Source organism: Passer domesticus, chromosome 1 (genome assembly GCF_036417665.1).
Source record: "Passer domesticus isolate bPasDom1 chromosome 1, bPasDom1.hap1, whole genome shotgun sequence".
In the NCBI taxonomy this organism is placed as follows: Eukaryota; Metazoa; Chordata; class Aves; order Passeriformes; family Passeridae; genus Passer; species Passer domesticus.
The window spans coordinates 66,429,317-66,486,551 of NC_087474.1; the positions used below are offsets into that span (position 1 = coordinate 66,429,317).

General features: G+C 37.2%; 1 long non-coding RNA gene across 12 annotated transcripts; it reads right to left on the bottom strand.

Moving 5' to 3' along the window:
- Positions 1–2,504: 2,504 nt before the first annotated feature.
- On the bottom strand, positions 2,505–41,497 carry LOC135301549 (uncharacterized). Of its 12 annotated transcripts, none has more exons than XR_010363319.1 (6): positions 41,234–41,411; positions 30,575–30,743; positions 28,290–28,518; positions 8,915–10,929; positions 7,390–7,505; positions 2,505–5,192 (listed from the first exon to the last, which is right to left on the bottom strand). It is a non-coding gene; the product is annotated as an uncharacterized LOC135301549 (long non-coding RNA). The 12 variants fall into 12 exon arrangements; XR_010363321.1 differs by having other exon boundaries at positions 7,390–7,536; XR_010363306.1 differs by lacking the exons at positions 2,505–5,192; positions 7,390–7,505; positions 8,915–10,929 and adding exons at positions 15,779–24,845; positions 25,653–25,757; positions 26,593–26,645 and having other exon boundaries at positions 28,202–28,518; positions 41,234–41,399.
- Positions 41,498–57,235: the final 15,738 nt, after the last annotated feature.

Below are 57,235 nucleotides of genomic sequence, written 5' to 3' on the forward strand. Positions count from 1 at the left end.
TTAATCCAAAGCCAGACAGATATTTAGAGACTACACAAAAAGAAGAAATAAATTATTGAACCAATGTGCCTTTTAAGATCAAAGCCAAGAATCAATTAGAACTGCAGAGGTGTCGATCACAGAGGCAAAAGGATACATGACAAGGTCCAAAATTACTTTCTAGAGGGATAATGACAAAACTGAAAGAAAATAATCACTCCTGTATGGTTGACACAGGTAATTGACAAATATGTAATCAAAATATTTTCCACAGAGGAGAAACTCCTTAATATCTGAGTTTTTAAAAAAATCAAGCTATTTCTTTTGCCTAATTACAACATAATAGTGATTCTACAACTCATCCAAGTAAGTCTAGCAAGTCTTGACAAAGGCAAAAACCTTGGACTTTTGAGAATTAGAAGATGAACTGATAGTCTTCTTCTTTAAAAAAAAGAATAGCAAAACCCAGAACTTTTGTTCTGGGTGATGTGTGATGCATAAATATGCAATTCATAAAATGTTTCAAGTGGGAAAACTGCTCTTGAAGAGCTAACTTACAAATCCCATTTGTGACAGTGATTTTTCATATTTTCTTGAGTCTTTTTGCCTGGAAAGCTCACAGCTGACCTGTCAGCCAACCACTCCATCTGGTAAAAAGGGATGGGCCTTTTCTTCAACTTTTGCCATTATTTGAAATAAATCAGAAATAGAAGTAGTTTTTCTAGAAAAAGTGTATGGTATTTGTTCTCTAATTAGTTGAATCATCGATTCAGTTCTGATCACATTTGTAATGTTTTGCCATAAAAATTATTTGCGTTGAAAAGGAATATATATAATATATAGAAATTGTATGTGTATATATTCTACACAAATGTATATTTTATTAATATATACTTATAATATACATGAAACAGGAAAAATGAAAAGCAAATACAGACAGTGTCTAGTTTTTGCTGTATTTTATCTGACTAACAGATGTTCTCATTAATTGAAAAACTTATGCACACCAGGATGCATAAGTTTGCTTTTTTGCTAAAGCAAAAAATATGGCTTCATAGCAGGCCTTTATAAACAGCAAAATGAAAAAAGAAAAATAAAATTAAGGAAAAAAAAGGATAGGAAAAAAAGGTGGAGCTATGAGAAAAGTTGTTAGGATTCACAGATAAACACAAGTTGGAATAAATGGATATGGTGAATAGTACAGAAAAATATGTTATTTACATATTAAAATTATAATTTTAATAGAATCAGTTAATTCTTAGCTAATCCTATTTAACATAGTTTACAACTCAATTGGTGAAAGAAAAATACATTTAAATTGTTAAACTTCTTTTTCATAATACTGTACATCATGTTTCAGACTGAAAAATTAAAAATCTCATGTTGTTTTATTGCCACGTTTTCACTTTTTATATTGTTTTCTAGCTGCAGCAGAATGTATATCACTTAATTTTTTTCATCTTTGCACAATTTTTCTGATATGTGCGATGGAATTCTCTTATTTTTCCCTAAGTGGCTAATTTCAAGTATTTGTGCTGTGTCCTTCATAAAAATTGTATGCTTAGATTTTACTGTCTGGTGTAAAAAGAGGCAGCAGACTTCTTGCTTATAGTAAGAATTGAGCTAAATTCAGCTAAAATCTGGTTATGAAAAGATGGCACACTGATACCACTTCTGCATTTGCTCTGCTGCAGCATTGGTAGCTTGTTTGGCAACTCATCCAGCATTCAGTCTAAATCCTTGGAGCTGCTGTTCTTAACTGCATATACCACCACTGGTGCATGTTAATGGGGTATCAGGTTGAAAGGGCAGTGAGTAATTATGCTTATGATTTTCCAGTCATCTGTTTGCTGCTGCAAAATATGAGAAGAGAGAACCTTCTACAGCTTTTCTTGCTGAAGGATACTTTGTCATTGTTTTTTCTAGCAAGTTCCAGGCTCTAATGAGGTACCCTATAGTTTACATTACTGATCTATATCTCATCTTCAGGAGACAGGTAACTTCTGGTGACTCATAAGGATACTCCTGTTATACTGAAGGAGCAGTCATACAAATCTCAGCCTCATACCCACAATTCTGAATAAAAATCACCAAATCTAAGCAAGGCCACTTGAAAGTACGTATGTTATTAGACATGGAATGATGACAGAATGTTAATTTCCAGCAGAACTGAAATAGCTAGTGTAACATGGATTTTTTTGAAGACAACTACCCCATGAATTGCAAACTATCCTGAGAACAAGGATTAAAAGTGGCCACTTGCTAGTATCTGGCATTCCAATAGAAAGAAGGTGTGAAGGTGAGCAGAAGGCAAAGAGCTCCAGAGAGCTGAAAAAAATCAAATAATCTAGTTGCCTTTCCCACAGAAAAGTTCCATCAATAACTGAAGAAGAGTTTTCTAACCTTTTGTAAAGAATGACAATCAGCTTAAAAGACAAGCAAATTCTCTGATGTACTTATTTGGAACAGACCAATTCATCTCTCTGTAGAGTTGTTCTAACGGCCCATTTATTTTAATGGCTCATTAAAATGTAAAAGTATAGTGCAAGATGAAACAGCTGAAGAGACATTTTAGAAGGTGTAGAAAGAATGTATTTATTCTACTATTTTGGGAGGAACAGGTACACACTTTCATAGTTTAAATCAGGCAACTTAGAGTTCTGGGATTATTACCTGTCTCAATGCAAATAAAAATTGCATACAGAAAACATTCTTGTTGATATAGAAGATAAGTACCTATATAATGGTAAAGTTTGGGAGAGTTGCTATGAAATACTGCTAAATAATTAACCATTTGATCAGTAATAAGTCTATCAAATCTCCTTAGTGGGATTTGGGATTTACCAGTGGTATAATTAGCCTGTCTATGCACAAAAAGTAGCTTACCTATATTCAATACAACAAGCCTTTAAAATTTAGGAGCAGCAGGTGGTTAGTACCAAATTAAGTACCATAGAATCATAGAGTTGTTAAGCTCAGAAAAGACCTTTAAGATCATCTGCCTTCAAGGTGGCACTACCACCATGTTCACCTCTAAACCATGTCCTTAGGTGCCGCATCCACATGGCTTTTGAGCACTTGAGTCATTGAGGAATCATGACTCTTCCACTCCCCTGGTCAGTGTCTTCCAATGTTTTACAACCCACTCCATGAAGAAATTTTTTACTAATGTCTTGTCTAACCCTCCCCATGAAACAAAGTGCTTAAATGCTAGACAGGTACAATCATGGCTTTACCTTTGGTAAAGGTAGTTGCTGTTTTTTTCCTCATGATCACAGAATCCTAAAACAGTTTGGGTTGGAAAGGACCTCTAAAGATGAATTGTGCAAGTGGAATAGAAGTGTCACTGTTAGGAGACTGACTTGGGTTTGTGTCTGCATGATTGTGCTGGTCGTCTTGTCAAGCTCTCTTTCGTCTTCCTAACCCTGTGTGGTCTGCTCACTTCCCCACACTTCTCCCACAATTTCTCAACTTGGTCACAGCACTCCTCAACCAGCTCTTACCTCCCGAAGGAAAGATTCAAAATTTTACTCAGCTTTTGAATTTTATGCCAAGTTTTCATTTTTCCTCCTTTTCTGCTTCTCGGCATCATGCAGCATTAAAGAACTCAAAGCCTTTAAAGGTTACTTAATAAAATATAATGCATATCCTCTCATTCATGTATTTGTATCAAGGGAGAAACAGGTTCTGTGGTAACTAGACAAGAAAGTTACACAAGCAACAAAATGTTGGACATTTGGGACATCATATAAAGAACATAGTAGTTTTATAGAGATGATGACATAATTTTCTTTATATTACTCCTGCAATAACTGCAAGGAAAATTCAATCTGTATTGTGATTTGTAAGCATACCACTGAAAATTATCAGGATAATGGCTGTCTGCTCATTAAGAGACAGGCACCTGAAGACAAAGCATGAAAACATGAACAGCAAGACACATGTCTCACTTTCCAGGGCTCCAGCCCACAGTCCCCAGGGTTCAAGAAAAGAAGCAAGAAACAATAAACAAGCAAAGAAGCCCCAAGGGTGGCAGCCAAGGATAACCAAAAATCTGGATGACTATGCAAGTTTGTGACAGGCCACAGCTGAGACCAGCACTTCTGCAGTCTCAGTGGAGCAGGAACTACAGCCCCAGGCTGAGAAATGCTGAAAGGGCCTCTTTGGCCCATGGGTGCACCTGGGCAGAGACCTAGGTGAGGTTGGTCAGGGCCAGGTACTGGTGCATTCAGGTCCTGAAAAAAGCAAAGCATGTCACGTATGGTATTTTAGGCTGTGAGGCTGTAAGAACTTAGATTAGATGGCTGTAATGAGAACTTCTAAACCAAAAACCTGTGGCAAGAATACCTTTCCCAAATGCCTGCTAAAACATTCTCAGCTATAACAGAAGAAATACCAAAGCAATTTCATTTTCCCTCTGGCAACTGGATGTAACACATGGGTCTAGATCAAACTGTGCACTTATCCAAACTAATTATAGCATCTAATAAAGATTCCATGAATAATCCCAAATACTAATTTTTTTTTATGCAAAAAGGTCTACTATTACTGTCTCAAATTTCCTTGCCTACTTCATTATTAATCAGAAATTTTAAGGCCATATGTGTTGGGTCACGCATATGCTTTTGAATATTTGAGCTACAAGAGAACTCACTCTTCTATCTTTGGCAATTAGAATCGCTCCTGGTCTCCAGCATTCCCCAGAAGCTGATGGTATGGTTAGGCCTTCATCAATAAACTAGGTCATCCTACATCTTACTCTTCCACGCAGGAAATAAACTTTTTTCTTTCCCTTCCTTGAAAAGGGAAACCTCATTCATTTATTAGGAGCACAGTCTTTGAACCAACAGTACTCTTGAAATGTTGCTCAAGAGTGTCCTAGATGGCATAGATCAAATCATGCCAGAAAGGGCAATAGCACTTAAGCAACATTGTTGTTTATGTGACAGTGCTTCAGATCATGTCCTGGCCTTTTTCAGTCGACCAGTGTAAACTCTGGGTAAACAGAAAGCATTCAATTTTCTGTGTGTCCTGGTCTTTCACTTTGCTTGCTGCTCCAACCACAATGAAGGATGTCCAACTCTGTAGGTGTGTGACAACACACATCATCTCAGCTGGCACAATCACTTCTCTTTGTATAGAGTGCTCTTTCTTGATGAGAGCATAAAGTAGTCAGGCAGCTTCCCAGATGCCCGAAAACACATATTTTACCGCTGGGGAAGAAAACATGAAACAGCAAATGTATTTTTACTTGTCATCCTGACATATTTAACTTCATGTAGGCAGGTGAGAAAGTGTTAAAGAAGTGGCTATTCATTTCAAGCTTCTTAGCTGCATGGCTTCACACACAGACTCATACATGTGTATTATCCTGAGAAATTTAATTTCCAGGGCACTCACCAGCCTTTGCAACATTTTCACTGACTGCATTAGCTTGTGAATCAAGCAGCAATGTTATTCCCACAGAGGGTAATTAGTGAATTCATATGAAAAATACCAAAGTGATGGAATTGAGGGCAGCACCCAGCAGCTACTATTAATGCTGTTACCAAGAGCTAAAGGTAGCAAAAAAGTTTGTGTTTTACTTTGTGTTTTACCAAGAACATCTGTCACGCTGGAGTATGGGGATTCCTGATCCTTGTACAAAAGGATGCTTTTGTGTGCAGCTTGTCAAAATCTAAATTTTGCATGTTTTCTTTGAGTTTTTGTGAGGAGGTTTTTGAATTTTTTTAATAGGTTTTCTGCAGTGTTTAATATGTTTTCTTCAATTATTCTCTTTGTCTGAACCAAATAAATACAAAAAGACCTTCATCAAAGTCTCTTCCATGATTTGCATCATTACTAGCAGGAGCTGCTGTAAGCCTTGCATGTGCTCTCTCTTATTTCATCAGGCTGATGAGAGTTCTCTTGTGCTACCAGTGGAGTACATGCAGGGTAGCCAGTGGCTGGGTACAAAGCCCTGGAAGCTTTATCTGAGCCTGGACACCTGGGAAATACATGTCTGGTTTTCAAAGCAGTCTTATTGCTATTGTGTAGCTTTAGCCATGTTTCTTATCATTTCTCTGGTAAAAATGAGAGGAAAAATCTAGATATTTGTGACAGTATTAGTAGTGTTTCTGTAAAGAAAAGCAATATGACTTTTTTCATCTGGCTGAGTCATGGAGCAAATTAATTATTGGAAGTGTACAAGTAACTATTCCTGAAATTCGCTATATATTTTTGCATTCACATTGTAAAAGTAAAAGATGCATTTCACTTATGGTAATATTGAGCACAAAACTCAAATGGAAGTATCATTACCTTTCTGTGAAATCTCTGCAGAGGTTTGTTCTTAACCACATCCATAAGCAATGACCTAAGCGTATTTTGTGTAACTAAAAAGATGCTGATTTCTAAAGGGAAGTGTGTTTTCTGGAGTCTTAGGTCAGGATATGCACCACATAATTAAGACAGCATATTATGGAGGGATAAATTGCACTATTTTTTTATCTTCTTGAACCAAGAAAAACCACTGTTCATAGTACTCTGCACTGAACCACCTGTCTTTTCCATGTCAGTTTGTGTCTATTCATCAGTGTAAAATTAATGAAAGTAATTTGTGTACATGATATTCTGTTTATCAGTGAGGATCAAACCTTGCGATTTGCATTTCAAAAGTACTTTTTATTGCAACAGTGAATAGCTTAATTTACTAGGGAGCAAGTAAATTTGATTTCCCCACAACAGACACTAGAAAATAGGATATCTGAGGAGAGACATTACTGATCCACCAGGAACTACTGGGAAAAAGACAATTTCTCTCTTGGACGAAGTTATAGCAGCAGTAAATCCTCAGATTTTTCTGGCATAATATGTCAGTTTGCTACTAACAACCTAAGGTCAGACATGTCTGCTCAGGATGTGAACATAGTTTCTTGTCCCATACATCGTTTTTCAGTATGTGGCAAAATCTGCTCTCAATCATTGCTTTACACCTACAAGTACTGGAGCAGTTTTTTCAGACTAAGATAAACAAAACTCTCAAAGAGGAGAATCTTTTCCCAAAAGGTTTTAAATTTCTGCAGTGCTATTTAAAGTGCTTTCTGCAACTGCCTTGGAAGGCTGTAGCAAGTGCTGCCATAGGGAAACCCTAAGGATTATGTTCAGCACATAGCCTCACCAGAGCCCGCTTAGGATAAGTGTGATAGAGGAGGTCACTGAAAAGAAAGTGATTATCTGATGATTTTCTTAGTCAGCAGCCAGGCTGATTGTCTGCTTTATCTTCCTGGACCTTATGAGAGGAAACAGCTTATAACCCTTTGAAAACCTCACCTCTTCCAGACCACAGAAAAGTTCTTTGGGTCAAGCCTAAGTAAAGAGAAAATATCTTCCTTCCCAGAAAGGCAAGACATCAGAGAAGCAAAAACCTACCAGACTGCAGCAAAATGTCCAAGAAGAAAATTTTATCTCTTCCATATGAACCTTTGTCTCTTCTGTGTAGATCCTTGCATCCAATTCTCACATCCTCTCTCTCTCCCCCTCCATTCCTGGTATGAAGTTTACCAAAAAGGAGTTGAACTAACAATAACAAATTAGATTATAATACGTTCTGACAGTTAATATTCCACTTCTCACTCATAGTTTAAAATTTAAGTTTTTGCAAAAAAATAGATAATGCTAATTCCAAAGGCCTCCTGTTTCTTGGATCAGTTTTTCATTAGTTGTGTATGGGATAAAGTAGCCTGAGTCACGTGGCTAGATCTTTTACTGGTGGCCATCATTGCATCTCCATTTATATCAGACAAATGTTTATTTACAGCAGGCTTGGATAACCCAAAGGCACTCTCAAGATCCATTCTTGTATTTGCAACTTAGATAAATTTATCATGTACCATGATGCTCACCTACTATCAATTTTGCAAATATGGACTGGTTTAATTTTCATAGAGACTATCAGCAATATTATAGTGGATTCTAGACATAGCACTGTTAGTTGAAGACTGCTGCACATGAAAGAGGTACTTGCAGTTCTCATGGACATACTGAGGCTTGAACAGTGCTGTGCTTTGTGTGTCCCATGGCTGTGGAATTACCTCATCCAAATAATTGCAGATTGAGGCTCACCACAGCAGAAAGGCTGCAGGCAGCTCCCCCATGGCATCAGTCACTATGTCACCTACACATCCTTGCCTTTATCCAAATCTCAATCAAACTTTCTCATAAAAACATCCCTTTTTATTTAAAATGACTACAAGAACTGTTTTAAGAAAATCCTGTAAGGTCTTGAGAGATCAAAATGAGATACCTTTTCCATGGACAATACCTTCATGGGGTACTGTGCCAAGATTGGATGCCTAGGCATTGCCACTCAGTCCAGGATTCCCTTCATAGTTTTAGCTCTAAAAATGGCATTTTAAGCAATAATTTACAGTGTCTGAATGCTTTTCTTAACATGTTCATAAAAAATAGAAGCTGCTGGTAAAAAGTCTAAGCCAGTGTTTTATGTTTATGAGTAAAAATACAATTTAATGTTGCTCATGTATTTTAAAAATGCTTTTCTAAATGAAAGTGTTACCAAGAACATCAATTTTATTATTAAGAAGTCACCTACATTGGCTATTGCATGTGTAGAAATATTTTGTATGAAAGTACTGTATTAAACTCATCCTTAATCTAGATCAGTGGTTCACCTAAAAATATTTCACAATTTATCACCTAATTTTTTCCATTCCATAGTTAAAACTGAGCCCGCTTCTATACCACGTTGGGAAATTGTTGTAGGTGTGGTGTTTTGAAAAAAATTGTCTCAAATGCCTAAAGTATATATACAGTGAGGAAAAAAAATGCTTTCTAGGATTGATGTCTTGATATGATCAAATTTATTAAATTTTTATTTATACCCTGTAGCAGTTCAGTTTAACATGCACAGGAAATTTTCTGCATCGGAAATACTTACTGTGACTACATAATACTGCTTGAACAGCACTTCTGAACTCATGGGCAGGTGCTTAACTACAAGATCAGGTTTTCTATTTTTTTCCATATTCCACAGCTCTGTGAAGCCAGCTGTCAGCAGAAGGATATTTTCTCTCTCTGCTCTCAGTATCAATGCATTTAGTAATGATACACTAGTACAGATGGCATGGAGGCTGGGCTGTGGATGCACACAAGTAAAAGACATTCCAGTTCTCATAAATCAGTCTCTCTTCAGCGTGCCCAGTCTCACATGTTACATACCTCTAAGAAATAATCTAAGAAATTATTCTGAGAAAACACCAAGTCAACTCAATAGGGTCTTGAAAAATACCATTACATCTTGTCACATATTCTAAGAAATCTCAACCAATATCCATTAATTCTGGATGAGCTTTCTAGGGGGCTGGTAGTAAATCAAAGAATAATACTCTTCCCCAGAAAAGGATCCAGAAGTGTCAGAGTTTGCCAGATGATGGAGAAAGGGAGAAGTTGTTTTCTGGGTGATTGGTTCTGTGACCTACTCCTGGAATAAGACTGGTACCTTGGAATTGCAATCTTCTTCTCCAGTACATCTGTCACGAAAAGAGTTTAACTGGAAACACTGAGGCCTGGTACAGGAGAATGAGCTCTGCAAGAGGGTATAGTAAGTTCTGCTCCTTTATCTTCATGCATCTTTTTTAATGATGCATTTGTAATATTTATTAAATGAATGGTAATCACAGCAGCAGAACAAAAACCTTGTTATAGCCATTAGAAGGAATTGTAGTTTCACAGATTTCATTGGAAATCTGTGCCCACCCTGTCAATTTGGAGAAATCAGAAAACACTTCAAAAACCAAATATTTTGTAGAAAACGCTAATGAACACTAATTTTAGATTTTTTTTTCTTTTATGTTTTAATTTTTTTTCTCTACATATGCTCAAATCCATCTGTACTTATTCACAAACATGCTAGTTGGCAAATCTACTCATATAAAATTTTAACTCTAGTTTTATCCTGATATCACTACATTTCAGTTAAAAATATTTTTGCTGTAAAAAACTCAGAAAGGGTAGATCTAATGTATAAATACTTAGTAAGAGTTCAAGTTCTTTATTATACTTGCTTGTGCCCTTTTTCAGATCTCTCTTCTGTAAACACTTTTTAGGCCACATTTCAACAAATACAATGAGAAATAAAACTGTATCTGTAAGAGTTTGTGGAGCAGGAGATGTTTCCGTCTCACAGGCTTGGTAAAACTTTCTTCAACTAATTCTCGTTTTCCTACTGTAGTTGGATAGCAAGAAGTAAGACATAAGTAAGAAGTACACAGTACTATTTTTAGCGGCATCATACTCCTGCTAGATTTTACCTGCTGGAAACACTACAGTGAAAATTACAGATCAGTTTTACTAAAGGATCTCAGAACTGCTCTGTAGAAAAAGGGCAAAAAGAAGAGAGAAGCATCTAAATTATTTACTGTCAATGATAGAGCTTAAAATAGGAAATTCAAAATATGCACACAGCCTTGCAGAACATTTTTATAGATTATGACATCTCTCTTCACCTAAGGCACAGAGGTAGAGTCTTGCTCTGTGGGCAAGGAAACTAGTAGCTAGTGAAAGACTACTTCTTTTATTTATAATTTTCATTCTAAGATGATCTTCCTGTTTGGTTTCCTTGTGAGCCACTGCTTGACTTAATTCCTACATGTTCAAAAACCTTTTAAGAAGTGTGATATATGTGTGCAGCTGCATAGACGCATTTAAGCTGGGCCTCTGGTGAAGCTGATTTTGTCTGGAATGGCTGGGATTTCTTTGTGCTGATCTTCAGGTAGTCTCCTGGTGGTCTGTGATCCCTCTTGAGACTCAGGGAATCGTTTTCTGTCTCTTGAATTAAACTAGGTTAAATGGGATGGATTGAGGTTCCACTTCCCCGGGACATTTCTCAACAGCTTGGCAAGACCATGATCAAACCAACTGGAATAGGAATTCATTTTCCTGAATAACAGACATCTGTGAGAGAATTGGAGTCAAGATTTTTAACCGTAATGACAGCACAATGATCACTGATAGATAGTACTGCAAGTAGGTTCAGAAAAGCATGAAAATATTCTCTAACAGCATGACAATATCCTTTAATAGCTTCACTCTGCCTTGATGCTTTTCTGAAAATATCCTGTTCAGTTCCTAATTCAGCCATGGCAGGCTGAACTTGTACACAGAGAGGAACAAGAAAGTGTCAAGACTGCAGGGCTAAATTCACTCGAACCTTCTGTTTAAAATTTAAATACTGAATTTCATGCTGCTGGGGCATGGTATTTTAAAAAATTCATAAACTTCTGAAAAAACAGTAACATGCCCAGTAATGGATGAAGTAATGTGTGAATCCCTGCAGACCATTATTCTGTCATTTCTTTCTCTCTAAATAAGAATGTGAGCCAGGTACCAAGGAAATGCAATATAATAAATACATGTGAATAAATAAACTCAAGCTGATTCAACTGGAAATATGCATTTGCCTTTTGTTCCTTTCTCTGTCTCTATTTTTTTCCTTCCCTCCTCTTCCTTGCACTCTTCATTCTTTTCTTCATCCTGTCTCAGTCTTAATTTTCCTTTCATATAGCATGTTCCTTCTTTCCATGCATAGTTTTTAAATTGCTGTGTCCTTTCTGCCAGCAACATTGACTTCCTTGCTTCACCAAAGTTATGTCATCATTCTTGATTTATTCTCTTAAATAGCATTCCCTACACCTGAGTAATAGAAATGTGTCTCTTTAGCCTGAGGCCACATGGTATGACACAGCCTGTGTTTATGCACTTAAACTCTCCTTCTTCCAAAATACAGTGGCGAGTTTATTTTGGAATACAGAATATACTGACAGCAAGGTGCTAGGCCTGACTTCTAATGCATCCTACAGACCTTTGCATCTATCTCCTCACTGCTTTTCTAAACAAACATGTATGACACAGTGTCCTCACTTCTGCTCCAAGTGTAATACTGCACATACCTACAGCAAAACAGATTGATACATGCTATCCCATCTGCCTAAACCCTTCAGTCACCATGGAGAGTGTTAGGCACTTCTGCATGTCTCCCCCAGCTTCTGCACAGTCCAAAATCCAGTGGCTCCTGGCACCATTCCTTCTCCCACTCTCACTGCTAATTTTGGTGCCATTCTTTGACATCCTCTGAACCTACCTTTAGCCCAGAGTTAATAGAGTGCAACACAAGCATACTAACACAGCATATATCTATTTATGACATGGTTAACTTACAACATTTGATTGCAAATCTTCCTTGTCAACCCCCACCAAAGGAAAAAAACCCCAAAATTGCTAGGATTTAAACTATGTGCATAAGGAAGTGGAAGAGGATGCTGTGGCAGGGCTTGCTGGTGTAGGCAAAGAGTTTAACAATATAATGCTAGAATGATTGGCCAGAAGAAGCCCATCAAACAGGCAAAACCTTTACTAATAGGGCCCATGTCATTCTCCAGACAGTGCAATTGGAAACTCTGGCTGGCCTGGACCAGAACCATGCTGGGGCATATGCCAGCAACATAAAAGTATCAGAAAACTGCATGACAGTGTTCAAAAATATGTTGCAGTTTGGTTAGTTTATAAGAGACATAGACTTTTTTGACTTGTGTACTGCCTAGAGTGACAAAGTACTCTTGACTTAGGTCAGGTTTTGAACTAGTGAAATCCATGTTTTTTTAGAAAAGAATATCAAAATTTGGGTGAGTTTTTTTGAGCCACACATGGGCTTGTATGCTTTATTTCTATTCATTTTAACTGCGCATCTAAGTCTCTTAAGTAGTTTTGAAAATAAATTTCTTCAGTTTGTCACTGGAGATAGTTTCCCATCCCTCATTAAAAGTGTGATATATGTGTGTTTATATGTAAATGAGAGTATTTAAAAGACAAGTTTGCATGATGCCTTAATTATGGGGAAAAAAGGCAACTTCATATAAAATCTGTCATCCTCTCCCACTGTAGTCACAATATAATAGTTCTGTTTCTCTCAGTTTTCTTCTTTTTCTTCTTTTTTTTTACTTTTACAGAGAAGTAGCTTGTTAATGCAGTTATCTCCCAAATCTCATGCATTATCATGACAGTTGCATATTATACATCATCACTTGTGAACCAATATTAAGGGATAGCCAGATCCTGTGAATATAATTTTTCCCCTCTATACCTTTGTTCAATGTGCCAGTCAGTGTCTGTTGCTCTTCATCTTTGATGGAATGATATCAAAAATGATATCTTTAGCCAGCTGGTGAATCAGCCTTCAAGGAACCAAAGAATGCTCTGTACAAGAACAGCCTGGTGGAACATATCTAACCAGTAGTTTGCTCGAACAAGAGAATAGATCAAAGAAGTGTTATGCATAATACATTTTGATGTATCAAGAGCAATACAAGGAATATTTCATGTAAGGCATTGCTGTCATGCCAGTGTGTCAGTATTTCAAGAGGTCTTATACTAAAATTCTAATTGAACCCCAAATGAATCCTTCACTACATTTATATCTGGTAAAAATTCACAGCTTTCCTAAATCTGATCCTAACTAATTTCTGAAGGGGTCCATTTCTTTGGTGTTCCAGGTAATTATCAGCTTTTTTTCAGGGTGCTTACTTCAAAGTGCCAATGTCTTGGTTTAGCAGAGAACCAAACTCCTATAACTGCCCACATAGACAGGTGCTACCAAAACAGACATACATTTACTTGAGATACTATTTAGAGACCTTACCTAGTTTCTCAGACACTTAACAGCTGTTTTTCTCCTTTCAAACGTGATTATTTCTGTTCCAAATTTCCCTTTAACAGCTCAGTGACTGTAAAATCCTGCCCCGGAAATTCTAATTCTGATGAGGTGAACTTTTTTCTGGTCTGTCAATATTGATTGTCACAACCTTTTCTTGCATGTCTTACTTCAGAGGGAATAAGAGGGATATTAAATGCAACAAGTTGAGCTGTGAAAATGTGACTATAGAACACAGCAGCTACTGTAAATCTTCTGCAATCTTATACCAATCTAAAGATGGTTACTGTGAATTAGTAACACAACAAGCACTTGTCCCAAGTCCTTCTGTATCCCTGCTGCAAAATGTTAGCTTTCATGCAGGTGCATATAGTACATGAACTTGTTTGTTTTTTGCCTACTGAGCAGTCCTGAAAGCATCCATCTCAGTCAGTATTATAGTCAGTATTATAAAATAGTCATAGTCAGTACTATAAAATTATACTGGGACGTACTCTGTACTGTATAAATAAATATTGCAGGAAGCATATGTATATGTATCCATGTATGTTCTTATAGGTACCATATGCTACATTAAGTGTATGCCACACTATATGAAAAAATTCCCCAAAATCACTTGCAAAAAGGTCATCATTGTCACAAGAGAGAGGGACTCTGAAATATAGACTAAGGTGGCAAATTTTTGCCATACACAGGATTCTTTCTGAGTGTGTTTTTTCTATTTTTTTTCACACATTCATTATTTGCAGTAGCTGTTGAAATATTGCAGAAGGAATGTCTTCTTTTTGCTTTATGAAATGATGTTAGAGTTTTATCAAAAGGCAAAATGACAGGAATAACTATATTCTAGGAATCACTTTCAGGTTCTGAGCAATATATTTGAGCATTTGAACTTTTATAATTGTTCACTATAAAGGACTCATTAACAGCCTAAATTAGGAATTTAACTTTTTTTATACAATGCACTCAGTCAAAGCTAAATGCAGGAACAGAATTTATGATGCACACAATTGTAGAGGTTGTGTGAAACAAAGACTACTCCTCCAAGAGTATAGAGGAAACTACCTTTAGTGCATCAGTTGACTTTTTCCCTCCTGACTCTTTATTTTTCAATTAGAGATCCAAAAGATTTAAATGGATGGAAGTTAACAGTGCAAAATGAAGGCCACTAAATCAGTTTTAGATATACTGAGAATCTAAGATAATTCCTCAGCTAACTGTTCCTCGGCTTTTGTATTCTGGTTGCTATTTAAAAATGGACCCTGAAATTTAAATACTAAAGAAGATCCAGAATTTCTAGAGAGGCTCACATATCATTGCAGAACAGTTTTAGAAATCTTACAACTCTTCCTTTATAGGCACAGCTCTTCTGTCTAGTTTTTGGGTTTGCTGCCCAATCACACTAGCAACAAACACTTGGAAAACTTGTTTGAAGTGCTGTAGAAAAATAGCCTTTCAAACAGAGAGATTAGCAGTGGAGATCCATTGAAATGCTCTATAGAAACTTTTTCTTTTGAACTACCAAACACTGTGAAAATTCCGATGGCTCAGAGGCATAAAAATACTTCTTTGCATTCTCAACCTGAAGTTCAGTATCCGTTTCTTCTTTAAATGATGACTGCTGACTGTGTTATTCACTCCTGGAGGATTTAAAATATTCTTTGAAAATCCAGACAGCCTTCAAACTGCTGGACAAGTTTTCAGTGGATGCTAGACTTCAGTAGTAAGCAATAGGATCTAGTGGGTGTGTGGGATAAGTGCAGAGATTTCAATGGTAACAGCATGAACTAAATTCAGGGAACTGATGGTAACAGGCAGTACAATACACATTTTAAGGTAGTTATTCCTAAGAATTTAAAAACTACTGTAAAAAATGGAAAAGCTGATTTCCTAAATATTTATGCTGTCTGATTTGTAATAGATGCTCCAAACACTTCAAAAATTGAAAGCAGTTTTTTGTGTTTTTGTTTTTCATCAGAGTACTTGTTACAGATTACACCTGGGTAGGAATTTGTCCATTTCACTGGACAATTTTAATCAAAGAGGATTTGATACTTAAAATAAAGGCAATTGCTAAGTTTTATGCTCCTTAAAAAAAAAAAAAGGCAAAAAGGCATTGGATAATAGCAATTAACAATATTTCTTAAATTATGCCTCACCTTTGGGACTACGTATAAAAGAGATTAGCAATTTGGTTAATCATTGTAACTCCTTTTGTACTCTGTTGGAGAGAGAAATACAGATCCAGCAGGAAATTCTCAATAATCCTGAGTGGATTCTGCACTGAGTAGTCTTGGAAGGTCCTTGGCCTGACTGCATCCTTCTAAATGGGGACAGTGAGAAACTAGTTTGCAAATCATGGTCAACAGATGAGTGGATAATGACCTGCCCTTGTTTATAAAAAGTAGTACTGTAGATAGTAGAATTTATGGATGCCAGGGAGCAAGTAGTGGTGTGTGACCTTTAAAACAGGTAACTACTGTGCTTTTTCCACCAGTGCCAAATGTCACTCACAGATTGCCCAGTCCTCCCACACTCCAAAGTGATGGAAACTCTTTGTGTAGAGGCAATAAATGGTTCACTGTGGGTCTCAGATTACATCTTGAGATGACATAGCATCTTTTATAGTTTTGTTCATTTGACTTCTTCCCCTGCTTTATCATGTATTAAAAAACAAAGAAGCACCAAAGTCGTAAATATTATATTCCCATAAAGCACAGTAAATGCACAATGTTTAATACATTATTGTACACTATATATAATAAATACAAAATGTAAGCCAGCTTGATGAACTCACAGAGTGGCATTTTCACCTTATGCATGGTAACTGAGAGCCCTTACAAGGAACTGGCATTACTGGGGAAACCCTTTCCATTGACAATATATGTGAAACAAGAAGTGTGATGTGACCTCCTAGATCTACTTCCTCTGCAGATACCACCCTTCTTTATCACACATTGTTGGAAATATTCAAATGCAAAAAACGAATCCTTTCCCACATAACGAGCACTTTTGGATAGGAAACATAATCTTTAAATCTGTATCAGAGTTGCGTAAATCAGCACAGATATTTGGAGTTCTTTTTCCTGACTTTTTTTCCTCCTTGTCTCTGTTAATTTATAAGCACATGCACTGAGTATTATACCTGTAAAATGAGATCCAGCCCTTATGGCTGTGTGAGATATACTACGTAGGTGCAACCAAAGCTCTGCATGAATGCACATGTATCCATGTGAGATGCATTAAATATAGTACACCCTGATTTCATACATAATCCTTCATCAGTGAAGAGGTAGAATAGGCTGCCAAATCAAAATTAAGTTTGAAACAAACAGGATGAGACATCTGAAGTCTCTGAAAACTTTTTTCCTCTTTGTGGGTTTTTCATAGAGTACGTCAGATCACTTTAAGCACCGAATCAAGAGTATTTTATCATAACTGTAATAAAAAGTTTAGAAAACACCAGAAATCAAATGTTGAAGCGTTGTTTTGGTTGTTTCCTTGTTTGAGATTTTTTGGGGGAATTCTTGGGACTTCTTTGGGGGCCAAATGTTCAGCACCAAGAAGCAAACTGTGCCCTCAGTGAAAGATTTATCTGAGGCAAAAAGACAGAAAAGTAAGTCTGGACCTCAATCTTCAGCTCCAGAGAAACAAACAAATGGAACATGAGGATAGGTAAGAAAAAGCAGGATCATTTCCCTGCATGCAAACTGAGTAGCAGAAGGTTTGTTCCAGTCTGGTGTCCTTACACACCTCAGATTCCCTAAGGCTATATCAAAACAGCATTTAGTAGACCCTCAGTGCACCTGAATTTTCAGGCCAAGTTGCATCCACACACTGCATGGGTTTGAGGAACAAGTGAAAATCAATATCTGCACATAGTTTTTTTAAAAAACTCAAGTATTCCTGCATCCCTAAATCACCTAAAAAATGGAAGATTCCATAACTGTTCCTTTCATCCTTCTTCCCTCTCTTCACATGCTCTAGAAATATCCTGGTCTATTTAACACCTTCCCCTTCTATCCAATTTTCAATGCATACACTCAAATGCAGATTTTTGTTGTGTCTTCCAGCTCAATTTAAAAGGATTTCAATCGCCCTCAAAAAAATGCACATTCAATTCATGTTCATGATAGATTTTAGCCTTAAAGCAATATTTAAATTTGTCAGCACTGAAGGATCCAGTTTCTAAAATATGAAATTTTCCATTCATTCAATATACTCCAACTTCCAAAGCCTTGGTTTTTTTGGCAGGTTTATCAGGCACACAATGCCCATATGAGATCACCACAGCTATATGGTAGACGACTTTCAAGCCATGAACAAGCTTTTAGGTACATCTTACTGGCAGGAAAGTACTTTGTTGCAATAATAATATGAGCAGAGTACTCTCTCAGATTATGCAAGGATCATTTAGCCTTCTGAAGCATTTCAATTTTATGTAAAAAAAAAAAAAGAACAGTAAATAGTTTCTTTTGTTTGTTAATTCTAGCAAATGCACACTCACAAACATCATAATATTTGTTTTTATGGGTCAGATTACAAAACCAGCCCATATACTGTTTTGTAGTTAATTAAAGCATTAAGAAAATAGCAGCTGCAAACACTGACAGTCTCATACCAATAAGATTTGGAATGTGACATTATATACATTGACAGCGAGTTACAGATGTTAACATACAAAAGCACACAGATTTGCATAGGCAGGAATGTTTTTGTCAACCTTCTTTGGGATTCTGCAGAGTTCAGATTCCTGCAAGGAACATTGGCCATATCAGAGGTATTGATCCATGAAATTCCCACATCTGTTAGATCAGGGCTCTATATGACCTGAAAGCTGACCAAAATAATCATTACAGCAGAAAAAAATCCATTTTGTTGGAACAATTTTTTTTTCCAACTTAAAAAAGGCCTTGACCTGATTTTCAAGAACTGACATCTATCCAGAAAGAAAAAATTAGAGAAAAATATTATACAGAACAAGACAACAAACTCACTGATTTCCACATGATTTAAAACTCATAGTATAATTATTAGAACAACATCCAGTTGCATATTTAAATAATTCATACTTTAATTTGGTGCTGTGAAATAAACCAACTATATCCAAATTCACAAATCAACTAAGAAATTATAAAGGAGGACAATATTAATAAAAAATAAAGTTTTATCTATATCTGTAAAAAAGGGGTTGTGGCTGATTTTTTCCAACTCTTTCAAATAATTTCATTTCAATAACTTTGATCATTTGTCTTTTGCTTTAGATGAAGCATTGAATGATGATAGCAGAAGAATGAGACAGTATTTGTCTTAGATCAGCCTGTTCAAATGCTCATGGAAACACCTCTTTCTCTCCATCTTAGCTCAGTGAAATGTAGGAAATAATCTTGTAATAAGAGAATTCCTAATGAGAATTTATGGCACACAATATTTAAGTCATCAAAGCACATTTTGTTGCTATAGTAACAATAATCCTCCACACACAATGTGTAAAGAAATTTGTCTAAAATAATGCATTCTGTGTTCATTGTAGACATTGGCAGGTAATCTTTTCAACTGTCTAGCTGTCCTTGTGTTTGAAGAATTTTATTTTAGTTTTTGAAAGGAGAATCTCCTTTAGAAGACGTGGGAGCAACTCCTTATTTTGCTATAAAAACACTTTATGATATTGTGTGCTCACAATGAAATTCAGCAAAAACCTGGACAGAGAACATATCAGAACTTAAAAAAAAAAACCAATATGTAACTTGGTGTGTCAACTGTACATCATCGAGAGACTAAATTGTTGTTTTTAATGTTCACTTCAGTATTACAGATTATAGTGGTACACTGACAAAAAATATGGAAAGGATCAGGAGCAAATGACAGTATTTCATCAAGTTGGCATTTTCTCAGAAGCATAAGGGAGCTAGGAGCTCTCTCTGGAAGAACATGGTGCTTTTCATGAGGGGAAACTACTGGGAAATTGGTGAAGTTCTAAACTTAAAATGCTGTAGCAATTCCACAATAATTCCCTAAGTGAATATTCTTATTTTCCATTGAGAACTAAAGATATTTAGCAAAGTGAGATGCCACATCAAGATGATTTAAAACTCTGTCTGTACTGCTTCCCTAACACAGCATCAGCAAGGAAAAGCTATTATAGAGTCATTAGTGGGACTGGAAAAGCTGGGAGCAACAAAAGGTCACAAACCTTTAACACCCCAGTGAGCAGGAGGGGCAAACTGCATATGACATAAGAAACACATGATGTGGCAATTTGCCCAGGCATGCAGGGAGGATGCTAAAATCTGCAGGTAGGTTCACACCTCAGATAATTGCTTAGTGCTCTAGGTCTCTGCCATAGTGATGGACACTCGACTTAGAGCCAAAACCATTCTGTTTACTGAGACAGCCCCTGAGAAGTCTGATGCTTCCACTCAGATAGAACTGGTAAAGAAGGAGATGCCTGTACAGTTGGTAGTCTGCAACTGATGTCCAGTTACTCCTCCTGGAGAAAAGGCAGTACCTGCACAGCATACTCAGGTTGCTGACCTGCTGCAGCACACAGCCAAATTACAGGAGACCATCAATAAGCTGTACAGTGTTAAGAGAGGCTGAAACAGAGATGGACCTATGGCTTCAGAACCATATACCTCCAATGGATACCACTGAGTGAGAGGCACCTTGGACCCTGATGACCCAAAAAGCAGGGCTCCAATTCAACCTCCACTCTCCAACATCCAGACCAAAATCAGATACTATGCTTTAAAAGATTTAGATGTTTATGAGCAAGACCAACAAGGAGAATCTGCAACAACCAGTGCATGGTGGTTACTGTAAAAAGAAACACTGAATGATCATAATGGGGGACTCTCTTTTATGGGCCACTGAAGGACATATTTCTTGAGACTGTCTATCTGCTGGCCTGATAGACAGTCTCAAGAAATATGCTGCCTACTGGGGGATAGGATTCATGATGTTTTGAGAAGGCATGAAACCTTCACGGATTGAGGGCAGTCCCAATAAATCTCAAATGCAATAAAGAAATTTATGAGATATTGTTGCGGTGTGATATCAGGGCTTGCCTCAGTTCCCTGGGTTTCTCCCTGAAATTACCTTTCCCAGGTGGACTGTCAATCACCTCTCCTTTTCCCCACCCTTGACCCCTGCTGGGCACTGTCTTATCAACCCAGAAATTCCAAGAGAGCATCGAGTGATTGGCAGGTTCAAAGGATGCTCTCCACCCCCCTGGGGGGCCATTGGCCCACCCAGGTGTCCCTCTCACCTGAGACTCCCTCCCCCTGTGGTGGTCCCTGTGTTCCCTCCCCTGGCCCTCTCCCCAGGTAAAAGGACAAGCAACCATGCAGTTGGGGTTCTGTTGGAGAGTTCTGGTGGGAGAGTTCAGGGGATTGTTGCAAGATTCAGAGGCCGTGCCACCAAAATAAAAACTCTGGATTAAAAACTCTCCATCAGGACCCACTCCTTTCTTCACCTCGCCTTAAGGGTTTCTCCAGCTCAGGCAAGGCCTGAGGAGTAATCCCCTTAACAGCAAGCTCCAGCCCGCAAGCTCTGGAGCTCGGGGCATGCCCGGACTTGTCTCCACGTGCCCAGCTTGACCACAGGTACTGTATAGCATCTCTGGGGAGAAAACTCCACAGGTGCCACTATTTGGTCAGAAGCCGAGGCCAGACAGACCAAGGCAGTCCCGTCTGTAATATTGGCAACTCCAATAAGATATGGGAAAAGGGACAGGCCACATGGGAAGACTAAAGGAACATCATCAAGGTATCCAGGGACATGATGAGAAAGGCCAAGACTCTCTTGGAACTGGGTCTGGAAAAGGATATCAAGGACAATAAGAAGGGCTTCTCCAAGTAGTTCAGCAGCAAAAGGAAGAATAGAAAAAATGTGGGGCTGTTGCTGAATCAGATGGGTGTCCTGATAATGGAAGACACTGAGAAGGCAGAATCAATGAATGCCTTCTTTGTCTGAGACAAAGGTTGACCTGCTGAGGTCAGCCCTCAGGAGTCCCAGACCTTGGACATAAGAGAAGACAAGAGAAAGGAAGACTTCCAGTTGCTCAGAGATTTGGGTTAGCAATTGGCTAGGCAGTTTAAACACCCATAAATCCATGGGCCATGATGGACTGCAACATGGGTGCTGAGGCAACTGGCAAATGTGTCTCCAATTTCCATCTGGTTTCCGCCAGTCTCCATCATCATTGAAAAAGTATGGAGAATGGGAGAGGTGTCTGATGATTGAAGGAAAGTCAGTGATACTCTCGTCTTCAAAAAGGGCAAGAAGGGGGACCTGGGAAACTACCAGCCAGTCAACTTCACCTCCATCCCTGGAAAATGATGGAATAGGTCATTCTGAAGGTCATCAGCCAGCATGTAGAAGAAAAGCAGGCCATCAAGAGTAATCAGCATGGAATCACCAAGAGGAAGTCATGCTTGATCAATCTGATAACCTTCTGTGAAGACATGAGAGGATGGACTGATGAGTGGAGAGCGGTGGATGTATACCTCAACTTCAGCAAGACTACTGACACTGTCTCCTATAACATCCTCATCCTAGGTAAGCTCAAGAGATGTGGGTTAGATGAATAGGCAGTGAGGTGGATCAAGTGGTGGCTGAGTTCAGAGGGTCATGATCAGTGGAGTGGAATCCAGTTGGAGGCCAGTAGACAGTGATGTTTCCCAGGGATCAATACTGGATCCAGTCTTACACAAATTTTTTATCAATGAGCTGGATAAAGGGATAGAGTGTCCCCTCAGGAATTTGCTGATTATGAGACTGGTGGGTGTAGTTGGTACATCTGAAGGCTGTGCTGCCATTCAGTGGGATCCTGATAGGCAGGTGGAGAGAAACCTAATGAGGTTTCTCTAACAAGGGCAAGTGTATGGTCCTGCTCCAACAGGGAAATAACCCCAATTACCTTTACAGGTTGGAGGATGACCTGCTAGAGAGCAGCTCTATTGAGAAGCTGACCATGAGCCAGCAGTGCCCTTGTGGCCAGGAGCGCCAAGGTTGTCCTAGGGTACATTCAGGAAGACTGTGCCCAGCAGGTCAAGGGAGGTGATCTTTCCCCTCTACTCAGCTCTAGTGAGACAGCATCCCAGATGTTCTATCCAGTTCTGGGCTTCTCCGTACAAGAAAGATAAGGAGCTACTGGAGACAGTTCAGCAGAGGGCCACAAAGATGATGAGGGGTCAGGAGCATCTCTCTTATGAGGAGAGAATATGGAAGGTGACCCTGTTTAGTCTAGGGAAGAGAAGACTGAGAGAGGATCTCATTAATGCATAGAAATATTTCAGAGGTGGGTACCAAGACGATGGTGCCAGATTCTTTTCAGTGGTTCCCAGAGACAGGACAAGGAGTAATGGCCATAAAGTTAAACACAAGAAGTTTCACCTCAACATGAGGAAGAACCTCTTTACATTGAGGCTGGCAGAGCACTGGCACAGGCTGCCCAGGGAGGTTGTGGAGTCTTCCTCTTGGAGACATTTAAAACCCAGCTGGTCGCATTCCTATGCAACCTGCTCTAGGTGACCCTGCCTTGGCAGGGAGGCTGGACTGGAAAATCTCTAGAGGTCCCTTCTAACTCTAATAAGCCTCTGATTCTAAAAAAAAATCCATCTCGTGGAGCTACTCATAGGGATGGGTGTACAGTCAAAAAGGTGTGAAGACCACTGTTGTAGATTGCACACATTTGCAAATGCAAAACAGCAAACCAATGTTTTAAAGTGACCCAATATGATTCAGAAGTAAATAGAAGAGAAACTTGCTATTTCACTCTGTTTCCACTGTTCTGACAGGACTATTCTTTTTACAAGCACAGTCCTAGATAGTCCTTGGGGCTATTTAAAAACAACAGAAAAATTAAGTGCACTCATTTAATCTGAAAGAAGTGCTTATTGTTATTAAATTTCCTGCAAATTCTCAACATGGCCAAAATCACCTCTAATATATTTAAAAAAACCCCAAAATTTAATAATTAATCAGAGAAGTTAAATGGGCTATAAAAAACAAATCAGCAGGCTCTTAGTTTTGCTGGGATCATACTCAGCCACAAAATTATTTGAGTGGTCTTATGGGGTTGAAAAGAACCCTTGTCAATGAGTAGCTGATCCTTGTTGGGTTGATAATTGTAGAATTTAATGTATTTTGAATAAATTCCTGAATAAAATCAGCCTCTAGAAAAGCTGACTTATTAAATATATAATACGTTTCAAAAAATGAAGAAAGTGCAATTCCTACTTTCAAATGAAATATCTTCTACCTTTTCTTATCCTTGGCCATTTAAAAACCTTGAATTTTCACAGTTTCATAGCACCAGTGAATACTTTTGCCAGGATAAATGAGTCCTATCAACATAATAGAATTTATGGGAGTCTCAGATGAGTCATTGAAGAAAAATTTTCTGCAAGTGTAGTGGCTTTGAGAAAAGCAATTGCATACTGAGGCACCTTCAGCTACTTTCTCTTACCTGAAGGGCTCCCTGGAAATTCTTCCTTTCAACAATGCATCATAATCCATGCATATATGAAACTCAAAGAGATTTTAGTGATTTTTCTTTCTTCATAGGCCAGCACACCTTTGTGGGAAGTGGGGTGTTGTGATGCATAAAGCATCTCAGAAGTTGTTATTAGCAGAATTGTTAAAATATTCATTGTAGTGTCGTTTTAGAGTACTTAACTTGGCCTAAACATTATTAACCACACTCCTCAGTACAAGTTTGACCTACAAAGCAGCCTGGGGGAAAAAAAAATTATAAATACCCAACATTATAAATATTTTAAATGTACAAGGTACTAATGTTTTAACACATGCTCTAATGCTGTTTTTTCACATGGACAAAAGCTATTCTGCATCATACATGTACATCATGAAACATCACACATGTACATCATGGTCTCAGGTGGGGCCTGCATGGAGGAAGGACATATTCCCTTGCAGCTCTTGCTTTTAAGTAAGCACAGAATGGGGACAGAAGCCAAATATCAGGGAAGAGAGGAATCCAGTCAACCGTGAGAAAGGTACCTACACCTAAGGAAGCAAAGATAGGCTGAGCCTCTCCAAAAGGCACTGCAATGTGTCCATTTTGGAGAAGCTTCTGGTTGTCTGATGTAGCAGGAGGTGGCGATGGTGGTGGGAAAGGGCCCACGGAATGCAGCTGGATCTGTGGGGCATGAAATCTAATTACACCTACAGAGCATTAAAATTATTTACTGTTTGATTGTGTAAATTGCAAATAAAAGTTATTGAAAATAACAATGCTTAGGTTTTCCATTTAAGTTCCATTTAAGTTTATGGAAATCAAGCATGCTTCCAAAGTAAATAAACATCATAATCAGAGAACGTGAGTGGTTATAGGACTGAAGGCTGACCTTAAATGTCCTCTTTTATTTTCTTTTTCATAGTTAAGTGATACAATAGTGATGTTATTCTGTGTAATTAGGAATCTGTTGCATGACATCAGGGGTGAAATTTTTAAGGAGTATTCAGTGGGATAAAAATAATCTCAAAATGCATGCTGACAAATACTTATTGCTCTCTGTTGTTAATTCATTAAATATCTCTAAATGCACAGTAATATAAATAGAGAAAAAAATGTGTTTGGGAAAGTGATAAAGGAGGATATGGTAGTGGGGTAAGATCATGTGGTTTCCTTTGTATTATATAAGAACATGCAAGAAAAGCTTTTCTAAAATCGATGAAAGTGTAGGGAGGGTCAGGAGGTCAAGAATCACTGTGATAATCCTGAGTCACTTGTCAACTCAGATTTCCCAAAGAGCCACTGGTTTTGGGCTATAATTGTCTGATGTGGTGTCCTTTGATTGAGATTTAATTCTCCAAAGCCACAAAGATTTTGTCTTATTTTGCCTATCACTATCAGGATCATACTGTTGAGATTGTGTCTAAGCAATTTAAAAGTTAAAGTTACGGAACAAAGTCATAGTCTTTAAAAAATGCTACAAGATAATACCTGTACCACAGTCTGGGATGTAGCTCCTCAGAAATGGACTGAAATGACAGAAATGGTTAATCAATATGGAATTCCAAGGCCAGGTTATGTAGGAATGCTGGGAAACTGGTGGAATAACAGACACATTAGAAAGAAAAAAATAAATTATATGACTGCTTCTATTTCCTTATTTGAAAACAAATTTTATCAAATCCAGCTCATTGTTTTCCACCCATGAAATTAATTACTACTTGAAAAGAAGATACTTCTGCTTTTTTATCATGGCTAGAGAGTATATGCTTCTCATGGATCCTCCTGTTTTATATTAAAAACATTATAAATCTTAACTATGTAAATGTTGTATTACTTCAATGCATCCCTTACTAAAATAATGCATCCCTTACTAAAATAATGTATTTTCTCAAAGTGACCTTGACACCTTGAATGAAATACTCAGATTTTAGCTATACGATAAAGTAAGCTACAGAAACAACCTGTTCTCTGGAAAAAGGTAAATCATGGCCTTAAATATTGGCCTTTAATCCTTACACTGCAGTACAGAAAAAAATCACAGGCACAACTTAGTACTCCACAGTCAGGACAAAAGTCCAGACTAATCTTCAGAATAATATGAATCCTGGGGCAATGTAGAAGAGTAGCCTCTAATTGAAATATTAAGTCTAATAAATATGTTTTATTACTAATTTTGGGGTATTTCATTAATAAGGTGTTAATCAGATACTTTAGATTTACTCAACTCCAATCTTTGTTGCGAAAAGCAGAGGAAAATGCTATCTATTCCTCCAGGAGCCCTTCCAATTTGTCATTGACAGTGGTCCCAGCCTCCAACATCAAAGTTCAACAAGCACAAGAAAACGTGATGCTGAGAGATTACATAAAATTGAATAAGTAAAATGGACTAGAAAAGAAATAATATACAGATTGCCTTTTAAAAAATCACCTTGACCCATGACTTCTGCCTAGCGGAGCCATTGAGCATAGTCACGGCCCTTCCTGTGAAAAGAAAACAAATACATTTCTTAAAATTACTTTTAACTGCATCTTTCTTTAAGAGCAATACGCATTAAGTTTTCCTCTATATGTGCACAAGAGGGACACTTCACCATAAATGTTGCATCAAATATTACCAACAGACTTGCTTGTCTATTGTAGAAAGATGCCATGAAGCTCATGCTGCAGCAATACTAATACAAAATACTCAGTTTTGCCTAGCCTCATAAAGCAGAAGTTGGGGACACAAAAAAATTACAATAATACACTGACCATGAGTATTGCATTTTCTCCCCAGTCATTAAATACATAGCATGCATTCCTATTATTGACAAAAAATTAGTACTTCTATGTATCAGGCAATTGTTCGCACACCAGAATTTTGTAAACATTTTTCAGAAAAAGTTGCTCTAATGCAGATATCTTTTCTCCTTAATGTTTGTTTTACTGGATTATTTTAACAATTTATTTAAAATCATCATTTAGTCACTAGAAGCTTCATGCCTTTGAGAGGATCTAAATAAAATTATCTGCAAAAATTATCTGAGAAAAATAAGAGAAAGCAATGCACACTTCCACAAGAACACAGAGATAAAATCTCAAAATTACAGCTAAATTAAGGATAGTATTGTAACAACAAGTAAACCAATGCAGCAATCTAAGCCAATTTAAGTGTTCTATTATGCAAAACTGCAGCCATTATTATAGAGAAATCAAAAACTGTTGTTCACACAGTTAAGTTATGGTTCTGTCATATCAGAAAATAGTGATACATGAGTAGTTTTCAAATTATAATATGTCAGTCAGGATAGCAATTTAATTTGAAGTATCTAGCACTAGGACTGTAGAGACAAAGGTCCGGATACCAAACTGCTTGACCTATTTCTCAACAGCATCTTGCAGAGTGCCTGATGCAGCAAAACACCCACTCCATTTCAAACATGTGGCCATCTTCTCTGCAGTCAATAGACTGCTTACTTCACAAGTGCTTTTCTAAATCAGTCCTGGAGGATTGGGCTTTTGCCTGAATGCTCTAAATATTCCCTGAATAGTTTCTTACTAGTCAAGCAAACCTCTGCTCACTTTTGTTGTAAAAATTTCACTTATAAAATGACATAATATCAAGGATGCAATTTTCACTGTATTGTCTGATTACATAGCTTTTGTCCTTTGTATCACTGGTCACCTGTACATTGCATGCTCTGTAATTATGATAAAATGCTTCTTCATTTGCATATAAGAAAGTAGAATTGTAACCTATATGGTTCATTGCTTTCAGTGAAATAAATATCAGATCTTTAAAATGGAGCAGATTAAAATTTTTAATATTAAAATTTTTGAATTTATACAGTATTTTTCCAATCTCCTTTCTTTTTAAAAGAAGCAGAAAGACTACTGTGATTTCCCCAATACCTTAAATAATTGCATAAAGATGATCTTATAGGATATCCTATGTTGAATGCACTGTGAGTGGAAAAGATGCCTGTCAGAAATGGAGGGCACTGAAAGTGCAATCATAACATCTGAATTTCAGTTTTACTTTCATGATTCTTAATTACTTATTTCCTTCATGCAGTTCTTAGTCCTGTCCAACCCCACCCCTTTCTTTACAGTTCCAGAAAGGGTTTAAATGTAGTAAAAGGATACGAAGACAGTAGTACGTTCTTCTTAGAAATCTTCAGACATTCTGGAAAGAACAGCTTCCTGATCTTACTGTTTCACCAAATTCTTCAAAATTCACATTCAGTTTGGAGGCTGGATTCGTATCTATTATAATTTTATTTAAGGACCAAAGTTTGACCATTCCTAAGGTAACTTTCTGGTCTGTGGTATCATGGGCATCATATAAGATTATAAGCCTTCATAGCAGATTACTCTGGAACAAAGACAGTGATACTATGTTACTCTTAAACATGTGTTCTGAAAAGACTGACAATACATGACATCCACAAAAAAGTATCTGTGTCAGACACGCAGCAGCTAACAGGGGAACAGCTAACTAAAGCTGAACATTATGAGATGCATAAAAATGAAGCTTATAATTTTATCAATTTTGTCTTTCATCTTTGATGCACTTAAAGGTTTTATTTTCATCCTGACTCCATGGCATATGTAGCATCCAGTCAACATCAAAACAAACTGCTTGTGATTAAATATTAAATTCCCTAAGGGGTAAATCTGTAAATCTTTAATTTCTTTTTATATTTTCCAGCTGAAGCTGGCACTACTCAAGGCAAGAGAAGCACTTCTAATCCATAAATAGAGATGAAACTAATAAGAGTTGAAAAACTTGAAAAAGGGCTGTTTAAATAAAGCCCTGAGGAAGAAATTGCATGAATATGCCTACATTAGACAACATAGTGCTATTCATAATGAGCTGGGTTTTACACCAGAGGAAAATCATAGAAAGATATCATGGTTTGGGTTAGAAGGGATCTTTAAAGATCATCTACTCCTGCCCCACCTGTCAGAAGCAGGATCCTCTTTCACCAGAATAAAAAACTTTTACTTGGACAATATTGCAGACATCATTTTGTCTACAGTCTGCCACACCATGCACCTATCAATCCATCTGGGAAAATACACTAAACATTTTCAGAACTATTTGAAGGTTGAAACATTTTATATACCTTAAATAGCCCATGCATCAAACAGTATTGACTGCACAGATGTTGTTTTAAACTTTTGCTCTCCAACGCATTCTTAGCTTTTGAAAAAGACTTTACATGGCTTAAAAACAAGTTCTTGCCATAGGCCCTTCTTTGCGCTATATAGATTGCTGTAATTTCTGTGCACAATGAGCCAGAAAGTGACTTCTGTTGTCCTCTTAGGTAAACTGAGGCTTGTAGCAAAGCAGTACTGTGGCATTCTGCAGCGAACTTCCTGAAATGTTTTCTCTGCCAACATATCTTAACAGCCCATTATTTGGGTAACTTTGATTTGGCTACAATACTTTCCCTTATGTTTCACTAGGACCTTCCTAGTATTTCTGAAAGAAGCTCAGGCACACATGTTGCATGTGACAATTTCTTTCTTTTTTATTCCTACAGTACTGGACTACAAGTCTCTTCCCTTATAATACCGGAACACCTTTACTTCAGTTTATTTTAAACACTCTGTCAATGGGGACTAGCATAATTTTCTCAACATAGCATAATTTCTAGCATAATTTGCTCAAGCAATTTTTTCAATATGATACCTGAGCTGGACATCCTCAGGTAAACAAGGCAGACAGTAACCTTTTGTGTAGCAATTTTTGAAGCAGTCTATCAGAATTGAGCAGGAGAAAGGCAAAGGTTGTAATTACAACAGTATTTAATGCTACAAGATTGAAAATTCTCAATAATATTGTAATGGGTTAATAATTTTGGTACTGGTCATCAATTGCTGTACAAGACCCAAGGATCATATTTAGTTTCAGCAACAGAGAAGCCGTGTCATCTGGAGACACCTCTGTAACTTTCTGAGTTTCCAATAAACGTACTGTATCTAGAAAGTGAGAGTATATCTCGCAGAGTGCAAATAATCTACTACTGTAGACAGTGAAAAGCAAGTTATGAGTGTTTCATGGTATCTTTTCCAGAAAACACAACTTTTCACAAAATATGAGGCTGAGAAATACTCATCTACAATCCCATGCAAAGCTATACTCAGGCCCAGGTTAGCAAGCAGCTGCTGAATGAAACAGAAGTATAGTTTGAAAAGGAATCCAACCAAGTTCATGGAATTATTTAAGAGCCAAAACACAACTAAATGTTGTCAATTATAAGTTTAAACTTCAGTTTTAACACTGAAGTTTACACACCTCCACAGATTTTTTACTCTTGTTATCAGTCAGTGACTCTTAAAGGGAAGACCAATTGCACCTTCTAAATAGCAATATAATGTAATTTGCATTATATTTTTAAAATGCAGTCACAGTGTTTGCATACCATAGCTGGAACATCTCCTTGCAGAGATGAGAGGATTTTGACCAGGCCATAGCATTTCCGTTTGTGAGAGGCCTTAAACAAGTGTATTTCTAAAAAAATGAGTACCACTGGTGTTTCCAACATAGAAAAGTCTTCTTGAAAAGTCCTGGGATCACCAATGACTTCAGTCCTATAAGGAGAAATAGAAGATGAAGACTAAGGCTTTCCTGTCTTCCTATCTGTTAGTAGGAAAAATCCCACCTGTATAACTTAATAAACACATTACAAAAATGCAAAGGTAGCTATCGTCTTCATGCATATTAGATGAAAGAGTTGTTGAATAAATACATAATGACTTAGTGGCAAAGCAAGCAGAAAGTTATTCCTTTTTCTGTAGGAAACCACTGGGCTAAAAAAAAAAAAAAAAAAAAATCAATTTCCTGGCTCAACAGCTTTCTACTTCCCTTCTTCCACAGCCTTGGTAGAACAAAAGTCTACCTAGTTAAGCTAGACCCAAAACCCTCAGCATGCGGCATGAAAATGCTACCTCTTCTCCAAAAAATTTGATGCATTGCTTGTCTTTGGCCCTGCTTTTGTATGAAAGTGCTATTTTGCACCAACTCCAAACTTGAAGAAATCCTACAGTGTTCCTCCAAACTGATGTGAAAACTGAAACCCTTTAGGTACAGTACTGTCTTATTTCCAGATCAAGAATGGGTACAAGCAAGAGCTAGGAATGAGGAAGACCAACACAGCTTCTGAGGATAGTCACAATGAGTGAGTATTAGGAGGAGCCTTGGTGGTTAACCAAGAAGGAATCTTGCTGACTAAACATAGGCAGTTGCAAAATTATGAGGAAATGTTGGTAACTTCTGCGCTTAAGGGTTTATACCTAATACTTCCAAGTTAATTTGAAAATGCTAGTTAGAAAATTTCAGCCCACATTATCTCAATTCACTTAGAATTTTCACTGAATTACGTACAGTTACACCAGATGTACTACTATGGGGATAGCATCCTAGTGTATGTACTATCAAAAATTACCAAGAGTTTCTCTGTTCTACTTTGGTCAGAACATGAAATTTGTTGTTTATTTCTCTTTTGACAGATGCTTTTTCTTTTCAGAAAATGCACTGCAAAAAGTCAACTTCAAATGACAGAAAGAGGAAATTGTTACTGGGTAGCAATAGTAATAGCAGTACACTACTAGTAACATATTTTCTCAATAAATATATTGTCTACATATATTTAAATGCCCATGCATATCCACACAGTCATACCACTTACATAATTATTCATATCTTTGTGTTACTTTTCCTTTAAAAATTGCTTTTGACATCATGTCACTAAGTGACTAATTAATTCATCATAAGTACTCTGTCCCCTCTAGATATTATTGTTTACTAAGATGATCATCTTGCTAGGAAGACATGAACCACATATGTTTGTTCATTATATGATAGTTGACATTGAAGGTCAAAACTGAACTAGAATTCTAGGAGGTGAGAAGTCTGCTTTGATCATTAATTTAGGATATAATCTAGGAACAGTAAATTATTTTGTTTATGCTCAGCTTCCCTATCTGCAAAGCCAGGATACTAACACTGCTAAAACCTGTCAGTTACTCCAATTCATGTTAACAAGGTCTTGAAAAAGTCAACCATCTGTCAGGAATCAAAAATTTACAACTAATTATGAGTTCACTAATATAATCAATAGCATGGAAGTGCTACAAGTGGGTCACATAGATAATATCCGTGGGTCACATAGATAATATCCAATGTGTCACGAACTCTCAAAGACTATATGCAGTATAATTCTTATTTAAGTTAAAAAAGAATTGAGCAGAGAAGCACATCAAGTTTACACAGTAATGCAGTTATTATAGGCACAAGACCAGCAGTGATAAAACAGGAGCCCACAAGCAGAGCAAGACTGGAGACAGTAAGAGCCTGAGTATAGTAATTGATTGCTTAATTTCTATATGTTAACTCCAGGATGCAATCAAGAAAAAAAAGAAAGAAAAAAACCTTATCTTTGATAGAGACATACAGCTATTCATAGAAGCATAACCAGAAGGGATTGCTGTAGCATGAGGATAATAGAAACTAAATTAATATCTCTTTCATGTTATGTGTTCTTGCTGTGCATTTATAAGCTTTCATAAAAAGCTCTGTTTAAACATTGTCTTAACATAACAGTGATTACTATGGGATCCAGAAAGCATAAAAATCTAAACATGTGCTGATCACTTTGTAAGCACATTAGCTGTTTTAGCAACATTGTTTATATGTTAATGTTATGATGGCTATGCACATGCATCACTTCATGGTCATAACAGGTGATGCCTTGAAATAACCATATACTCCTCCTTCATTATTCTTTCCCCAGTACTCACAAAATCTGTATACCTGGAAAAACCTTTCCAAATTTTCTTCTGCAAAATTATAAATCTGAAAGAATCTAGTTTTGTCTGTATTCTAATTTTCACTGATGAAAAATAAAATGTAAAATTTTTTGCCATGTATGTATAATGAAAAAAAATACAGACATTGGACATTACTTGGATTTTTTCCCTACCAAAATATGTACTTTTTCAATGCAGAAGTACTAATATTAAGAAGATTTAGCATGAAAAAGGTAATTTCTTTGGAAACTTCTTTCAAAAGAAACTTACTGTAGAGTAATTGTTGTTAGGTAGAAATTAGTTGCTAGAATATGCTGCATTTTGGCCTAGCCAGCCATATGGGAAAATTTAAGATAAATTAATTGAAAACCCAGAATTATTTTCAGGGTCCTTCCTTCTCTGACAATGCAATAAATACAGAATAGTTTTTAAAAACAGACCTCATCATTGTATTTTCCATCCCCCAATCTGGGACCTGCTCCCTCCAGCAGGATGCAGTTGCAGTGCAATTCCACATGATAGTTTATCATAGATGAACCTCAAAGAAGTTAGGAATTTGGTTCATACAAATTCAGATGCACTGCTGAAAATTCTGATCCAGAAACCGGATTGATACTGCATTTCCTTCATGAGCTTTACAGCATATCCCAGGTTTAAATGGCTTATAAGTTTCTGCCAAGGTATTTTCCACAGACCTTGCAGAGACATGCAGCTTTTGTCCCTACACAGCTCAGGTACAGTGTTTAGAGGCTGTACACAAACTCTGAAATGTACCTGTTTGACCTGAGTACAAAAGATTGTGCCCTCCTAGAAGGCAGAAATGCACTTTTAATGAGCTCTGACTCCAAATGGAATATGACAAAAAATAATTTTCCACTGTGATTATTCAAAATTGTCAGATTGTAAAAAAAGGATGAAAAGAAGTTTACTCTTTAGAATAAGCAATCAGGCCAGTTTTGAGGTTAAGACTTCTGGGAATTTTGGAAAGTGATTCAGCTTCCAAAATCATTGATATCTTCCTTGCTTTGAACTAAGTATTTGCTAAATAGTACAGGAGAGTTATTGTCCACTGGGGAGCATGTTAAGATTGCCTAATTAATTTCCCTAGTAACCTAAACTAGATCTGTGTCCTTAGAGACACAAGAAAAGCAAAGTCAAGCAATGTGATCTCTGTTTCTTTGTCTCTCTGTATCCTTTTTTAGAGAAATTATTTAAATTATGAGAGACTATTTTAGGTCACTGATGGAAAGTTAAATTTGTTCTTCACGCTTAAGACTCCTTCTGTTAATCCCCTTTACAAAGTGTATTTTTAGCGTGCCTCAATTAAAAAAAAAGCCTCTAATTGCAAATGTTCTGTACTCTGAATTTGGTACAGATTTTGCTGTTAGATGATGGTTGACTAAAGCTAGCAGCTTGGTAATTTTGTAAAAGAAAATGTGTTAAAAGTTTTAACCTTTCAGTTGTCCTTTTTTTGCTGAGAGTAAAAATTTCCCATAAACAAACATGAAATTTCCTTTCATCTGGAACAGAGTACTGGTGTTTCTCTGGAAACTGAATCAAGGTTTGTTGTGGGATATTTTTATTATTATTTCAGTACTGTGTTCTGTATGAAACACAGAAAAACAAAATTCACATTAAGACTCTCTAACATTTTTGTAGCTCAAAATCCATCATATTTATGATAAAGACTAGATAAGGCATAACAAAAAATAAAAACCAAAACAAACTAGCCTTTTTTGGACATTACTGCTTGATATTTTTAGAGCATTTGCAATTCTGCATATCTGTTTCCGTAGGCTTCTGTATTGTCCCAGGCAGCTCTACCATCCAGCTGATTTGCCCAGATCAGGAGCAGGGACACTTTGTATTTGCTTTGTATGAAGAGTGGCATCCCCAGAAAGTGATGCAGCTGGAGAGTTGTCTAACAAGAAGACCAGTTTATGGAGTGTATGCTTGACTGCATGTGCAATTGCAACTCAATTTAATTTTACATTAACACAAAAACAGAGAAAATAGTAAAATTGTGTAATAAAAACTTCTTTTGGAAAAATCTCTTTGAACATCCAAGAGGCAATCCAGATGGACAAAGGAGTCCAGGAAAGCTGGATATGCTTCCAGAGGGAAATCTGGAAAGACAAAAAGATGAAAGCTGAAAGATGAGCTGTCAGGGAAGAAGACCAGCCTGGCTGAACAGAGAAATTTGACTAGAACTCAGGGAAAGAAGGAGAAGAGAGAAGCCACTCAGGACTACAAGGATCTGTGAGCTATGCAGGGAGAATTGCTACTGCTGTTAAAAAAAAAAAAAAAATTAGCAGCAAAAGAAAGGCAAAGGAGAATGTCCACCCTTTAACAGAAGTGTGTAGGAAAAGTAGTAATGTAGTAATGTAGTAATGAAGGATGAGCAAAAGCCTGATGTACTTAATACCTTCATTGCCTCAGCCTTTCACAGCAAGGTTGTCCTCAAGGCATCCAGTCTCCTGAGCCAGAAGACAGGAACAGGGAGCAAAATGAGGAACCAAAATCCAAGGGCAAATGATCATCAACCTGCTACACCACTCAGATATGCACAGGTCTGCAGGGCTGGATGGAGTCCACCCAAGAGTACTGAGGGAGCTGACAGAAAAGCTCAGCAAGCCACTTTCCTCATTTATCAGCATTCTTGGCTGACTGGGGAGGTCCCAGTAGCCTGGAGGTCAGCAAATGTGACACACATCTACAAGAAGGCCTGGAAGGAAAATGCAGGCAACTGCAGGCCTCTCAGCCTGACCTGGGTGCCAGTGAAGGTTATAGAGCAGATCATCTTGAGTGCCATCAAAAGACACATGCAGAACAGTCAGGTGATCAGGCCCTGCTAGCGTGGGTTTGGGAAAGGCAGGTCCTACTTGACCTGCTTGATGTTATTCTAAGGCAAAGTGATCCATTTAGTGGATAAGGGATCTGGACACACTGGATCTATGGGTTAAGAAAAAGTGGGTGCAGTACAGAAAAGGCAGAGCCTTAGGAGGGTACTGAGAGAGTTGTTATGCTTTGTTGGTCTGAGTTTTATTTGAGGTTGGAAATAGCTAAACATCTGGAAATGGCAACTATTAAAAATCATTAATCAGGCTAACATTTTCTTATCAATCATACTAATATGCAACACCAATTCCTTTTTACATAACTGATTTTAAACATGTTAAAACATAAATTTATTTCAAGTTTCGCTCCAACAAATGGAGTAATTTGGGTTACAATTCTAATATTGGAATCAATTAAAAAAAACATATTTCATTAATAATGTGACAGGGAGTTACCTGAGCCACCCTTCCCCAATGAAAGAGAAGACTCCCCTCGAAATCTCACAAATTTCCAGATGACGTTGTGCTGCTACTAATTTTTGAAAGAATTAATGTATACATAATCACTGCTGGTTAAAGCTCTTTTCTGGATCTCTATTAGTCTAAAAACCCAAGGATTTTCAATCACAAACAAAAATCCCCGCCTCCCATACAGGGATCACTGTGCCAGGGTCATGGACTAGTTGTGCAATGAGAATGAGGAAAAGACTGAAATCTTACCATGCTAGAAAAACCACATGAAAAAAATGTACCACAATTCAGTAAGGACAAGATTCTGTCCTCTGCAGGACATATAGCACTTCCTCTGCAGAACTCATAGCACAAGTTTTCATAACAGTTCTGTAGTTCTATGGATCTCGTGTCTCAGAAAATATGTACATCAACCACAATGAGTCTAGAGTGAACAGGATCAGCTGTGTTTGACAGATACATGGCTGCGTATGAGAAAATGCTAGGAAACTGGAACTGTTTAGCCTGGAAGAGGTCTGATAAGTTCTTGAATTTATGCCTTAAGGAACTGTAGTACTTTTAGCACTCTCCTTCAAAGCAACAGAGAAAAGTGTCATTTTTCTATGCTTATATGACTACGGTGAGTTAAAGTGCAGGGTGTTCTGATATTACAAAGACAGTTTATAACTGTGCACACAATGAAGCAAAATAATAAACTCACTGTAGGGAGAATTTCCATCACTGCAGAAAAGCTTGGAAAAAAGTTTTCAGTGAGGAAAAGCTTGAGACACATACCATGATGATACAGGCATACATTTAGGAAAATGACCAGTGATGAAGTTTGTAAGTTACCAGTAAACCTGAAGTTAAAAGTTTGCAAAGTCAACCAAAATATCACTGAAATTAACCAACCGTCAGAGTTGTTGTCAGGCCATGTCCAGACATTTTGTGAAGAGCATAGCTGACTGCTTCTAAACTGTCACTGAGGTTTTTGTAGACTGAGAAATTTCTATGATTTAGAATTTATTTAGGAAGAGTACAATTACTTAAGGTTATATTTAACACAGAAGTAAATATAATGAAATTGGTGAGAAACCAATCAACATAAATTGAAGGAGGAATCATGGTTACAGATATCTGTGGCTGTAAATAACTATATTTACAGTAGATACCGTATTACAATTCACAATTATAAAAGCCATGGCTGAAAGCAGTGAGGAGTCTGCTTATTCACAGATCCTGCACAACTCTCTGTATGACCTGACCTCTGATACCCTCTTCTTCAGTATAACAATTTCCTTTTTTCAATCTTATTTTCCTGCACTGCTTCATGCAAGAGTGCCTTAGTGGTCTTGCTATGTTCAGATTATTAATTTAAGTAAATCAGAGTATACAGAGTGCTGCAGCTGGCTTCCTCAGAAACCTGACCTACTTAAGACAATTGTAAAGAAGAGGGAATAGTAAATGTGGAATGAAATGAAGAGGCATCTAGATCAAATGTCTAATTTACTGGGCATGAATGACATATGTCTCTGTTTCTAAATAATGCAACACTAGCACTGCAGCTTCAATGCCACTGATGGGATATAAAGCTCTGTTTTATCTGATAATATTTGCATCTATGCGTTGTCCATCCCTATTCAATCACTTACCAGATATTGCAAACTGGATTGCTAATTAAAGCCCTTAATCAAGATGCCAGGGGAGTATCTTTGTTCATTGGTGTTCCTCTCTATCTCACAAAAATATACACATAAAAGATCCTCTGATATATAATTTTGTCTGAAGGAACAGAAAACACTATTTTAAGCTAGTCTTGTACATTTCTAGTTCTATAGTAGATGGACCTGGCTCACTTCATTTGGATTTTCTTTCTTATTAGGTAAATTAAGCTCTCAAGAGCCACTTGTTATCTCTCATTTTCAATTTAAACTGTGCATCCACATTTTGTCTTACTAAAAGGAGATACAGCTACCAAGAATATAATTTATAATGTTTTCTTTGGCTGAACCAAGGAAGATTGCTTGGTACAGCTGGTCATCCATCTGTACAATTAGTCATACAATGTGAAGTAAGCAATGAACATTTTAGGGAGAATGGTTTTAGATCTTGCACCAAGATTGTTCTATATGGAATCTGCACTCACCATCAGATTAAAAAGATCAAAAATGACAAAGGAAGAGTTATGTGTGTTTTTCCTACATTCAGAATCTTCCTATGGATGAAATAGAAACATACCTCATATATAAAGGCAAGAACATACTGCTAGTGTATTTGCAGTCTTAGCAGTCCAATAAAATTACTAGTACTGATGGTAGTAACAGTATTGCAGGTATAGTTATTGCAGGAAGTGATTATAGACAGTTGTGTTGTCTTTGCACAGCCTGTTTTTTGGTAGGTGGGGGGCCACAGAGGTGACTTCTGTGAGAAGCTGTTAGAAGGTTCCACCTTGTCCAGCAGTCAATCCCTGGTGGGTCAGCTAGAGATGTTGGTGATACCTCTGTGGTAACATATTTACGAAGAAAATGAAAACAAAGTGGGGCATAGTTTTTTTCTAGTCAGAGAAGAGAAGGTGGTACGAACATGCAAAGGAAACAATATGGAGACACCAAGGTCAGTGAAAAGGAGGGGGAGAAGGTGCTTCAGGGCCTGAGGCCAAGATTCTTCTGCAGCCCACGGTGATTGATGACCATGGTGAAGCAGCTGTGCCACTGCAGCCCATGGGGATCCACAGGAGATACAGAGATCCACTCACAGTGGGGAAGGTGCCCACACTTCCTTGGGGAGGCTGTGATTCCAGTGGGAGACCTGGTGGACAGAGAGAGAAAGGACCCTTGTTCCCAGGCTGGATCAGCCTGTCCTTGGACTACTACACACTGTTGAAGAGTGACCCACACTGCAGCAGTTTTGGGAGGAATCTCTGCCTGTGGGAGGGACTAAAAATACTTTGCAGCAGTTTTGGGAGAACTGCTCCTCATGAGAGTGGACCCACATTGGAGAAATTTACAGAGAACTTACTCCCACGGGAAGGGACCTCACGATGTAGCAAAAGAAGGACTCTTCTCCCTGAAGAGCAGAAGAACTCAGATGATGAACTAACCAAAACCCCCATGCCCTGTCTCCTTGTGCTCTTGGTGGAAAGGACGGAGGGGTTGGGGGAGGAAAGATGGTTTTGAAAGCTTATTTTTCTTCTTATTTTTAGTTCTCATTATCCTCCTCTGATTTTGCTAGTAATTAACTAATTTTGTACTTTTAAGTTGAGCCTGTTTGCCCTTGCAGTGTTTTCTCCAGGTCCTTATCTCAGCTCATGAACCTTTTGTCTAAATTTTTCTCTCCTCTGCCCAGCTGTGGCAGGGGAGGGTGAGTGAATGACTGTAGGGGGTGCCTGATATCTGGCCAGTGTGAAACCATGAGAACAATAATTAACAATATCACTATTCATTAAAATTATTAGCACTTTCAATCATAAAATTTCATATCCACATTTAGTGTTTCTCCTTTTATTTAAGGCCACTTAAATTAATAATCTGAACATAGCAAAGACTTCCCTTCCCTGTCATCTGCTTGCAAAGTCAAGGGCACTGGTCTGAGTGGAGTTGGAAGCACTGCTTTGGTCTGTCTGAGCAGGTGAAAGGTTCCTCAAGTTGACAGCATGTCAAGTCCTTTGCTGGGGATGCTGATGGCTTCTTATTCCTTGTCATGGTTTGACCCTGGCACAGTGCCAGGGCCCCCATGAAAGGTGTATTTCTAAAATTGTTGCTGTGAGATGTGACCTGGAAACAGAACAAAGCAGGCTCCCATTTGGGGATGGAGGGAAAAACACAACACTTTATTAATTACGATATCTAAAAAGGAACACACACAAAGCTAAGAATGAAAACCTTCCAAATACATTCCTCCTCCCCCCTCCCTTCTCTCCATAGATTCACCACCCCTCAAATAATCAACCCTCAAATCCATCAGGGAGAGAGGAGTCCTCCCTTGCACCATAGGCTTCCCCCGGAAGCACAATTAAAACCTCCTGTGCTTCCATGTCACTCATGGCCCCACCCAGAGAACATCGGCCCTCGTGACTTCTCCCCACCATGTCCAGTGCTCTCACCACTGGACACGAGCCAGGGCTGCTTTTAGGGTTCCCTGTTTAAAGATGCTCCACCCAGTTCCAGAAGCAGCAGTCTCTCAACTTCGGGACACCAGTCCCCCCCAGATTTCATCCCCTGGGGCCGAGGGGCCTCGTGAACAGAGATCTCAAACCCTCTCTGAAGACAGAGGGCATCTCACACCCTTCTCACCCATCTCTGTTCTCGCTACTGCTTCACCTCTCAACTTCGGGACCCCAGTCCCCCCCAAATTTCACCCCCTGGGGCCGAGGGGTCTCATGAACAGAGATCTTCCTCCCCACGGAGACAGAGGGCATCCCACACCCTCCTCAGCCATCTCTGTTCACGCTGCTGCTTCAGTCTTGACTCCAAGGTGTTGCCTCCCCCTAAATACAGTCTCTGGGTCACAGGATAAAAACATGGGTCTGTCCATGGCCATACAAGAAAGAGTCCAGCCCAAGGCTACTCCATCATCTCTTCCCACCTAGGATTCTTATCACCTCTTCCAGCTTTCCTCACGCTTGCCCATTTCATCTCTCATCTCTCTCTCCTCATTCTGATTCAGGAGGATTCAGTATTTGTAAGGTTTCCATTATTCTACAAAGGGGTTAAAATCTTCCCTTCTGTCTGCCCAGGACTCCCACAGCTGCCAGGCACCTTCTCTCGCCGCATCCCCCGCTTGTGGCCGGCAGTGCTGCCAGCACAGTCTCTATCACTCTCTCCCGGGGGGGTGCTGCCCAGACATCCCAGGTCTCTTCCACCCCTGCACAGTCTCCTCCACCCCTGCACCTTTAAGGGCTCCGGCCTCCCTCCCCACAGGCCGCATGGCCTTCCCCTCCCCCACCCAGACGCAGCTGGGCAGGGGAGAGGTTCAGACTCCACTCACCAACACCGGATTCCCAAAGAGGAAGTTCTCTGGGAATCTCCTGCTTTTAACCCCTGTGTGTTCTCAGAGGCGTATCCAAATCCGCAGTGGCCACACCAGATGCCAATTTCAAATCTGGCCACTGATTGGTCTGACCTAGACTTTTCCAGAAACTCACTTCCGGGCCAAACCATGACATTCCTCAACACAGAGTCGGCTTAGGGTTGCTTTGAAATGTTTGGCAGCATGCTCTTACACCTTGCACTTTCTTTTTTAGTTTGTAAGCTCACATCACACACAGATTTCCAATTTGCTATGTATTTTACATATTTTAAATGCTTCTATTGTGTTCTGTGTGGCACTCACGAAACTGGTTTTGCTCAGCTCCAAGTCTGCATTTCTTTCACAGACTACTGAAGATTTGTTTATAGCTATAAAGTTCCTGATGTCAGCCTATGTCTCATTTCTTATAATTCCATCTCTGCCTGCAGCTTGTATGTCTGCCTTTCAAGTCTTCACCTCTCATACCACATTTCTTTACATTGCATGGTTATGCTAAAATCACTATCTCTGTGAACCTCTATCTCTTTGGGTCTACATTAATGTTTTTGTGGGATAGGAAATCAGACTATTTTACCATTTCAGTATTACAGGATAATGAAAATAGTGATTAATTTAAAGGAAAGGAATAACTGTTACTAGTTTCTGCATTTACTGCAGAAAAAATTCTCTAGTTTCACAAATAAACTAAATATTGACATAAATACAGTACATTCAGGAGTATTTCAGATAATAGTTTTTGATCTTTTGTATGTCTTGAAGAGGTTAACAGAAAGCAAAATGGCATACTCTAATTGTTTTGATCAAGTCTGTAAGCACAAAACCTGCAACTAAAAGAAATAATTATTTTACCATGATTTACAAGGAAAGTAGCAATTTATTGTGAGGACATCTACACAAACTGTCATTTTCAACAAACTTTGTGCAGTCCGTTACTGCTAACAGCTTCCTCACAGCTTTTCTGTGTGCTGAGTATATTCAAGAACATATATTATGTCATCCTTAATGTCTGAGGTAAAAAAGGTTGGATTTTTTTTCTTCTCCTCCAGAACTATTGGAGAACCAACTGCACAGATGTTTAAGAAATTTTTGTTACAGAAGGAGAATCTTACCCATTATCACCAGTATCACCCATTAATTTTCTAAAACAACACGAGAAATATTTTCTATACATTTCCTGAATGTCACATCTGTGAAGTAAGAAGATGACTTTTGCACTGCATATATTTTCTACCTGTAAAAATACACCAAGCATCAAGAAAAAAAAAGAAAAAAAATGGATATTTTAAAAACTTACCTTGACAAATCTGAAGGCATACACTCTATTGAAACACAAACTAATTATTTCTTGCAATAACACTGTCATTTATTAATTGATTAATTGATTTACTTGGCCCCTCAGCAGTGCTGGGATTGGGCAGGATTCTGCTTTATATCAAAAAGGTTAGCCTCATTTTGTTTTAGGGATTTCTTGTAAGCCTAATATTTTGACATGCTTTAACAGTTACCTTCACACTTCTCCATCCAAATATGCATACCCTCATGAATATGTATTTATATTTATAAATATTCCAGTTCATGAAAGAAAGCTGGGTGGAGGCAAGTTTATAAACAGGGAAAGGCTATAGAGATTTTCTAGAGAGTTCAAGGAGGTAATCAGAGAACAATCCTACAGGATTGTTGTCCTATAGGAATAGGACAACAATAGGAAACCTTGTGTAAAGACAGTAAAACAATTCATTTGTATATTTACTGAAGAAAATAAAGAAAAATCTCATCTAATAAAAGACAGTAGAGAAGCAAAAAAGCCAAACTCCTTGAAAACCCCATCTTTCAAAATATATTAAAAATATAACTTGATTTTTGCCTTGGTGTTTGTCTGGGAACACTGACACACAAGTTATGCATGTAAAAGATATTTGACTCTGGTATTTAAAATCTGATCATTTAGATGGCTTTTGCAGTAAATCTTGATGAAAACATGTATCCTTGAGGCAAATTCATCATTAATACCCATTTTAGCTCACAAAAGTAATTTCATGACATATTGTGTTGCATGCCTGACTAATCCCAGGGGATGAATATTCATGGTGGTTATGAGATAGACTCTTTTAAATTCTTGGAGTTCCACATTGGCATCAAGCATCATAGCAGCTTCATAGATCATTTTGTTGAGACAGAAATAATCTGCAGATACGTCTTCAAAGTAAGGTGGTTTTATTTTTATCACAAGGGTCACCAATCCCTGTGTTGAAACCTAGCATCATTGCTCAGCTAGAGACATATTTACCAAAGTGCTAGAAATAGCACAGTGTAACTGAACAAAACAGTCCTTCCACTTCAGCTTCTCTGAAACCCTAAAAACATCCATTCTTCAGTGGTGTGCCATTGGACAGTAACATATTAACCAAGGGAGGATAAATCTATCACCTATGAAATTTGTAGTTGTACACCAGTAGTATTCATTTGGAAGCTTCAATATCTGTAGATATATTAGCATAAGTAAAATGAAAAACAGTAATTGGGAGGCAAAATAGATTAATTTGAGATTCCTTCACTAGGGACCCAGAGGAATCAGAGGTAGAAGGAGATTGTTAGATTTTGCATTCATTTCCCTCCCATATAACACTCTCTTAATGAATTCTCCGGCCACAATTTTAATGAATATCCCCAACTCTTCTATTTTTTCACATAGACAAAAAAAAAATCATAATAGAAATTTTCAGCAGAAAATGGAACTTGTGACACTGAAAAACTGAGTATATAGAATTCAATCTAGGATTAGTTTGTTTATAAACCAAATAAGAGGACTTTCTAGAGCTTCACTACTAACAATGTATCTCAAGATCATCTGGGTACCCTCACAATACATGAAGAACAAATAAAATGTATAGAAAAAAATATTCATGAAGAAAAATAGCTTTTGAAGTTCTGTATCTTTACAAAAACTTACTGCTCTACCTAGGTCTTACCTAGGGCTGCATCTGCATCTTACTGTTCCTTAAACCAAAAACCACAAAGCAGTCATACCCTAAGTGATGCAACCCACCTAGGAAGAAGGATACAAGGGAATACTAGTATCAAACCTGTACTTTCACATAAAATAGAATACATGATGGAAGACAAAATAATTATAAAACGTAGCACAAGGATATTCTTAAAATCATAACAAGTAGGAAAGAATGGCAAACTGGCAGTCAACAGTCTATGGCAGATCTGATAAAGGCTGAATAATACAGCATAATAAATTGATCTACATAGCATCTGAGAGACCATTACAAGTGACTGGTGAGATGGAGGAGTGAAGAGAAGACAATAGTAATATATCTTACCTTCCTCAAGAAGCAGCATATCATCAAGAAACATCAGGAAAGCACTAGAATCAAGAAAAAGGTTTAAGTTCTTGTACAACACTTAGTTTATGGTAGCAGGCATGCTTAATTGGTACATCTTGCAGCTGTTGATAACAAAGTCACTGTTGCTCTGATCATGCCTGAATGTAGCACAAATTCCATTGTCCATCTCCATGAAGAGCTAACTACTGAAGAGATCAAATGTATTCCTTCAATACACCAGCTGAACTGGTGAGTGGGAACACTGAATATGTGAAAGCCAAGGAGCCAAGAATTAAAGATTTTCTCTTCATCTGAACATCCTTTGGAAAATTCATAATATGAAGAAATTTTTGCTTAAATTTCTTTCAATGTGTGCTTCTCTTCATAAAATTAAAGATTTTGTGAGGTGTTTTTAAGAACTGTTATCCATAAATTTATTTGAGAATTTTTTTAATTTTAAAACAATGTCATTAAAGCAAGTAACAAATATTCAAATGACAACTTTCAAAACATTTATAAGTACGATAAAAATAATTTTTTTCACATTACCAAACTATTTTTTTTTAACTCTTTTTCCACAAATTTGTTCTATTCCAATTATTTAATTAGATCCCTATTGGAAAATCCTGGACTTGAGAATAGTTTTAATGGTGTAAATCTGATTATCAATATGGACTTTTTAATTTTTAGTTTCTTCTTCCCTTTTGTGTTCAGTAGTTATTCTGTGATTTGTGTGCCACCATCATGTTCTCTTGATCTTTGTAGATTTTTAATATTCTGAATGATAAATATTCCATTTAAAATTTCCAAACATTATTCATAATTCCTAGATTTTTATTGTACTTATTCTTTGATAGGCAACATCAAGTTGCCAGACAAAGTTTTTCAGTTAAAAGAAAACATGCCTGACATTCTTCTTTAGCTTGAATGGTTTGATTCTCTAAAGGAAATCTTTGCCTCTATGTTTTTTCACATACATATGGCTGAAATGGATTTTGGAAGTACCAGATGTTAAAAACGTGCATCTCCCATTATACTTGCTTGATTCTTCTGTTCAAATTAATCATTAAAAACATATTTCAATTCTCTGTGGCATATTGCTGTTTTGCATCCTGTTTCTGTAGTTTTCCATCCTGCTATTACCAATCATTTGAGTAATAGTTAGCAGGAGTCATGACTGCATCAAGATGCAATGCAGAATATCAAGAATTATGCTGGGAAATGAAAGATAGTAAATAAGCCTCTTAGCTAAACTCCTTTTCCCTTGAAATGTTGGACCACAAGATCTTTTGGCGTCCTATCCAGCCTGGGCTGTTCTGTGATTCTATGACTATAATTACACAGTGTCTGGCATCATGCAAAGCCAAGTTTCAACTGATGTGCTTCCATTGACTTTCACTGGAGATAATGAGGCAAAGTAAGCCCTCTGGGAGTCAAAAAGGCTTTGTGTGTGGAGCAACTACTAGATTCTGGTCCATGACTGGACTCCTAGGCCCAATTTCATGCAGAAAAGATTCATAGAAATCACTAATAGTATTGTTATTATGTGAGAAGGAAGGGAAAATAAAAATACATGATTGCGGTAAATAAGCATCTTCTTTTTATGTTGCCTGCATACCCTTAACTTATTATATTTTTCATCATTCTAAAATCATTTGGAGTGTAAATTAGTTAATTCTTTAGTATGAAGAGTAGTTTTAACACTTTGAAAATTTATTTTACTCGTGTTTAAATCCTTGATAATTACATATACATATCTATATGTAATTATAGTTCCTATTACTTCACAATTAATTTTCAGCTCAATTTTGCCTGTTCACTCAAATACACATATTTATACAATATAGTTGTCTTTGAATATGTTAATACATATTGAAACTAAAACTGATTGATTAAACCAAAAAGATAAAGGCAGTTTAGTAATTTCTTCTTTTTTAAATTTTCTTCATTTCTCCCTCACGGCCACCTGATAAAGTTGAAGTTTAAAGTAGAACACATAGAAAAGCTTCTGAAAACATGTCAGAGCTTTTCAGATTTAGTTCTAATTTCAAAATAGGATTATGTTTTTAAACAAGGTCTGGTTGAAGTCTCCAGGAAAGCTCTAAGGAAATCAAAATCACTAGCTTACTTTAAGCAGGAGCTAGCAGAGTCTTGAGCAGTTAAAGGTTTAAAGCTCTGAACAAATTAAAATAAGTGCCATCCAACTGCAGAGTGGTATTATTTAAATCATAGTTATTCGGCTCAGCTTTCTGCTGTTTTTTCTGATATTTGAAACTGGTCCATCTCTTGATAATTTAGAGTCAATAAACAAATGCATATCTGGGGGTACATCAGTTAACCTACCTGACTAGGAAAAACATTTATTACCCTTAATCTGTTTTCTTCCTAGATAAAGGTGAACAAATGCCTTGAGTGAGATCACTCTGCAGTTTTTTTCCTTTTTTTCTTGTCACAGTAACTGACAATTTACTACAGTGAGTTTGCAGATTATCTAGAAATTGCTCCCTTTCCCTGCCCTCCCCCCTCACCAAATTAAAGTTGGTCACATCAATCAAGATTATTTTTATTGGTTGGAATTAAGGCAGTAGCAGGTTAAAGAGCTTAAAAGGGACATAAATAGAAAATACTTTGGTGGTTGAAAAATGCTCCTCTCAATTTGGAGCTTAGCACATAGAAGGTTTTAACATGAGAAAACCCCCATACTGGAGGGTTGCATCATAACAGCTGTCTCAGAGCTCTGTTATTATGCTCTTCAGAGAAAACACTAATAACTGTTATGTGAATAACCTAGGATAATGATTTTGAATATTCTTTATGCCCAAAGATATGAAAATTCCAAAATTTATTTAATAATGTTATTTAATGCCATTAAAATCCATACATCTGCCTAGTTTTATAATAGCCACTTTTCAGAATAGTAAACACTTTTTGATTTGGACTTGGTTTTAGTCTTTTAAAAATATCTTTCTATATCTGTAATAAGCTCTTGATATTCATATTTATCTGTCATAGTCTTATGAGACATAGTTGGTCTATTTTTTGCTGGTTTGTATTCAATATACTTGCTGCAATCTTGCCAATGAATAAAGTAAATTTTAGTGCATTAGGCTATCATTTTTTTATCTGATCTATGCTAGAAGTTGCCTAAACCAAAACTATGTTAAGCTGCTATAAGATTAAATAAGTAGACTAAGGGGTCATCAAGAGGTGAAAGAAAAAAGCTCATTCTTAGCAGTAGTGATATGTTGAGACATCATCCATAATTTTAGTTCAGAGTGCTAGAACATATAGAGCAGAAATAAATCTCTCCAAGAACACACAGAATTATTGGATTTGACAATTTCTCTTTTATGTCATTTTTATCAGAGCTAGATCACCTGACAATAAAATTCTGTATTGAAACTAAGTAGAACTGAATGAACAAGGTAAATGAATAGAACCTAATGCATAGACATGCACAGTAGACCTGGTTCCCCAAATTAAATATGGTGTAAATCTCAGCTTTTCTGACAGATGAGTCATGAATGCTGAGACATTAGAAATTCTTCACTACATTCTTCTATTATCACAAAACATACTTTTGTTCTTAATGAGTTAATTAGAATACAAAAATATTCTTATAAAAGAAGGTTTAGCAAAAGATGATCACAGGTTTGTTTGCATGACACTGAGCCTGCTGGCAACAGGTAAGGTACCCGTCTCAAAGGGAAAAAAAGGATATTTACTCGGGAGTTCACAGCTCTCATTAAGAGAGCTTTAAACTAGACTTGAAGGGGGAAGAGGATAAAAACAAGATCACAAGACATAAGCCCATTTGTGGAATGTCACTCTTTGAGGGACAGTGTGCAAACAGCAGACTTCAGTCTGCTGTCTCAATAGATGCAGGCAATGGAGATCTGTATGGCAGCAAGGATGCAGGAGTTATTAATGTTAGAAACCACAGACACACTGGAGAATTGTCATGCAGGAATTAGAGCTTCTTCATGAAAAATAAGTGCCAGGATTGATAACCCAGATGAAGAGCATCTACATCATGCACCCAGCATGGGCAGCAAACAGGAGGAGCTAAAAGCCATGGTGCAGCAGAAAAAATATATGTAATTGCCATCATGGGGATGTGGTGGTATTACTTGCCCAGCTAATGTGCTGCAATAGATGGCTGTAAACTTTTCAGAAGGGATTGGGTGGGAAGGGGAGTTGGTGGAGTAGCCCTGTATGTCAGTGAGTGCCTAATTTTCTGGAGCTTGATGGTGATATTTACTGGTAAAATCAGGGATAAGATCAACAGGGCAAATATCCTGGTGGAATTGTGTTATAGACCACTTAACTATGAAGGAGAGAGAGATTAAATATTCCATAAGCGGTTGGGAGAAGTCTCATATTTGCAAGCTCTTGTTCCATGTTGCCAGATGTCTATTAGAGAAACAACATGGCAGAAAGGAAACAGTTCCATGAGGTTCCTAGAGTATGGAAGATAACTTCTTGACATAGCTGATAAGGGAGCTGGCTAAGGAAGGTGTCCCTCTGAACCTGCTGTTTGTAAACAAATAAGGACCAGTGTGTGATCTTATTATCTGATGGGTGGAGGCCATCTTAGGCACAGAAATCACAAAAATTATAGAGTTTTCTGCTCCAGAAGAGCAGAAAAGGAGGAGGGAAAAGCAGAGCTGCCAGCAGGGACTTCTGGACAGTAGACATTTGCCTTTCTGGTGCATTGGCCAAGACAGTCCCTTGGGAGGCAGTTTGGTAGGGCAAAGGAGTCCCAGAAGGCTGGACATGCTTCCAGAAGGAAATCTTAAATGTCCAGGAACAGGCCATCCCCATGTGTCTAAAAATCAACTGACAGGGAAGACCAACCAGGCTGAACAGAGAATTTTGATTAGAGAATGTATCACACCGGAAATATTTTAAAAATATGTGGATGTGATATTTGGGGACTTAGTTTAGTGCTGAACATGTTGGTGCTGGGTTAACTGTTGGATGTGATGATATAAGAGGCCCTTTTATAACAATAATGGTGTAGAGACAGTTAGCCTTGCAGACTTTCTCAGGGTCATAACATGTACAGTTCAAAAGCACAAGAATTTGTAAATTTGTAAAGGATAAAAAAAACATAAGTTTGATATTACTGGAAAAAAGGAGAGTGGTGCTCTCCACATCCAGCTATATATCTTTTTCATTCAATAAACTATTTCAGATGGCTCTGGCACAACTTGCTTTAAGTAGGATTACACACATCTATATCTGCTGAGAGCCAAGTTCCGCTGGCTCTAAGCCTGCATTTTTATAGACTTTTACATGTGGTTACTTTCAAAGAACTCATACTCATCTACAGAAGCAGCATTTTCCAGCTCTCACCACCACCATTATTACTGTGCCACCAATTTCCAAGGCTCTCTGGGATGTCTTGAGATGTATTAGATGAGAAGGAACTGTAACATTGTGAAGTCTAACAGATCTGACTAGAGCAGATTAAGTAAAACCCTTTAGAGAATGAGAAAGATATACTGTGTAATTAAAGGAGCATGATGATCTTATCAGAAGCATAAAAGCAACACTAGCATCTCTCTTGCAATTGTTTTTTCTCTCTAGGCCCAAAACATTTTATGCTGAATGACAGAATTGCCATCTTTATTTTACAGACTGAGGCATAAAGAAATTACTTGTTCAGCATCAGCCAGTAGAGAAATGGTACAGCCAAGACTTTGAGAGTCACAATCCTTGGTTCAGAGTCATCCCAAAGTGCATTCAGTGAAGAGCAGCTTTGAACAGAAGTGGAAAGAAAGGAGACAGACATACCCATCAATATATATTCATTTGTATTTCCTACTCCTACGAGCATTCCATTCATAGTCTTTAAAAAGTTTGCTTCCCACCTACACCTTAAATATATTTGCTTATACCTTCTGGCAGTGGAGACAGACAATTTCCAAGACATACCATTCAGGATTGTCATGAGAAAAAATCCCTCAGAAATTAATTCTGAAACTGAGTTGACTTAATTTAGCTTACAGAAAAATACTGTCATGACTCAAGACTACTAAAAGTAGTATTTTATATCACATATTTTACTTTTTGGTACTCATTACAATTTGGAGACTACCACAGGGAAGAGGATTCTAAGTGCAAAGACAAAAAGAAGCTGTAGAGCAATTATTTTTCCAGTTAAGGGCATACTACCTATGACATTTTTTTCCTGTTTATCCTACTAGTACAAGAAGAAATAACAAGAAGTCACTTGGTTGTCTCTTCCAAAACATTTCCATATAAGAAAGGAATACTGACAATTATTGTCCACAGGAAAAAAAAAAAACACTTTTGGGTCATTTTTTGTCTAGATCCCAAGGGGTCAGATGCAAGCATTTATTATTAGAATTATCTTAGTTGATGATATCTACCAAAACAAAAAAAATGTTTGAGGGTAATATTTCTTCAAATATAACCATGGAAAAGGACTCCTTTTTCTTCTTCTAAAATTTCCCCTCTTCCTCAAAAAGAAACAATAAAATCTTCATACTGATAGGAAAACCCATGCATTTTCATGATTATTGGTAAATATCTCACTGGAGATTTCTCTATCACAAGTTTGTTTTCAGCAACTTGTGAAATCCTAAGTCAGGCAATTCCATATATTAGTAGTTAAAAAAATGATACTACTAATGATGAAAACCTCATCACAAATGGAAAATCCAACTACCTATACAAATACATACCCCTACCACCAGCAAACTCTTTGCAAACTTTTTGTTGCACATTAATCACGCTGCCTTTCTGAACTGTGGACAATTAAGACAGCAGCTCCTACTGTAAAGCAGATCAAATCCTCTTAAAGTTGCATATGGCCCTTTAATCTAAGTGTACTGTACAGAGGACTTAGTTCTAGTGCTCACCCCTCGAACTCTGTAACTGACCTCATTTGGCATCTGTCAGAAGCTAAAAGCAACAGCACCCAGATGTTCACTTTATTAAAACATACAATTGCATAAATAAAATATAAAATTACAAATGTAACTCAAATATTTTGGAAACTCAATGCTACTCAGCAAAAATTCAATTGTTATTTTTTCTTTGATTTTTATACCTTCTGAACAAAACTTATCCCATTCCAGTTCCTGGCCCCAAGATTTTCTGCTGTGTTTTCTCATTCTGTCATGGCACAGAGGATTCTTTTTTACCCTTTCTCAGGGTGAAAGAGCATCAGACAAAGGAACTATTTATTAGTCAGTGTTTTTGAGATGTGAAAAAAAGATAATTCACCACTGAGAAAAGCATTCAGCAAGCTCTTTACCAGCGATTAGAAAAGGGATTTTAGCTTTTTATAGTATTTCTTAAAGGTTGTAGTTTCTCTAACCTCCCTTGCTTCTTACCAAGAATCATTCCAGTCTTCATTTATTACCTGAAACACTGCTAATAAAGGGATTATATAAGTGTCTACACTTATTGATGATCCTTATAATATAAGGAATTATATAAGTGTCTACAATTATTTTCCTGCTTCTGGGTAGCTCACCCTTAGAAGGCTTCATAGTTTCAGCAAGTAGTCAGATATTTCCCTCTGTAAATAATGACAGTAGAATACATAGTCAAAATTCAAATGTTGAAGCATCAGGAGAGAAGACTTTATCACAAGAAAATAAAGTATTAGGGGGAATGTAGGGAGGACTGTAAAGATCATATTGAGGAAAAGAAAATGTAGAATTGTTAAACATGCTGATGGAAGGCAATCATCAGGATCATCAAGTCCAACTTGTGGCCAGGCACAGGACAACCCAAGAGTCAAACTGTGTGCCTAAGGGCACTGTCTAAAAGCTTCCTGAACTCTATTATGGTTGGAACTGTGACCACTTTCCTGGGGAGCCTGTTCCAGTGCTCAACCACGCTCTGGGATGAACAACCTTTTCCCCAACATCAATGCAAAACTTTCCCCAACTCATCATAACAGTATGATTACTGCTGAGGGAAGTCTGGGCCTTTCTCTGTGATGATGCACCTGACTACTTCTGGCTGCAAAAGAATTACCTCCTCTGGTACCCAGACAGATCCACAGAAGAAAACTATATATTTCTGACACTAGGAGAGGATAAACCATGTTGTACAGACAGGCTGGTGGTAAAAAAATAAAAATAAGGGAATAGAGATGTGAATTCATGAAGAAGAAGCTGCTAGTAAAAGGATAGGAGGGAGGTCACTGCTGCCAGGAGTCAGACACCAAGAGGGCAAGACAAATGATACTGCAAGAAGCCAGTTACAAGGAACTGAGGTTTTTAAAAGAGAAGGAGGAGACTTACCAAAGCCCTGAATGACAATTAAGAAGAATAAGAATACTACACTAAGCCTAAAAAAAAGTTGACTTTGAAAGGCAAATGGGATGAGGAGGCCAGTAGCATGACAGAGGAAAGACTGAGGCAGAAAAGCCCTTGGCAAGAAATATCAGAACAACAAATTCTATCCTTAGAAAATATATAGAATTCATTATTCCCTTTTCAGTGTACAAAAAAAAATCATAAATTCATACCTCTATTCACAAATCTCTCTGAAACCACTGGCAAAGTGTGCCATTTATTGTTGGTCCCTATAGAGTATTTCTACTAGCTAGTGATAAACACTTTATACTGAACTCAAGTAGTAAAAATATTTTTATTCAGTTTAAGGTGCCAAGTCTTCTGAAGAACCATGAAGAAAGAACTCATCAGCAACATGTAATGGAGAAAGTATAGTGTTGGGTTGCTTTTTTGCATTGTAGAAAATTGTATACAACAAAAATTATATACAAACAAGCATGCATCTTACAGTACTGTAAAGAAAAATATTTTTGAAGACCCTAAAATCTCTGTTGGCATTACATCAATCCATATCATATTTTTGCACAACATTCCTGACATAGTATTGTTTAGAATGGGTTCCCAGACTCTTTGGAGACTGCTGGAATATCTTTTCACATTTAAAAAGTGGTGTCTTATTTTTTTATATAGGTAAATGTGAACACATTTTTTTTTGCTAATAAGGTATTGCTATGGAAAAGTACAACATGATAAAACATTTTCTTTACATATTGCAAGTTACATGTACCTACAGCAGAAGCATCTTTGCAAGTAATTTCTGACATTATGTACAATATTTTTTCAGTGTCCCATGGGCAAGTATAAAAAAAAATTGGAATTAAATATTTGGGATAAACATAGATTATTTCCACGGATTTGAATAAAATCAAACATAGAATCAAATTTTCTTGTAACTAAATTAGGAATGTTTTAGTTGCGAAATCCCCCAAAATATTGAAGATAAATTGACATGTTTACTTTAATTCTCTTTACCTGTCTTGTTTTGGTGTAATTTTGTAATGATGATATAGCTAACAAAATATAAAATATTCATTTATACTTGCATTATCCAATGAATTTGCAAAGGAATAGAGACACTGTGAAGACAGATACCCACAGAGATGTCTCCCTAGCAACAGGAAGAAGGAATGTGCTGACAATTTCCATACCTTCATCAATTTACTGGTGGCTCACCAACACGGTTCATATAGGAGAAATCTATAGCACTTCAAAAATAGAATAATTTTAACTGTAGCTTGTGTTTCTTTCCAGGCATATTTTCTTTCTCAAATATTTAAGAAAAATTTCTTTGGGAAAGGTTGAATGTCTGGTTGAAGACGTTTCATGGGGCAAAATATTTCAGAAAAATGCAGTGTTATTTGCAGAAAGTTGAACCTTGTCTAAACTTCTAACTTGGTGCTCAAAAGTTATGGAATCACCATACATTTCTCATTGAGGTTCTTCATGGCAGAACACAGACAGATTTGAAGACACTCCACTTTGGCCACAATGGAGAACAAATGTATTTATTGCACAGAGCACAATGCCAAGACTAAAAAAGAAAATATTGTCCCAATATCAAATGTATTTGCTTGTCCTCTGTGACTCTTAAAGACAATCCCATAATTTTTAAGTCAGAGCTGGCTTGCAAGACACCAGAGAGGAGTAAGGAAGCCTTCTCACAAAGAAAATAATTTTGGATTTCTAAGGATCTTTTTGAGCCATTACATTGAATTTTCCCCACTCTTTATATATGTAAATCCAAATCCACTTCCTTCTTTGTTGATCTATGGCTATCTATTAATTTACCAGTGGTACCATCACTGTTCCCTGGGATGCCTCTCAAAATCTCTAGGATCTAGAGAGGTCTTAACCTAAAGAATCTACAGAATCTACAGAGAATGGGTATAGAAGTAAAGTACTGATCAGAAACAGCCACCTATTGTCAAACAGTTTTAGCATTTTGTGCTAGGAATACTTAAAACTGACCTGTTGTGTCTGCCATGCATTCACATATATTACTGATTCTAAATGTGAAAAGCAAATTCCTTACAGCAGTACCATCTGAAAAAACTTCTATTAATCACTCAACGATCTTTCCCTGAAACACCAACTATCTGAAACCAAATGAATTTGAATTTTGTAAAAACAGATAAAATTTTGCTACTAATTCATTAATTTATTATCTTCTACTTATTGTTACGAAAATATTTCATTTTAAATTTTCACAGATATAAAAGGGAGGAAAGAGTGATGAAGAAAGACTGTTCCAAAACGTGATTTCATAGTTATAACAGAATAAGCTTCCCTCTCCCTCCATGGGCTAGACACTTCAATCTGAATTTGCTCCACCTAGGCTCTGGCATTTAAATTAGGAATATTCCTTTGTTTCCTCTGCAATTAGTGGTAAGATGTGATATTCTGGTAATTCACACTTTAGATGAACTGAATCATCTTCAGGAGGGGTCTTTCCCTCCAAACCATGAGCAATCTCATAAACTGCCTCATACAGGCATATAGGTTCAATAGTTGCCTCCACAATTTCATGCCTTTCTAAACCCTCACAGAGCTAGAAATTATGTACCTCCCACAATTTATGAAACTGGCAACTGTTGAATTGTTTGTGTTTGGGTCCTTTTTATGAGAGACAGAAGAGAAAGTAATACAAGAGACAAGAGAACTGCGAATCCAATTTCTGTGTTGGAATCCTAATTTAGGTCTGGAATCTGTTACCTTCAAATTGGAAGCAGGTGGCATTAAAGGCAGTTATCCCATCGACATATTATGTTCTCTGATTTTGACAGCAACACAGTGATGGTATTGAATTTTCAGAGCTGGTCTCAGAATGACAGATGGCACCTCCACTGCACAGTGATGTCCCCAAAGAGATTTATAAAACAACTGAGTAGTTTCCAAAGATAAAGTTAAAGAATAAAATGGGATGATTATTCATACGATTTAGACAATGTAAAGCTGCAGCCAGTAGCAGCCAATATTCACTGGAGCTCAATCTTCATCTCTAAAATCCCTGAGGAACACCTTCATTTTAAAGTTGAATAACTGTGAGGAGCACCAGTATCAGAGCAGAAAATATGTGATGGAATAAGACCAGCAAAATGAGATGTTTCCTCAGCCCCTTCTGCTCTCCAGGGAATCTGCACTGGCTGAAAGGCTTTTAAAATGTGTAGGAAGTACCTGACTCTAAAATTTCACCCACAAAAATATGGAATATCTCCATCTTTTCTGAATAAATCTATGTATGGCAATTTCATAAATAAGATAAGAAATATCCACTGAGACCCAACATCATGTTCAACAATTACTAATTGACAGAGTTGAAAAAAGCAATATGAAGGTCTTGTAAGGGATCATACATGCAAAACACATAAGACTAAGCATTCTCTCTGCCAATCCCATAGTAAAGATTTGTGATGAAATATTCAGTTGTAACTAATTCTACTAAATTCTACTTTTTTTATTATTTTGGTAAAAAATGTAGTAAAATTCATATATAGTAATTTTTTTAAAAACCGTACGTGTATTTCTTATGATACTGAGCTGTTTCAGCATGATACACAACACTAATCAACTAAATACAGATAGGTAGAGGAGTCCATAACTTTGCCACACTTTTGAGTGAAATGAGCTAGCTGGTTATCTCTGGGCAGTTCTGTGACTGTAAATACGCCATGAATTACTTCTTTTCACATCTCAACAACATTATAATGACTAATAAATAATTCCTTTGCCTGATGAATGCATTTTTAGTATTTTTTCTGAAGAAAATTCTCACCAGTATGAATTAGAGAATCACAATCCTGTCTCTAAAAAGTAAGTTAATTTCTCAGTGCTTTCATTCATTTTTAAATTGTGAGAAAGAAAGGTCTAAAAGCAACATATATCAGGAAAAGTAAAGATGAAGTAATATCTTTCTACTTTATCAGCTCTTAAGATTCAATAATCTTGGTATTTTAAGCTATATATTTCCTAAATAACCAACAGGACTTCAATCAAGAAACATTCTCATGTCAGCAGCTACCCAGCAGACCTTTAAAGGGTTGGTATCTTTCACTTTCAATATTGCTCCTCTAATGCTTTAGGAAGAAAAGCAAAACATGAGAAAAGCTAGTGGAGACACATATCTAAAAATTATTCTTAATTTTAGGGGGAATTTTAAGAAATGCTTAATTAAACCTCATTGATTCAGAGTCTCTACCTCTTTACTAATCATCTATTCCTCTGTACATTCAAGACTCTCCAAAATGAAATTGTCCCACTTTTGTTCACTCATCTCAGTGGGATCTCTT